Source organism: Pectinophora gossypiella, chromosome Z (assembly GCF_024362695.1).
Source record: "Pectinophora gossypiella chromosome Z, ilPecGoss1.1, whole genome shotgun sequence".
Taxonomy (NCBI): domain Eukaryota; kingdom Metazoa; phylum Arthropoda; class Insecta; order Lepidoptera; family Gelechiidae; genus Pectinophora; species Pectinophora gossypiella.
Window position 1 is genome coordinate 18317 of NC_065433.1, and position 70761 is coordinate 89077.

General features: G+C 51.4%; 5 protein-coding genes across 5 annotated transcripts; all 5 read right to left on the bottom strand.

The window, feature by feature from the left end:
• Nucleotides 1-6263: 6263 nt before the first annotated feature.
• LOC126380041 (uncharacterized) lies at nt 6264-12300 on the bottom strand. Its single transcript, XM_050029144.1, has 3 exons — nt 12188-12300; nt 9446-11840; nt 6264-9371 (listed from the first exon to the last, which is right to left on the bottom strand). Exons 1-3 carry the CDS (start codon nt 12298-12300, stop codon nt 6264-6266), a joined length of 5616 nt encoding a protein of 1871 aa, XP_049885101.1.
• Nucleotides 12301-16309: 4009 nt separating this feature from the next.
• LOC126380043 (uncharacterized) lies at nt 16310-18643 on the bottom strand. The gene has a single exon (XM_050029149.1). The coding sequence runs from the start codon at nt 18641-18643 to the stop codon at nt 16310-16312; it is 2334 nt and encodes a 777-aa protein (XP_049885106.1).
• A 7706-nt stretch (nt 18644-26349) lies between these two features.
• LOC126380040 (uncharacterized) lies at nt 26350-31477 on the bottom strand. The gene is made up of 3 exons (XM_050029143.1): nt 27317-31477; nt 27121-27218; nt 26350-27031 (listed from the first exon to the last, which is right to left on the bottom strand). Exon 1 carries the CDS (start codon nt 31184-31186, stop codon nt 28523-28525), a length of 2664 nt encoding a protein of 887 aa, XP_049885100.1. The 5' UTR covers nt 31187-31477; the 3' UTR covers nt 26350-27031; nt 27121-27218; nt 27317-28522.
• A 9150-nt stretch (nt 31478-40627) lies between these two features.
• Nucleotides 40628-42961, bottom strand: LOC126380047 (uncharacterized). Its single transcript, XM_050029165.1, has one exon. It carries the CDS (start codon nt 42959-42961, stop codon nt 40628-40630), a length of 2334 nt encoding a protein of 777 aa, XP_049885122.1.
• A 1242-nt stretch (nt 42962-44203) lies between these two features.
• Nucleotides 44204-50271, bottom strand: LOC126380050 (uncharacterized). Its single transcript, XM_050029171.1, has 3 exons — nt 50159-50271; nt 47377-49810; nt 44204-47302 (listed from the first exon to the last, which is right to left on the bottom strand). The coding sequence occupies exons 1-3, from the start codon at nt 50269-50271 to the stop codon at nt 44204-44206; spliced, it is 5646 nt and encodes a 1881-aa protein (XP_049885128.1).
• Nucleotides 50272-70761: the final 20490 nt, after the last annotated feature.

Below are 70761 nucleotides of genomic sequence, written 5' to 3' on the forward strand. Positions count from 1 at the left end.
TCTTGGGCACCTTTGGGCGCTGTTGCGTGGGAGCCGCCTTCTTCTTTCGGCCTTTGCCGACGGTGGTCCAGCCGTCGCCGGCAGACCCGGAAGGCAGGGGTTGGGCCTCGACTTGGCCGCCGTTCCCTCCCTTCTTCCCTTTCTTCCTCCCCCTGGGACCCCTCTTCCTCTTCTTCTGGGGCTGTGTGGAGGATGGGCCACTAGCAGCCGCGGCTGGGCCTTGAGAGGCCGCGAGCGGCGTGGCACGTGTGGTGCCGGCTGCGGTGGCAGTCGCCTTCTTGGCTACTGCTGCGGGGGTCCTCGCCGAGGCAGCGGGGGTCCTGGCCGCAGCAGCGTAAGACTGCGCGTTTTTTCGGTCCGCCGCTAGCGGGGGACGCTTCGTCTTGGGAGGCAGGAGCCTGTCCTCGAGACCTGCCAGTTTCGCATCCATCATGAAGCCCACCTGGCTTATGATTTGCGCGGCAAGGTCTCCATCGGTATCGGACATGGCTCTACTGCACTCGCGCAGCGGCGGGTTTGTCCTCTTCGCCAGTTTGGCGCTTGCAACTCTTGGGGCCGGCTCCGGGAGCGGGCTCTCAGAGACAGGCAGGGTCTCCGTTGGAGGTGCAAGCGCTGGTGCTGGCGGTGTCATACTCTGAGATGCGCCCAGCGAGTCCCTCACTTGGCGCATCTCCAGCCGGAGTGTCTCCATCTCCTTCTTCTGCTCGTCGATCGCTTTCTGCAGGCGAGAGTTCTCGGCCTGCAGTTTGCGCGTCTCCTCGCTCACCGACGTGGAGCGGAGAACGTCTAGGACCTCCATGATGAGCCTGGTGGAGTCCCTTAGGGCACGGACGAAGGTGCCCTTTAGTCTGCCCGATTTGCTGGCCACGTTCTCTATGACCGCGGCAGCATCCTTCGCCTTCTGGTAGAGACCGGCGACCGTCTCTGTACCAGGTGCTGGGGCGGGATTATCTCCTGCCACTTTCGTCATTGTCTCCGGCGGTGTGCCGGAGCTTCGAAGACCGAAGACCTTTCTGGCTGATTCAGCCACCGCCATTTCAGCCTCCAGCATGAGCTCTTCCCGCCTGGCGCGGTTGAGCTCAGCCTTGGCCTTGGCAAGACCTACGTACTCTCCGGTTGTAGGAGGGCGACCTCTACCTCTCTTGGCCCGCGCCCTCATGACGGGTGAACCGAGCTCCGTTACCGGAGCTCGGTCCCCCTCGTCAGAGGACGGGTCCGAGAGCACAACTGTTTTGCGCTTGCGCCACAGTGTGCCCTCTGGGAGGGAGGATAGGCTCTCCATGGAGCAAACGGTCCGTAGACTGCTCGTTTCATCCGAAGATGAAACGAGGCTAGGACCGGTCCGCCTTGTACGTCTCTGGGCTTTTGGCCCAGGAACAGCACCATCAGCACTTCGTGCTGGAGTCAAATCCGTGGTTGGTAGGCGCTCCAACACCACCCGCGCTTCGGAAAGCGCAGACGGTGTTGACGCGCGAGAGTCTTGTCCGGTGGGGGCGTTTAACGCCATGTCTGTCTCGGGTTGACGAGAGCTCTGCGAGCCCACGAAGCGTTCGCAGTCCCCCCCACATACGAATGGGGACCTTGGACCGGATTCACCGGTTTCCCGGCTGCCGGCGTGGGTAATTTTATCTTTCTTGAGCGCTTTTTCCATTTTTAGCTGAACCTCAGCAGGCGGTCTCTTTTATTAACCAGGGTGAGCTCCCTGGGGTGCCCTCACGGCCTGAGCGTCAGACCATACAGCCCCTCGCCGGGCACCACAAACTTAGGCTTACGGTGATTTTTTCAGAGGTTTTCTTCCTCGCGGCCCCCTCCGCTCAATGCGGAGGCGGCCCCCGTTCCAGACAGCATTGCGTCTGGGCTACGGGTCGGGCCGACGGTGGCCGAAGCCATTGCCCGGCATTGCTGCCGGACCCGCCGCCCCTGCCAACGGTGGGGCCGAAGCCCCTGTCATCTGGCCGAAGCCAGAGACGCCGTCGGATAGTCGCCCTCCTGTGTCCACTCTGCGCACCACCTCGTCCCTGCAGAGGGCCACGAGCGAGAGCGACTCCACCACGCTGTTTTGGTCCGCGCCGGCCGAAGCCGGTACCCCCCCATTACTGGGAGGGCATTCCCCTATCCGCCACCTGGGGACGCGCCCGATGGGAGATCAGCAACTCCACACGGGAACCTAACCTAACCTAACCTAACCTAACCTAACCTAACCTAACCTAACCTAACCTAACCTAACCTAACCTAACCTAACCTAACCTAACCTAACCTAACCTAACCTAACCTAACCTAACCTAACCTAACCTAACCTAACCTAACCTAACCTAACCTAACCTAACCTAACCTAACCTAACCTAACCTAACCTAACCTAACCTAACCTAACCTAACCTAACCTAACCTAACCTAACCTTTTTTTTTTTTTTTTTTTTTAACGTTGGGAAATGCGTTACGCATACCACGCCGCCCGGGGGGACGACGTGGTTATGTGGGACTCCCCGGGAAACCCGGTATACCCACTAAAACCCAACGGTGTTCCTCCTCGCCGCCATGTGGCGGGGACACGGGAACGCAATTGCACACAACCGCGTCCCCGCCGGCGGATGCCCTCTTGGGCCCAGCGCCTATGGGAGCGCATCAAGCGCCTCCCCCACCGCCGAGGGCTGCCCGGAACACTTGGGCAGCCCTACAGCACGGGACCCATGTTGTGGACGGCGGTCCCCCGACCACCGTCCACGGGTCCCCGTTAGGGCGGAGCTCTGTCCATTCAAGGAACGGTGTCCATCTGCTCCGCCCCGGCCCTCTTGGCCTTGCGCTTCTTCGCCTTTCGCTTAGGCGCAACCGTCTTCGGACCTTTGACTGCCGGCTTGGCAGCAGATATGCATCCGCTGCCACCGATGGAGTGAGCCGCCGGTTTGCCTGCCGTCGCACAGACGGGGCAGTGGGGCTCAGCCGAGCAGTCACGCGCCTGATGGTCGGGTTGACCGCAGCGGAAGCACAGTCGGCTGCGGTCAACCTCGCAGGAGCACTTCACGCCGAGATGCCCGGGCTCCAGACAACGGTAGCACCGTGCCGGTCTGGAGTCGAGGAGCCTTACTCTGGCCGACGTCCACCCGACCAGTAGTCGGCCAGAGTCGGACAGCCTCTTGGCGGCCGCGACCGGACAGCTGACCCAGAGGGAGCCGTCACCCCTCGGCCCGACGACGATCCGCCCATGCTTCACGTCGTCGACCGCGCACCCTCCTTCTTTGGCGACAGCGTCAGCCACCTCAATAGCGTCGGCTGAGTCGTCCAGCCCAGTGACGCGGATTTCCGCGCGCTTCACCGGACGGACGACTCTGACCGCTTCCGGGCTGAGGACCTCTCTCAGCTTCTTAGCGAGAGAGTCCGCCTTCGCCGCCGAGCCTTCCCCTCCGATCTCAAGCAGGCGCGCACCCGTCGCCGCCCTGCGGAACCGCATGTTGCTGATTCCGAGGTCAGCGAGGGAGACGCGCCGCTTGGCGTCGGAGAGGATCGAGGCGTATGTTACGCCTCTCTCCTCGACTCCGGGCACCAAGGTCAGCGACACCGCTGCCGTACTAGGCGTCCGGAGTTTCGCCCTTTTCTGGGCCGTGGGCCGAGGCTTTTGCGGCTCTTTGGCCGCTTTGGCCGCCTTGTTTTTAGCCTTCCGGCCAACCACGGTGGACCATTGCTCCGTCGTTGGTGCAGGGGCAGGATGTCGTCGAGCCTCTGCTGCCTCCTGTGCAGCCAGGCTTTTCTTCTTGCTTTTCCCCTTCTTTCCCGAAGAAGGGGGAGCAGAAGAGGCCTGGCTGTTTGTGGAAACCTCTTTGACAGGTTTCGGTTCTGAACCTGGTCCTGTCGTGGGGCGGCCACTACCTCTTGTGGAGGCAACCGGGTCTCCCGCTGGCTCTTTGTGAGCAGCTTTGACGTCCGCTGCAAGCGGGGGCCTCATACGGGGCTCAGGAAGGAGCCGTCCCTCGATGCCGGCCAGCCGAGCGTTCAGCATATTGCCGAACATCTCGGCATTGGCGCGGGCCGACTCCTCCATTAGCTGGCGGAGGCTAGGCTCCGAGGACTGGGCTGGACGCCGCCGCAGCTCCTGAAGGTCGCGACGCAAGTCAGCGACCTCCCTCGCTAGCTGTGCGTTGGCAGTCTCTAGCCGCCGCACTTCCTCCGATGTAGTTCGGGTTCTTATAGCGGACACCGCCTCCTCTATGCCTTTCGCCGCATCTTTTAGGGCCCGGACGTAGGTCCCCTTCAGCTGCGACGATTTGCTGGCCACCATCAATATGGTGTCCAGTGAGGCCTTCACAATATCGGCCAGAGCAGCACCCGTCTGTTCCGACTCCTCTGCCGATAGATCTTCTGCTTGGAGGCTGGGCTGTAAAGAGGCCCTAGCCTCCCTCACTCCTCGGGCCACGTCAGCGACCTCCGCTTCGGCCACGAGCCGGAGGCTCTCCGCGAGTTCTCGGTTGTATGCGGCCCTGGCTGCGGCCAGGCCCACATACTTCCCGGTAGAGGGCGGGCGTCCTCTCCCTCTTTTAGACCTGTGGGCCGCCCCTTCAAGGGGCAGCACCACCGAGTCACCGGAGTCATCCTCCCCCTCGAGGTCTGACCGGTTCCTCTTCAGGAACCGTTTTCCGACCGAAGGCTCGGACCCCACCGTCACCATGCTAGCGCAGGAGGAGTCATCGTCCGAGTCCATAGACTCCTCCTCCCGGCTAGCGGTCTTAGCGGTGACAGGCGTGTCACAGCGTGACAGGACCACGCTGAGTCGCCTCTCTCTTTCGACTTCGGGTAGCCGATCCCTGCCGCTAAGGATCGGCTCTCCGAAGTCAACTCCCTCCTTATAAGTCCCCTTTCGGAGACGGCTGGCGCAAGCGCCTAGGCCAGGGCGCTGCAGCGCTTCCGGGGTGGTGGAACCCGGTTGCGCCACAGAATGCCCCGCGGACTTAGTGCCCGCTTCACGGCCGCAAGTCTTCTGTGCCGGAGCACGCGTTTTTCTTTCTCCTTCTTCTCCCCTTCCTTCTTCTCTACCTCCTCCCTTCAGCTCCGAAACTTCGGCTAAATTGTTTTTAGAAAATTCCATTTTTGAGACCCACGAGTATGGGGGAAAGGGTGGTCCATCCGGGCAGTGCCCCCTGTACCCGGATAACCCTAATACCGCTGGGGTGCGGGAGGTGCCCCAGGGTTGGTCGCTAGCTGGCGGAGAATACCCCCTCCGCCACCTTCCGGCGCCCCGACGCCGCGCGAAGGCCCGAAGGCACCTCAACGCCGGGACTTTGGGGGTTTTTTATTGAGGTTGGCTCCTCTTGGGCCGGCCGACCAAGGCAAGCCCCTTGGTCCTGGTAGGCCGCGAGACATGTCCACGACACCTAACCAGGATAACAAGTTTGGCGACGGTGGCCGAAGCCTGTCCGACGGGCATGTATTCATGGCCGCCGAACCCGTCGCCGACGGCGCCACGCGCCCTCCTCCTCCGGGTGGATTTTTTAAAGAGGTTGTCTCCTCGCGGCCCCCCCCACTTGTGTGGGAGCGGCCCCCACGCCTCGGAATACCGAGGGTTGCGGGTGGCCCGACGGCCGCCGTGCAATACGAACGACCGCCGCGCGCAAGGCGAAACGCCTCCTCCCGGCGGTTTTTTACAGAGGTTGTCTCCTCGCGGCCCCCTCCACTCAATGTGGAAGCGGCCCCCGACCCTTTGGCGCCCCACCACAAAGCGCTAAGGGTTACGGGTTGCGCAGCGGTGGACTTTGCCACCGCCGCGCTGGATTCCTCTTAGCTTCACTGCATCATTGGGCTAAAGCGGCACCCGCCGATGCAGCTACTGAGCCCCCCCGCCACGACAAGGCGAGAATCCATTGGGGGGGAACCTAACCTAACCTAACCTAACCTAACCTAACCTAACCTTTTTTTTTTTTTTTTTTTTTTTTTTTTTTTTTTTTTTTTTTTTTTTTTACGAGGAGAAATCCATCATGGATACCCAGCCGCCCGGGGAAAGCGACTGGGTTATGTGAGACTCCTACTCACTAAAACTCCTCGGTGTTCCACTCCCTTCGCCGATTGACGGGTGTCCGGGGACGTTGGCACACTCTTCCGTGCACCCGTCGGCGCTGTCCGATTCGGACACTCCCTGAATACAGGATGGGAGGAGCAGTCCATCCTGATCTCCGATGTTATGTGATCTGCCAGGAACACACGGCAGATCACATCCTCCACGAGCCCTAGATGGAATCGGGCGACGGAATTTCCCCGCTTCCGTCGCCCGAGGGCTTGGCTAACTAGGCAAGAGTTGGCGAGCAAATACCCCCCTTCTCCGCCCAGTTCGCCTTCTTCGGATAGGATCCGAGAGGGGGTCGTCCTCTCGGGTCCGCTCGGCAGCCTCCTTCTGTGCCACCACGTCCTCACAGAAGGAGACCATCGCCTCCCACGCTCTCTTGCTGCCAACCATGGCGTTGACCACGGCTGGCAGCGAGAGGTCGTTCCCGACCACCGAGGCGAGCGCCGCTCGCTGTTGCGCCCATTCTGGACAGACCCCCAGTGTATGGTCGGCGGTGTCGTCATTGCAAGCGCAATGGTGACACACTGCCAACGGCTCCCTGCCGGCTATGTGGCACAGATATCTGCCGAAGCTACCATGCCCCGACAGGATCTGCACCAGCCTAAAGGTGAGCGAGCCGTGACGTCGGTTCACCCATTCCTTCAGGACTGGGCGAACAGCCGCCACGGTCCGCAAGCCAGCGCACGGCTCTTCCAGTCGCTGCCTCCACCTTCGCAGCAGACTGCGTTGAGCGCGCTTTCTCCATCTGGCCAGGTCTTCGAAGTCTAGGCCATCTTGTTGCTCCTTCGCTTCCGCACATCTCACGTAGACCTCCGCAAGAACCTCAGCATCGAGGTCCCACGGAGGCGTGCCCGCAAGGACACATGCCGCCTCGTGTGAGATAGTGCGGTATCCTCGGATGACTCTGACTGCCATGACCCGCTGCGCGCGATACAGCAAGGTCTTGTTCGGGGCAGTCAGAGCCCCGACCCACACCGGTGCGCCATAGAGCGCCATTGAGCGCACGACGCCGGTATATAACCGACGGCACGTGACGCTTGGACCTCCCAGATTGGGCAACAACCTCCCAAGCGCAGACGCCGCATTGATAAGTTTGGGAGCCAATCTCCGGAAATGTTCCCGGAAATTCCATTTCGGATCGAGATAAAGTCCCAGATATTTCATCTGAGGCTTTATCTCGACCCGGCAGCCACCAATGACAATGCAGGCGCCCGCAGGTGGCCCCTTCCGTGGACCGTGGAAACACAGTGCCTCGGTTTTATTGAGGGCCACCTTTAGGCCCAGCGACTCAATGCGTTCCACAACTCGCTGGACGCCGTCTGTAGCGAGCGCAGCCGCCTCTTCGTAATTCTCCCCCCGGGCCGTGACCAGAGTGTCATCTGCATAGCAGACGATGTTAAGGCCCGAGGGAAGATCGCCCCGCAAGGTCCAGTCGAACCCAATGTTCCACAAGAGTGGTCCCAGGACCGACCCCTGTGGAACACCACATTCCATGGCCCTCCGATGCAGAGTTCCATCCCGCCCAGCGTAAATGACCTCCCTATTAGATAGGTAAACCTCTATCAGCCTCCGCAAGTATTGAGGCAGGCGGTGATACCGGATTGCCTCAAGGATGCTGTCGAAAGGCAGGGAGTTGAAAGCGTTGGCGATGTCCAAGGACACCGCCAACAGCACACCGCCAGAGACAACCGCTTCCTCCGAGAGAGCCTTTACGCGCATGACCGCATCAATGGTCGATCGGCTCACTCGGAACCCGAATTGGTTGTCCGACAGATCCGGGCCTACGCTGGATAGGTGCTGAGTGATACGGGAGGCAATGATACGCTCGAAGAGCTTTCCCGTATCATCCAGCAGAACTATCGGACGGTAGGCAGAGGGTGACTCTGCGGGGCGCCCATCCTTCCTAAGAAGAACTAACCGTCCTTCCTTCCAGCAAGTCGGGAACTGACCCGACGCTAAACAGGCGTCGAGAAGCTCGGCTAGGTGAGCTCCCAACTGGTTCAACGCCAGTGTCAGCACCCGACCCGGGACTCCGTCTGGTCCGGGCGCGGTGTTCTTGGCCCGCAACCTGAGCGTAGCCGCACGAACCTCCACCGATCTTAGAGGAGGGACCTCATCAGCCTCGTCATCCTCGAAAGGATCCGCCATCGTCGGGGGCGCGTGATCGGTTCTGCCAGGGAACAGTGCCGTCACCACGTCGTCCAACAGTCGAGGCTGCAGGGTTTCCGTGATCGGGGGCGCCTGTGGGCGAAATTTGCATCTCGCCGCACGGTACGGGCGTCCCCACGGATCCCTGTTGAGATTCTCCAGCATCTCCTGCCTGGAGAGGGTTTTGGACCTGCTGATGGCCAGTTGAAGGGTCTTTTTGGACTGGCTGTAGATGTTATGCAGCAGGTCCTCCCTTTCTTCGCAGCGACTCTGCAGTCTCCGGTATCTGGTGAACTCTCGACGCGCCGCAACGCAAGCCTTGCGCAGCTCAGCTATGTCTTGAGTCCACCAGTATACCGCTCGCCTTGGGGGCTGCCTCTTCGCACGAGGCATAGCCGCGTCGCATATCCGCGTCAGAACCTCCCTGAATCTGAGGGCACCCTCGTGCACCCCTGCTGGGTCTACAGGCTGCATGGTCCAAGCCTGGACAATGGCAGCCTCCTCCAGCAGCTCCTCGTTGAGGCGCGCGAGTGACCACCTCGGGAAGACCGATGGTCTGGCTTCCCTTTCCCGACGGGAGATGGAATCACTGGATGAGGTGGAGACCCCGAACGTAATGTAGCGGTGGTCCGAGAGTGTCTCCACATCATCCAGAACCCGCCAATTCGACACGCGCGATGCTAGGGCAGGGCTAGCGAACGTTAAGTCCACTATGGACCCGCTCTGCCGTCGCACCCACGTGTCGGTTGAGCCACGGTTGAGCAGCGCAAGGCCGCACAACGCCGCCCACTCCTCGACAGCTTCACCACGATCATCGGTCTCCGGGGATCCCCATGTCGTGCTATGGGCATTGAAATCACCCAGCACGATCACGTTGGACTGAGTTGCCCTTCTGACCGCTATTCCTAAACGATCAAGGAATAGTTGGTACTCAGCCAACGGAGCGTTAGGGGAGAAATATACCCCGAAAACCAAATATTCGCCCCAGAAGGCGGAGACGAATCCGGGCTCCCTGTCCCGGACGGATAGGGGCATAGAGTCCGGACCAGTAGCCGCGACAATTGCCACCAAATTTCGCGGACCACCGACCCAGTTGGGCTGGGGGGACACGAAATAGGGCTCCGTGATGACCGCCACATTGCTTGACCACTGTAGCATGGTTTGCATGAACAAGTCCTGCGCACCAGCACAGTGGTTCAAGTTCGCCAATAGAAAGCGGTGACCTGCCATTGCTAACAGGTCACCATCGCCTCCCGTGGCGGCTCCCTCGGTGCTTGGCTGGAGGAGACTGGGGTCCTGACAGTCCCTTTCTTGCCGGTCTTCGGCCGTGCGCACTTCCGACCCCCAGTTGCATGGTTTGCAGGCTTGCCTGCAGCCTTGCAAATGGGGCAGTGGAGGTCGCCGGTGCATGACGATGCCATGTGTCCCTCTTGGCCGCACCGGAAGCAGTTCCGGCTGCGGTCTACCTGTGACTGACACTGGAGCCCAGTATGCCCAATTTCAAAGCACCTGAAACACTTCATTGGCCTAGGCCCCAGTGTCCGCACCCGGGTCGCACTCCATCCAACCAGAAGTCGCCCTCTCTCCACCAATGACTTGGCCGCTTCGACAGGGCACTCGACAAGCGCGCTGCCAACACCAAATACTCCCACCCGGATAGGACCGACTCTGACATGTTCAGCGGAGCATTTCCCTGCCTCCACGACTGCAGCCGTGATGCTTTCCGCTGTGGCAGAGTCGTCCAGCCCAGAGATGACTAGGTCAGTGCACCTTATAGGTCGAGCCACCTTTACTGCCTCTGGCAGGACTTCCTTAAGTTTTGCCGCGAGGAGCTCGGCCTTGTCCCCACTCTCCTTCCCGGAGATTTCAAGGACGCGAGCTCCCGTGGCAGCCAACCGGAATCGAAGACCATCTATGCCCAGCTGCTTGAGGTCCACTCCCAATCTCGCCCTCGTGAGCACCTGGGCATATGTCAAGCCCTCGTCACTCGCCTCTGGCCGTAAGGTCAGTGTGACCGCGGCTGATCTTGATGGGCGCAAGAGAGCCTTGGCTTTCCCACTGCCCCCCGCCTTTTTCGGCATCGCCTTTCCGTGCGGCCTTGTAGTGCCTACATGGCTCGCCGGAGGCTTGCTAGGCGCGGTCTGGGCTGCAGTAGTAGCTTCGGCTTTGCGCACCTTCTTCGCCTTCTTACCTCTCCGCACCACCTCGCTCCAGGTCTCCACAGGTGGTTGCGATCCCTGCAAAGGGGTCGCTTTGCCACGTGTGGGCGTTGGGGTGGGAGGGTTCGCTACTGTCGCAGTCTTTTTGGCTGTCTTGGTAGCTGGCGCCTTGACTACCTTGGGAGTCTGTGCCTTGACTTCGCTTGCCTGCGCAGCAGTTCTGCGAAGGTCCGCCTGTAGGGGTGGGCGAAATGCCGACGGTGGGAGTAATCGGTTTTCCAGCCTGGCCAACTTAATGTCGATCAGACGATCTATATCGCTGATTATGGCCGCCCGCTGGTCCGCCGTACCCGTATCCTCCGATCGTTGCTCGGGCGCATTGGTGCGGGTACACTCCGCAGAGAGATGCTTAAGGTCCTCACGGAGCCTTACCATCTCCTCACTGAGGTTTTCCACCCTCTGTCTTAGTTCTGCGTTTTCAGCACGCAGAACCCGCACCTCGTCGTCACAAGTTCTTTCCGCCATCGCCGCCACAGCCTGCTCTATTTGCGTGGCAGCTTTCTTAAGGGCATTTACAAATGTGCCCTTAAGATTTTTTGATTTGCGAGCGACGTCAAGAATGACCTTGACGCCACTCTCCACTCGTCTCTCCAGGCAGTCAGCGGGCACCGCCGCGAGCTCCCTGGTCGACTGTAGGACCTCCGTCTCATCTTGTAGGTCAAGCTCAGCCCGTTGTGCGTTGACCAAAGCCTCCTTTGCTTTTGCAAGGCCGACGTAGTGCCCAGTAGTGGGCGGCCTACCTCTGCCTCGCTTGGCTGTGCTTTTCGGTGTGCGCATAGCAATGACAGAGCTGGCACTTGACTCGCCACCGCTGTCCGCATCCGGGGCACTCCTCTTCTGGCGTCGCCTTCCGCTGGTAACGGAATCTCCATCTGAGTAGGAGATGGCTGTGTCCATCCCGGAGCAGTCAGACTCTGCTTCCGAGATGAGCACCATCGTCTCCTCATCCTCCCTTGTCTCCAAGCTTCCCTCAACTGTGCCCTTACGAGTTTTGGGAGCCTGTACCTTCAACCCCTGGTGCTTGCCGCTAAGCACCAGTGGTCCCGGGTCCTTCGACCCATCCTTCATTTGGCCCTTACGGGTCCTTTGGGCTACATTAGAGCAGCCACTAGGTCCAACAACAGAAGAGAGGGCTGCCCCCGGATTGGTGGTATCCGCAGACAGTGCCTTCTCTTCTCCAGATCGCTTGCGTTCTTTTCCACATTCCTCGCCATAGTCGTTTGCAAAATCAGTCCGTTTATATTTTAAGTCCAGCAACTCCACAACAGGTTTCTTTGACATCCTAGTTTTGATTCCCACGATTGTGAGGGATATAAACGGTCCACCCGGGCAGTGCCCTCTGTACCCGGGTAACCCTGATACATCTGGGGGGGCGGGCGGTACCCCAGTGTTGGCCGCTCGCTGCCGGAGATATCCTCTCCGCCACCTGCAACAGGCGCTTCACGCCGCGCGAGACCCGAAGGTGCCCCAACGTGAAACTTTGGAGATTTTTTAGTGAGGTTTACTCCTCTCGGGGCCGGCCGGTTAAGGCAAGCCCCCCTGGCCCTGAGACATGCCGCGAGACATGACCACCGCAAGTCAGGGTAACAGGTTCGCCCGACTGTGGCCGAAGCCTGTCCGCCAGCCGTACATTGACGACCGACGAACCAGCCGCGCGAAGGCGGAATTCGCCTCCTCCCTGCGGATTTTTTATAGAGGTTGTCTCCTCGCAGCCCCCTCCACTCAGTGTGAAGGCGGCCCCCGTTCCTGCGACCCCACCAAGTGCAGGCTTACGGGTTGCCCGACGGTGGCCGAAGCCGTTGCCCGCCCAGAGTTATCTGAGCGGACCCGCCGCGCGTTGGGTTCTTCTTAGCTTCACTGTGGAAGTGATATGGAGTAAGCGGCATTTCCAATCACTTCCACAGCTACTGAGCCCCCCCGCCACGACAAGGCGAGAACCCATTGGGGGGGAACCTAACCTAACCTTTTTTTTTTTTTTTTTTTTTTTTAACGTTGGGAAATGCGTTACGCATACCACGCCGCCCGGGGGGACGACGTGGTTATGTGGGACTCCCCGGGAAACCCGGTATACCCACTAAAACCCAACGGTGTTCCTCCTCGCCGCCATGTGGCGGGGATGCGGGAACGCAATTGCACACAACCGCGTCCCCGCCGGCGGATGCCCTCTTGGGCCCAGCGCCTATGGGGGCGCAACAAGCGCCTCCCCCTCCGCCGAGGGCTGCCCGGAACACTTGGGGAGCCCTACAGCACGGGACCTATGTTGTGGATGGCGGTCCCCCGACCACCATCCACAGGTCCCCGTCAGGGTGGAGCTGGATCCATTCATTGAACGGTATCCATCCGCTCCACCCCGGCCCTCTTGGCCTTGGCCTTCTTGGCCTTGCGCTTAACCTAACCTAACCTAACCTAACCTTTTTTTTTTTTTTTTTTTTTTTTTTTTTTTTTTTTAACGTTGGAAAATGCGTTACGCATACCACGCCGCCCGGGGGGACGACGTGGTTATGTGGGACTCCCCGGGTGTCGCCACCCGGTATACCCACTAAAAACCAACGGTGTTCCTCCTTGCCGCCATGTGGCGAGGACACGGGAACGCAGCTGCACACAACCGCGTCCCCGCCGGCGGATGCCCATACGGGCCCAACGCCCATGGGAGCGCGTCTAGCGCCTCCCCCTCCGCCGAGGGCTGCCCCGGAACACTGGGGAGCCCTACGGCACGGGACCTATGTTGTGGACGGCGGTCCCCCGACCACCGCCCACAGGTCCCCGTCAAGGCGGCGCACGGTCAATAGTGACCAGGTGCGCCAGGCGCCGCCTTCCTGGTCGTCTGCGGCGCATCGGGAGTGAGTCAGCGGAGTTCTCCCGCTCTCGCTCCGCCGCTTCCTTCTCAGACAACACTGCGTCTGAGAAGGTGACGACCGCATTCCAGGCCGTTTCACTGCCCACCATGGCCACGATCATGGCGGGCAGCGAGAGGTCCGCCCCTATCACCGCGGACAAGGCAGCGCGAGGGACCGCCCAAGCGGGGCACTCCTCGCGGGTGTGCCGTGCCGTGTCCACGGTGTTGCCCACGCAGTGATGGCAGTCTGCGGTGGGTTCCCTACCAACCACCCCAAACAGATACTCACCGAAGCACCCGTGCCCGGTGAGGAGCTGCGTGAGGTGGTAGGTGGGAGCGCCTGGGCACTCAACCCAATCCCGCAGAACGGGTCGGATTGCCGCAACCAACTCCCGGCTGGCATCCGGGGTCTCCAGCTCCTCCTTCCATTGCTGGAAGAGGATAGTGCGGGCCTCCTCCCTCCATTGCGCTACCTCCCGAGGAGGCGGGAGATCGCCGTTGGAGTTGGCGTCAGCGCGCCGCCTGTACACTGCCGCGAGAACTCGCGCCTCTAGCTCCCACGGCGGACTGCCCGCTATTAGACAGGCCGCCGTGTACGACACTGTACGGTATGCCCGGGCCACCCTGAGTGCCATGACCCGCTGCGGTCGCCGCAGTAGGGTCCGGTTTCGGGCGCTCAGGGACTCCGACCATATAGGCGCACCGTACAGCGCCATGGAGCGGATGACCCCCATGTACAGGCGACGGCATGATCCTCCTGGACCCCTCATGTTGGGGAGCACACCTCCGAGCGCTCCGGCTGCAGCCACCAATTTTGGGGCCAAGCGCCGGAAGTGCTCCTGGAAACTCCATCTGCCATCGAGGACGAGTCCCAGGTACTTCATCGTCGACCCGATGGAGATGGAGGTTCCGCCGACCACAATGTGGGCATTCGCTGGTGGTGCGTTCCGCGGCCCATGGAACGCCAGGGCCTCCGATTTGTGGAGGGCCACCTCGAGCCCGAGATGCCGAATTCGGCACACTACTTGCGCCACTCCGGCCGTGGCGAGAACGCCAGCCTCCCGGTGGGTGCTGCCGCGGGCCGACACGAGAGTGTCGTCAGCGTAACAAGTTACGCTGACCCCCCGCAGCGTGGCCCCGCGCAACACCCAGTCGTACCCGATGTTCCACAGGAACGGTCCCAAGACCGAACCCTGTGGAACACCGCACGACATCTCCCGACGTGCCCAGCCGGCTCGTGTCGGGAACACCACTGCCCGTCCGCTGAAGTAATCCCGGACCAACCTTTGCAGGTGGCCGGGAACCCCAAAATGGTCCAGGGCATTCATGACCGCGTCCCAGGGGAGCGTGTTGAAGGCGTTGGATATGTCCAACGAGACCGCCAACAACACGTCACCCTGGGAAACCGCCTCCTCCGCCTGCTCCCTGACTCGGGATATGGCGTCTATGGTTGACCGGCCGACCCGGAACCCATACTGGGTCTCGTGCAGTTGGATGTGCTCGGCGAGACGGTGAACGAGCACACGCTCAAAGAGCTTGCTCATCTCGCCGAGCAGCACGATGGGCCGATAAGCAGATGGCTGGTCAGCCGGACGCCCGTCCTTCCGCAGGAGCACGAGTTTGCCCTCCTTCCAGGGGCTGGGGAAGCGGCCCTGCACCAAACAACCGGTGAATAGGGCCCGAACTTGGCTCCCCAGCTCCGAGAGCGCTAGGGCTAGCACTCGTCCTGGCACACCGTCAAGCCCAGGTGCGGTCTTTTTGAGGCGGAGTTTTGCCGCGGCGTACCGCAACTCCGCCTCGGACACAGGCCTCACCTCCTGCTCATCCGCGACAGTCACGGGCCGGGCAGACCACGCCCGACTCGGAAACAGTGTTTGCACCACGCTCTCAACCAACTGGGGTTCGAGAGTCGTGGTGAGTGGCGGAGCCCAGGGCCGGAGCTTCCGCCTCACTGCCCGATATGGTCTGCCCCAGGGGTCCCGGTCTAGGATGGCAAGCCAATCCTCCCAGGACTCCTGTTTGGCCCGTGCTATGGCCGTCTGGAGGGCACTACAGGCGGTCCTGTACTGTGCGTACAAGGCAACCTCCAGAGGCATGTCGCGGATGCGACGCCTTCTGCAGCGCGTGTATCGGCGCCGAGCTGTTACGCACGTCTGGCGTAACTGGCGCAGCTCTGCGCGCCACCAATACACCTGCCTGCGTGGGGGGAGCGGTCTAGCTCTGGGCATCGACGCATCGCAGATGTTCGCAAGCGATGCGCCGAGCAGCCCCGCTCCCGCGTCGACGTCATCTGGAGGGTCGGTGTCCACCACCCAGCTCTCCACGATAGCGGCTTCCTCCGCCAGCTCGCGATCAAGCCGCCCAAGCACCCACCGAGGGCCATCCTCCGCAGAGGGGCGCATCGTTGGTGCCGTTGTGGCGGCAGACGTGGAGACATCGAACCGGATGTACCGGTGATCCGATAGTGTCTCAACGTCTGCCTCCACCCTCCACCTTCGGACTCTCCGAGCCAGGGAGGGGGTCGCAAACGTAATGTCTACGATGGACCCCCCCTGTTGCCGGACACAAGTGTCCTCGGCGCCTTGGTTGAGGACTTCTAGGCCCAGGGTCGCCGCCCAGTCCTCCAACTCCTCTCCTTTCGCGTCCGTCGCGGGTGATCCCCAAGCCGTGGATTTGGCATTGAAGTCCCCCGCGACGATCACGGGGAGGGAGGAGACTTGCGCGATCAGCGCGCTGACTCCTGCGAGAGCCTGCTCAAATTGAGCGAGGCTCCAGCTAGGTGGGAAGTAAATTCCCACGATAGCTATCCCGCCAGTGACTGCCCGAACGCATCCCCTGCCCTTCGCTACTTTATCGAGGGGAGGGGAGCCACCGGAAGTAGGGACGAAGATGGCCACCGAGCTGGTGTGGTCACTCGCCCAATCGTCCCGATTGGGAACCGCGTATGGTTCAGAGACCACCGCCACGTTTATCTTCCACTCCGCAATGGTCTGGGCCAGAAGGTCCTGTGCCCTGGCGGAGTGGTTGACGTTGGTCTGGAGGAAGCGGATGGGTTCCATTTACGAATTGGTGTCCATCCGCTCCTCCCTAGCCTTTTTGGCTTTGGGCTTCCGTTTGGCCTTCTTTGGGGCCTTAGTCATCGGCTTTTTGGCAGCGGAAATGCATCCGCCGCCGCCGATAAGATGAGCCGCCGGTTTGCCCGCCGCCGCACAAATGGAACAGTTGGGCTCGGCCGCACAGTCCTGCGCTTTGTGGCCCGGTTGGCCGCAGCGGAAGCACAGCTTGCTGCGGTCAACCTCGCAGACACACTTCACCCCCAAGTGGCCTGGCTCCAGACAGCGGTAGCACCGCGTTGGTCTGGAGCCGAGGAGCCTCACCCTAGCCGAGGTCCACCCGACCAGTACCCGGCCAGAGTCGGTCACCTTTTTGGCGGCCGCGACTGGGCAGCTAAGCCATAGGGATCCATCCCCTCTTGGGCCGACGACTATTCTCCCGTGCTTAACTTCCTCGGCCGAGCATCCGCCTTCCCTGGCCACCGCTTCGACCACTTCCATGGCGTCAGCCGAGTCGTCCAGCCCAGTGACGCGGATTTCCGCGCACTTCACTGGGCGGACGACCCTGACCGCCTCGGGGCTGAGGGCCTCCCTCAGCTTTTTGGCGAGTGAATCCGCCTTCGCCGCCGAGTCTTCCCCCCCGATTTCGAGCAGGCGCGCCCCCGTCGCTGCTCTGCGGAACCTCACATTGTCGATGCCGAGGTCCGCGAGAGAAACGCGCTGCCTGGCATCAGACAGAATGGACGCATACGTCACTCCTCTTTCTTCGACTCCGGGCACCAAGGTCAGCGTCACTGCCGCTGTTCTAGGTGTCCGGAGAACGACCTTCTTCTGGGCCGTGGGCCGGGGCTTTGGAGCCTCTTTGGCTGCTTTGGCCGCCTTGTTTTTGGCCTTCCGGCCAACAACAGCTGTCCACAGCTCCGCCGTTGGTGCAGGAGCAGCCGGAGCTCGTGCTTCCGCGGCCTCCTTAGCCGCCAGGCTCTTTTTCTTCTTCTTCCCCTTCTTTTTCGCAGGAGGGGGGTCAGAAGGACCTTGGCAGTTATTGCCAGCCCCCTTGCCTGCCTTCATGCTGGCCGTTTTTGGCCGTTGGCCTGAGCTAGGCCCAGCCATCGGGGTGCCGCTGCTGGTAGACGCGACTGGAGCCGCTGCTGGCTCCATGGGAGCAGGGTTGCCCTTAGCAGCTCTGGCGTCCGCTGCAAGCGGGGGCCGTCGGCGTGGTTCGGGGAGAAGTCGGTCCTCGATGCCGGCCAGCCGCGCGTTGAGCATACGGCCAAACATTTCGGCGTTGGCTCGTGCTGACTCCTCCAGCATCTGTCTCAGGTCCGGTTCCTGGGACTGGCTTGGCCGCTGCCGCAATTCCTGCAGGTCTCTGCGCAGAACAGCCACTTCTCTCGACAGCTGGTCATTGGCAGCTTCCAGCCGTAAGACCTCTTCAGACGTGGTCCGAGCTCTAATAAGCGACACCGCCTCCTGGATGCCTTTTACAGCGTCCTTTAGAGCCCGGACGTAGGTCCCCTTCAGCTGCGAGGACTTACTGGCCACCATCAGGATTGTGTCCAGGGACGCCTTGACGATGCCAGCTAAGGCTGCCCCCGACTGCTCTGCTTCCTCCGCTGATTGTGCCCCCGATTGGAGGCTGGGCTGTAGAGAGGCCCTAGCCTCCCTTACGCCTCGAACCGCGTCCGCTACTTCAACCTCAGCCATAAGCCGGAGGCTTTCGGCTATTTCGGCGTTATATGCGGCCTTGGCTGCGGCCAGGCCGACATATTTGCCGGTTGATATCGGGCGCCCTCTCCCCCTCTTGGACCTGTGCGCCGCCCCTTTGAGGGGCGACCCAACAGAGTCCCCAGAATCATCTTCTGGTTCGAGGTCCGACAGGTTCCTTTTCAGGAACGGCCGTCTTAGATCCGACCTCTCCGACGTTACCGTCACCATACTGGCACAGGAGGAGTCTGAGTCCATTGACTCCTCCTCCTGGCCAGCCGCTCTCGTGGTGACGGGTGAGTCGCAGCGCGTTAGCACCACGCTCAGTCGACGCCCTTTCTCGACTTCGAGTAGCCGATCCTTGCCGCTAAGGATCGGCTCTCCGGAGTCAACTCCCTCATCTGTCCCCTTGCAGGGACGGGTGGCGCACGCGCCTAGGCCAGGGCCTTGCAATGCTTCCGGGGTGGTGGTTCCCGGTCGCATCGCAGGGTGCCCCGCAGACTTGATGTCCGCTTCACGGCCGTTGAGTTTCTGCTGTGCCTGAGCACTCTTATTTTTTTCACCTGCTCTATCATCTTTCCTCCCTATCTCTCCCAGCTCCGACGCATCGACTGTATTAATTTTTGAAATATCCATTTTTAGTCCCACGAGTATGGGGGAAAGGGTGGTCCATCCGGGCAGTGCCCCCTGTACCCGGATAACCCTAATACCGCTGGGGTGCGGGAGGTGCCCCAGGAGTAGTATGTTATTGGGCATTCTAGACCATCGAAGTGAAGGGATTCGCGAAAATGTTCTTGGGCATTCTAGACCATCTTCGTTCAGTCGGATCGCTCGAGCGCCAACGCGCTATCGCGCGCGCTCTCGCGGATCCCTTCACTTCGATGGTCTAGAATGCCCAAGAACATTTTCGCGAATCCCTTCACTTCGATGGTCTAGAAATACCCAATAACATCGAGTGTGGTTCTTAATATTACGATCAATCGGTTAGCAACTACAACACTCACCAGTATAGCACGAGTCGATTTCATATCACATTTTTTTGAGTCTAGATTTTTGTCCTGGCTTTCTAGTCGTTTTTATCGTTAAAACACAAAACTTCACTTCGTTCGCTTGCGTTCACTCCGTTCCGTGTGGGGTTTTAACAATAAACTCGTCTAGAATGTTCAATTCACAAATTGAAAGTAGGTATATTCACACAACAATAAACTGTTTTAAAATAATTATCTAATCGACAACGTAAAACAGTATTACCACCGTTTGTGGTTGTCACAATTTCGAATTAGAATGCTCATAACCTACGGGACAGCATATCACATCAATATTTAAGTTTAAATAACATTGCGTCAAGAAATACATTTCATTGCTGTAAAAGCTATAACACGCAATAGACAAATTGTCATCGCTTTATACTTATAATGAAATTTGTGAAACAGAAACATGCTTTGAAACTACCTGAAATCTGTCCTATATCGAGCTCTGACACTCGACGTCATGGAAAACTATTGCCGAATACAATAAGGTGCATTATTTGTGGGCCATCTAATTGCGGCAAAACTAATTTAATGATTGGACTTTTATTGCATAAAAATGGTCTTCGTTATAGAAATTTATATGTATATTCCAAGTCTCTTTGTCAACCAAAGTATGAATATTTAGAAAATGTGTTAAAAATGGTACCGGGTGTATCATTTTATAAATTTCATGAAAAAGATGAAGTTCTAAGCCCGCAGGAGGCTCGTTCGAATTCTATAATTATATTCGACGACGTCGCCTGTGAAAATCAAAACAACATGCGGGATTATTTTGCTATGGGGAGACATAGAAATATAGATAGCTTTTATTTAAATCAGACCTATACTAAGATTCCTAAACAACTTGTTAGAGATAATTCAAATTTGATAGTATTATTTAAACAGGACGATATCAATCTAAAACATGTATACGATGAACATGTAGGCACAGACATGTCGTGGGCACAATTTAGAGAAATGTGTTCAAAGGTATGGAGTAACAACTATAATTATGTAGTTATAAATAAAGATTGTGGAAAAAATGAAGGGGGGTACAGGAAGATGTTTGATACATTTATAGTTTTTGACTAAACTGAAAATTCTGTTGTCTATCTCAAGTATGATAGCGTTCTCAACTTTGTCATCGTCAACCATATATATTTATAAATAGTATCACTTTAACCTCATTTACCTATTCGTCTCTACGCTGTACAAAGCAAAACACGTATTAAGCTATCTCTATAATGGAACAATCGTTAAAAAGACAGATAGTTAATGCTGCAGAGGCAGTGAAAAAGAAGGTTCGTAAGATGAGAGATATCCAGTCGGATAATGAAAAAGCACTGGAAACCGTTTTTAAGCCTATAGTTAATCCACTTAATCAAATTTTAAATAATTCCATGAATAACATAAAATCTAGTGGAGATGACTCTTTTGCTAATGTACAGTTGGATAAAACATTAATGCACAAAAATGCTTCTTCAAATGTAGAGGAACAATCTGATAACACCACCGAAGAAGATTCAGGGGATGAAAGTATTACAACTGATAATAATATAGATGAATCTTTCAAATCTATTGAATCTCATGGAAGTCCTCATAAAAATATATCGTCATGGTCTCTTTCTCCGGAAGTGTTTGAAGACGTTCCATTTGGTGCAAGATATGAACGTGGGAAACTTATGCTTGGCTCAGCCCGGTTGGTTATTGATGATAAGCAAATGTCAATAAATGGATGTATATATCAAATTACACCAGGTCTAAAAGAGTTACTATTCAAAAAAGTTCCTGATTTAAGCCTAATATCTGAAAACGATAAATCATATTATAAACAAATGTTAATAGACACAAACGCTCATCGACGAGATTATGATCCAAGAAAACCTATAAAAAGCAATAAAGGAAGGAAATATTTACAAATCATAAAACCAATGTTCAAATTAGCTCGTTCTATATCAGCAAACAGTACAGATGAGAGTGTTGCTAAAGGAGAAGGCTTACCAGTATTAAAAAAAATAAATAAAAATGTTGATTACATTTATTGGGATGATCCTAACGAATTAGTTGAGCGATTAAAATTATTAGTAGCTTCGCGAGAAGCTGGCAACACAGGATTGGATAATGAAATGATTTCCATAATAGAAGAATTGACAGAACGGGGAATTATCACCCAAAATAAAATATTAAGTGACAAAATATACCATTTTAGCAAGAATAAATAAATAGAGAAACACATGATTATTGTTTTAATTATAAACCAACCTTTCCTTAATTCAGACTATTAAAATGAATATTGATAAATTCGGCCACCACGTACATAAAAGGATGCGTTTATCCGACGTATTAAATTTTAGCGAAGAATCAGTACTTAAAGTAGAACACGGAGAAATCAATTTACATTTGAATAGAATGAGAGGTGTGAAGACTCCAACAGAATCCGATGATGTAGTGAATAAAGAATATGTTGATAAAATTACAACTAAATCTTACACAAAGACAGATGTAGACTTACTGATAAGTGCTTGTAGAAGCAGCATTCTAAAAGACGTTGATTCAAAGTTAAAAACTTTAAAAGCAGAGTTACCAGACGTTTTTGATCAGTATTTGAGGAAAAAATATAGCGAAAAGGTGAAACAACAAAATGATTAAAGAACAAGTTGTAAATGAAATTCACAGACCGGCACGAAGAAATTTTATTCGCCGTTCTGTAATATTAAAAGGAATTGATGATCTATGGCAAGCTGATTTAATTGATTTAAAACATTTAAAGAATTATAATAGGGGTCATAATTACATATTAGTTGTTATAGACTGTTTTTCAAAGTACACGTGGGTAATACCGCTTAAAACGAAGAATAAGGAAGAGGTGACTCGTGCTTTTGAGACAATAGTCAAGCATTCTTATCGAAAGCCTATCAACTTGCAAACTGACCAAGGAACAGAATTTTATAACACCATTTTTCAAAATTTAATGAAATCTTTATCTGTTAACCATTATTCAACATACTCTACTAAAAAAGCTTCTATTGTGGAAAGAGTTATAAGGACATTGAAAACCAAACTATACAAACTTTTCAGTCTTAATGGCAATTACAAGTGGGTAGGAATACCGTTAAATAAAATCGTGTGTACCTACAACAATACTAAACACCGTACTACACAGTTCAAACCAATCGACATCAATTATGAAAATGAACCAATCATAAAAAATAATATAATGAAAATCGGAAAAAATAAATTAGAAAAAAATGGTCATAAATTTAAAGTTGGTGACTACGTTCGTATAAGCAAATATAAAAGTAGTTTTAGCAAAGGATATACACCTAACTGGTCTACAGAGATATTTCGTATTAAAAAATGTGTAAATACGAAGCCAGTCACTTATCAAATTGAAGATCAAAAAAGTAACGAAATATTGGGAGGCTTTTATGAACACGAATTACAAAAAACTGCTTATCCTGATGTATATTTGATTGAAAAAGTTATTAAGAAAAGAGGAAATCAACTATATGTGAAATGGTTAGGTTTATCACAGGAAGAGAATAGTTGGGTTAACAAAAAAGAGATTGTTCAATAAATAGAACAGTTATCTCTATCTATTTTCATTATGTTTGTACCCATGCAAGGAGGAGGACTAATAAATAGTTTAATAAATAATTTACCGTTTGAGTTACACCTACCAGGTTACAACTATTGCGGACCCGGGACTAGGTTAAAAGAACGATTATTGCGAGGTGATATAGGTGTTAATGAACTTGACGAAGCCTGCAAACGCCACGACATAGCATACTCGAATTATAGTGATTTACATAATCGTCATCAAGCAGATTTACAACTTTTAAATATGGCTAAAGCACGACTCAAAGCAAAAAACGCTGGGAAGGGTGAAAAACTCGCATCATGGCTGGTCAGTAAAGTTATGAAAACAAAATTAAAAACGGGATCTGGTATCACAAGTTTTAAAGGTTTAGTTTCTCGAATAAAGTCACACATCAAGAAACTGAAACCTAAAGATAATAAGTCAGTGGTAAAATATGCATATTTAGCTGCAAAAAAAATCTTTAAAAATCATAAACATAAAATTCGTTTACCACGTGTTATACCTATACCGAAAACAGGAGGAATTTTACCATTAATTCCAATATTTGCTGGCTTATCAGCCTTAGGCGCTTTAGCAGGCGGTGCAGCTGGTGTTGCTAAAACTGTAAATGACTATAAAACCGCTCAACAGAACTTGCGTGAAACAGAACGTCATAATAAGGTGATGGAATCGGTTGCAATCGGTAAAGGTTTATACATGAAACCTTACAAGAAAGGAAACGGATTATTCATAAAATGTACCAAATCTTGATGAAAGAGCTACCTAATCGAGCATTAACAAATATTGATATTATGAAGTATGCCAAAAATATTCCTTATTTTCGTGCTGTTTATATGAAAGATAGGTTGCCTAAAATGCCAAAAAAAATTGAATGTGGAATTATTAATTTAGACAATTCAGAAAATGAAGGAACTCACTGGGTTGCTTATGTAAAAATAAATAAATATTGTGAATATTTCAATAGCTATGGGGATCTTAAGCCTCCACTAGAACTAATAAAGTATTTAAAGAAATGTAACATATATTATAATTACAATAGATATCAGAATTTCAATAGTGTAAATTGTGGTCATTTGTGTTTGGCATATTTAGTTGACTTTTGGAATAAATATATATAACATGGAACATTGTTTTATTTTATGTTAATAGTAAAATGTCCTTCACACTGTCAATTACTGGTAACTCATCAGCTTTATCGACTTATTATTCACCTGCAATACAGCTAGACGGTGAATATGAGTGCGCTTTGTTGTATTTATCTACATTTAATTCGATTCCTAATATCGATAAAAGAAACAACCGATTTATATATGGTGATAATGAATTAATTGAAATACCTGAAGGAGCATACGAGCTACAAGACATAAATGATTACTTGAAGGAGAAAATAAAAGCATCTGCCTTTAATCTGCAGTGTAATAATAATACTCTACAAACCTCAATTTTTTGTACAAAAGATATACATTTTGATAAAGAAAATTCGATTGGTAAGTTGCTAGGATTTGGAGCACACGTTCTAAAAGCAAATATAATGCACACCTCTAAACACCCAGTCGACATTCTGTCAACAACGGTGGTAAGAGTTGAATGTGATTTAGTAAGCGGATCATATATTAATGGAGAACCTAGTCACATTATACATGAATTTGCTCTTAATGTGCCTCCTGGATACAGAATAGTAGAAGTTCCTAAAAACATTATTTATTTCCCCGTCAACCAAAAAAGTATCAGCTGCATACATATAAAATTATTAGATACTTCCAACAATCCTATCAACTTACGTGGTGAAGAAGTACAGCTGTATTTACATCTCAAGAAAAAATGATCGACTATAATAAATACACTACACAACAAACTAAAAACATCAGTCATCGCCGAACTATCTGCAAAGATACAGCCAAGAAGAAGGCAAAGTTAACTAAAGAAAACAAGGACTTTTTAAAAGCAATTGGGTTGTTAAAATGAATATTTTAGACATTTCTTCAAAGCCTGCTTACGACAACACAATAGATGGTGTCGAATACCATTCCTACAAACCATATATAACAAGTTTCAACAGGAATGATGAAATTCGAATACCTATAAACCAGCAAGATTTATGTATTTTACCATCAGCAAGCACTTTGTATTTGGAAGGGGTTGTAAACGTCCTGAAGCCTGGCACACCAGAACCGATATCGGCATCAAGTATTGAATTTACAAACAATGCTTTACTGTACTTATTCCAAGATATTAGGTATGAACTCAATGGAGTAGAGATCGATAGAGTTAAAAACGCGGGAATTACAACTACAATTAAAGCTTTACTATCTATGAATCAAAGCGATTCACGTGTGTCTAAAGTATGGGGCTGGGATATTAATGGTACTAAAAATGTAAACAATGGACGTTTTTCAGTTTCCATTCCTCTTACTCATATTCTTGGCTTCGCGGAAGATTATAAAAAAGTAATTATTAACTGTAAACATGAACTAATTCTGTTGCGAAGTAATACGAATCTCAACGCAGTGAAACTTAATACGGGTGAATACGTTGAAAATGTTCACATTGATAAAATAGTATGGCGTGTCCCTCATGTAAAAGTTTCTGATATAGAAAGGATTAATTTATTGAAACTCTTGGAAAAAGATCGTGGAATTCAATTAGTATTTAGGAATTGGGATTTGTACGAATATCCTTTACTTCCACAGACTACAAAGCATACCTGGTCTATAAAAACGTCTTCTCAAATTGAAAAACCAAGATATGTAATTATAGGATTGCAAACGAAAAGAAAAAATAATGCAAATGCAGATATGTCTAGATTTGACCACTGTTACTTGCGTGACGCTAAAGTCTACCTCAATTCTACTTACTTTCCGTACGAAAATATAAATGTTGATTTTGCCGGTTATAAAATTGCTTTATTATATGAACAATATGTGAGATTCCAACAGTCTTATTACGGACGGCGAGCAGATCCTTTGCTAAGTGCTAAAGAGTTTAAAGAGATAGCTCCTCTCTTCGTCATTGACTGCTCACGCCAAGTCGACAATCTAAAAACAGGATCCGTGGACGTTCGGGTTGAGATAGAAAGTGACGAAATTATACCTGACGGAACATCTGCTTATTGCCTCATATTAAACGATAGTATCATTGAATACAAGCCTTTGAGTAATATAGTAAAAAAACTATCATGAACGACATTGTGATCGTCGATCTTTTGGGGTTTAAAGTTAAGAACGATTTTATTGTGAAGGAATTGGCTATAGCATATGCTGAATATACAGTAATGTTTTTAGTTAAACCCCCTAATCCTTTTAATTATTTAACAAAACAAGAAAAAAAACAAGTACGATGGCTAGAGGCAAATCATGGGATTTACTGGAGTGAAGGTTTCATTGACTACCGTGAATTTAAACGTATAATTGTACCATATTTGAATAACAGAAAAATAATTACTAAGGGCTTAGAAAAAGTGAAATGGATTAATGAATTGTGTCCTACGTGCACGGTAATAGATATTGGTTCTAAAGGATGTCCTAATTTTATGAAACTGTGTGATATCTATGATAAAAATAATTCTATGACATGTGTAAATCATTCAAAAAAGTGTGCTATAAAAAGTGTGGTATGTGTAAAAAAATGGTATTTCGAAAATAATATGTACTTATTTGATTTATTTAAATAAAAAGTAAAATATTGATTTATGATTTTGTTTCATTTAACGGTTTTCTAGTAAAACAACGAAATTTGAAAAACACATTTTATTTATTAAGTTCATAAAACTGTTTAAAGTACAATAGATAAAAAAATATATTTTGAAATAACAGTTACCATATTAACTATTTCTACTATATACATTAAATGTTTCCATAGCTTGTAGTACTCTGACATTAGTCAGAGACTTTATTTGCGATGGAATTTACTGTGTTGTGAATACACGAAAATGCGATTCCAACATATTTATGAAATAATCGCATGTTACATATAAATACAAGTACTGTAATTACACAATGTCTTTGAAATATTGTTAATTAATTTTTCAGTCTGTCCCAATATATCATCATAACTATCTTTTACCATATATTGGGCTTTCACTAAAACATCACTTTTTTCTTGATTTTCACTTGTATTTGAAGCACCTAAATCCACTATGCTGATTTTAATTAACTTGGTGGCTTTCTCCGCGTTCCGATTTTGCACAAATGAAGATGACTGCTTCCATTTTCCGCATTTAACTTTAGATTTAATTATCTTCCTCTTCTTCTTCTTATCACTTTTCAGCTTTTGACTCTTGTTATCATGAGGCGCCGTCGATTTTGTGGTAGTCGCTTGAACAGGATACCTTTCATCGAAGTCAGCAAGCGGATCTTGCGCGTAAGGGTAGAATAAATCATCTTCGTTAACGTTTGTTAAATTATTCGACATGTTCTGAAACAATAAAACGTATCACATTAATTTATGTATAAAATAAAATACAAACATTTGATTTTATTTATAAAATAAACCACAGTACTTACCAAAGTACTTAGCAGGCACCGCTTTTAGTGCTACACCTTCGAAATTATGATGATGATTTTTAACCGTCAACGGTGTCTACGTCTTTCTCCACGAGTAACTGAAAATACAATGACAGATTAGACTATACCCCTCAACACATATAAAATAAAGTAATAGGTAGTTTATGCACACAATAACACAATAAACGAATATTACCTGTTCATACTTATTTAAGCTACAAGTTTCAACTTGTTCACCCAGCTCCTTTGACATCAGGTAACATGAGTACAGCGCGGATGCCAGCACTCGATCTTCTTTATCATGCGCGCCGTATATACTTCTCACAAGAGTTTTTTCTTTGATCTTATCTCCATCTCGGCGAAGACGATGAATTTGTATTGATACTGTAAATTTTGGGACTTCATCCCCCACTATAGCGAGAAAACTCATTTTCGGCATGGACGCGGACATTTTCGAAGGTGTTGCACTAACGAGAAGCGAAATAGAAATGAAATAAATTATGATGCAACGTCGCGGTCGCCGCGTTGCCCCGCACATATGCGCCTTCTCATGTTACCGCACGTGCACACTCAAAATCGCTTAGGTTTTCATTGTCGCGTTGTATTTCACGTTAACAAGTTTAAACATGAAAAATGGAGACTAGCGATTATAATTAAAGGAAGTATTTATCTAAGTACTTATTTCATCACACTAATGTTATAAATGCGAAACCCCTAAAGAGCTGAACGGATGAAATTTGGTAGCTAGATATATCACATAGCTACCGCATTAACGCAAAGGCTACTTTTTATCCTATAAATTTTGAATCTACGGTGATTAATTTCAATGATTGTGCAAGACAATATAGTATACTTAGGTATCCAACATGTCGGTACTCGTTGAAACAGTAAGACCTTCGCCACACTTGGCGGAAATTCCGACGCCGAACTTCCGTTGCGGTAAATAACCTGCCTGTGTGTGCCTGCTATTTGTAATTTTTATACAAATATTTGTATCGGCGTTCCGTTGCGGAAGATCCACGACTTAATTTCCATCAAGTGTGACGAAGGTCTAAGTTACCTGTCTGGTGATTTGGTAGGTATGAATAAATGAAACTATTATGTATATCATATTCTTATTTATTTTCTCCACTGCTGCTAACTTTTTATATAACAATCGTCATCATCTTATATTATATTTTTATGTTTATAGGTACCTACTTACAACATAAAGTATACTAACCTAAGTATTTACAAACAAAGAGTTCTAAGGATGATTCTTTCAGGGGTAATTGTTACATAGGTATTTTTACTTTTCTCTCTTAAAAACGAGCTTGCAATCTTCGAATAGATTATGAATCTGCTACATAAACGACTACAATTCCTCCCACTGCGAAGAACAATTGACCTTGAAAGAATCACCTTAAGCAGTACAGCCAAAAATTGATTTATGACCCCAAGCAAGGGTAGTCACTTTATCAGATTCTAACAATCGCTTATCATCGTTGCTAGAAAGAGCTATTTTATTTACTTTTTGAGTGAAAATTTCATGTTTAATTGATTTAAATAGAACATTTTTTTTGTAAACAACATCACCATTGTATAACACATGTTTATAGTCTGATACGCTCAAACCATTAATTACATTTTTTTTGGTACCCTTCGCCTTTTTTATTGTTTTGTTTAAGGTTTTAATACAGTAAAGCTTTGACCTTAATCCTACAAACTCTCTAATTATTTGTCCACCCATTTCGTCCTTGAATAAACCAGGAATCTTTTTATTAACAATAGGTAAACCAAATTCATTTTTTGGGTTGTAATTGCTTGTGTCAAAATATTTTAAGAAGTTAGTCTTCAAATCTTGGTAAATGTCATCTGTATGCACATTATATACGAAGCTATCAGTATCGGTATAGCACAACTTAATGCGGTTTCCATAAAATGGTTTTATTTTTGAGTAATGGAAATCGTACATATGACTTTTTGAGAGTTCAAGTACAGCAAAACCAATATAAATTGGTTTGTCAAGCACAATCTGTGAATGTTTCATCTGTATAGCTACCAAATTCTCAGAGAATATTGAAGCACTATGGAAATTGGGACTTGCTATTAAGGTCTCTGCGCCAGTACATTTTTTAGTTAGATTATTTTTGTCTGACCACTTATTAACCAATCGTACATCTACTCGTTGTTCTGTGTTCTCCAAAGTTTTTCCAAATATGCTGTTGTTTAATAATTTAAAAAAATCTTGTTCAAAAGTAGACTGTGCTTTCTGGCGAAGTTGGGTGTTGAGATCTATGTATTTTTTTAAAAAGTTACTTTGATTAAATGTTATAGCTCTATGAATCTTTTTCAACACCAAGCCATGTTCTAAGCATTTTTTTAGATGTACGTAATGAATAACATAATTGTATTTATCATACAAATTAGGTATTAATTTTTTCGATTTTCCTCTGGGTGAAATAATTTTTTCAGGACAAAATGGAAAATCATTATGTTCATCATGTAAATGTGAAGGGTACGATAAGTCCACCTCAAGAATAAAACCATTTTCAGAGTCATCCATAATATTTAAAATATTCGACTCTAAAGTTTTTAATTCAGAATCGTTCACAAATCTGAAGTTTGAATGTGGTAATGTTTGGCACATACTGTATCCATATAAATTGTTACAGTCAAAGTAAACAATATATGAACTTGGGTGAGATGGATCAAATGTTTCCAGATATTTATGATTTGCTTTAACATGTCGTTTAGAACACATGCAAACGCCACCGCGTATACCTTGCTGTATCATACGGTAAATTTCTAAATCAGTTACAAGTTCTAAACGAACGCCTGTTTTAAGGAGCATTGCATCAAATGATAGACTCGGAGCCGTAAGATAGAATGCAGGATCGAGTTGGTAATATTGTTTACATGTAAGTCGGAAATTTTCATAGATATCTGTCAACAAAAGTACATCTGTTATCAAGTACAAATCAGTATATTCACCCATATTGGTTAATGAAAATTTTAACCACACTGATTGAGCGTGCTCATAATCCTCATCTGAGATCGGTTCATTGGTAAGAGAATTGTAAAAACAGTCTTTGGGAGGCAAACACTTTTCTTTATATCGTTCCCAGTTACACATATAATCGTAAGGGTATACGCCCTTTCGAGTAAGCAAATTAAAGTGTTTTTCATCGGGATAGTAAGATTTTAAGTATCTAAATTCATCGTTTTTTAAAGTCGGGGTTAGTTTTTCTAAGCTAGTTCCCAAAAACTTAAAGGAATCTACAAATCGTATCTGAAAGCTATCGGTATCGGATATAGACACAAATTTCGTGAAAGAAATATAATTTTCTTTGGTTTTAGGTATGACCTTGATGGGTCCAGGAACTTTAGCAAGCTCCTTAATAAAAAGATGACAGTCATAACCTGAAAGATTATGAAAGAAAACAGGTAAGAATTTGGGCACTTGAAAGTTCAAATTACATTGACTGTGAGCCGCACCGCGGTATTTACCAGTTATGTGACAATGGTCTCTAACTTTATCCATAACCAATAAACGCTCGCATATGTGACAAGTTTCGGCATTTTCAAAGTTTAACGCATCACTTTCTGTAAAAACCATAGGTACACTATTACTTAATACTGCGCTTATCCTTTTTGCATCGTTGCAAATTGAATCAACAAATTTGTCAACACAATCTTGTCCTCGGTACGATGTAATGTGATTATATCGTTCATCTACAGTACAAACAAGATGATAAGCAAAAGCTACGGGCACGTGCTGCTGATGAGTCATTGTGCTTGACTTGATAGGATCATTTTCACAAGTCTCGTAGGGTACGAGCATTGACTCAAAATCTGCATAAACAACAAAAGGAACATTTTGTTTTCTGTTATAATTTTTGAACTCTATAAATGACCCTTTTGGGGGTAATTTAGTAGCTACACCTCCACAACTATGAGAACTTAACTGATCGGTCGAGTTGAAAAATAACAAACAATGTTCGCAAAAATACAACTTACCATGATGTTTAGAAATTTGACTTCTAACTAGTCGCGGTAAATCCTTGATTAAACAGTAATGTGACATATTACCTTCCTGTAGGTACAGTAGATGAATTACTTTTTTATTTAATGGTTCAGATTTGTAAAGAGGGCCGATAACTGTATTATTATCTTTTAAACCGTAAACAAAAATACATATTTGAGGGTTGTTAATTTCAAATTTAGCTATGTCTGAAAAAGTAACTGGAAACGATATATCCTCTACATTTAAAACGTCTTTGAAATTAGGATATGACGATACTCTATCAGGATGAGATTTAACTGGGTATAAAGCAGCTGTAACTGACCACAAAAAGCAAAAACTGTCTTCGTTTTTTATGTTTACACACGCTTTTCTGGCTTTGATTGGTGCAGGCAAATCAATGTGACCTGACCCTCTTAATGGTTGATATTTATTAATATTCAATTCTAAATGGGAATTATGTAAGAAGGTCCAACCACTATCACGTTCTTGAAATTCACATTTTTTTCTCATCAAACTAATTTTCACTTTGTTCATTAAACTATCAAAGTCATAATTTTTATAGAGAGTATAATTTTTAGTTCCAAAAGACTTTATTTCCTGAGAATCATTTTTTACTAAAAGAAAAACAGCAAAATGTTCAAAATTGAGTTTTATACAGTCATTTTCCTTGAGAGACAAATCAATTAATGTTTTGATTTTATTTTTTATATCATCAAGAAACCGATCTAAAGAATTATGACCATCCAAATCTGGTGATAATATTCTGTATGAAGCTATTCGGTTGCGAAATGCGGACTCAATTAATTCAATCCCGTCGCTAAAAGGAGAAATATTTTTATTTTTATGGTTAGTGCTTCGTAAATGCCCCATCCAATGAACACGATCTACAGAGACTTTACAAACTGTACAAAACACCATTTTTGATAAGTATACTTTAAATATACAAAGAAAATGCCTCGCCTTTCATACGCTAACGACATAAAATTGCAATATACACAATGAATGTATGATTTACAATTATAATTTCATAGGTATTTGGTTGAAAATTCAGTGGAAAAAAACTACTAAGTATCTTAAAGTGAAGTTATATCAATGAACAGCAGCAGTGAGAGAAAAGGTTGTAATAAGTACCTGAGTAGTAGCTGTACTTATTACTATTCGCTTATGAAGACGGGCTCACAATCTTCAAATAAATTATGAATCCGCTGCATAAACGATTGCATTTTCTCCCACTGCGGAGTCCCCCGATCTAACTTTACTTTAAGAGTAACTTCAGCCTCTTTCCACCGCTGATCTGGTTTAGAGGCAACAGCTTTCTCGGTGTTATACACCCGGAACTCTATATAGTACTCGCCAGACTGGTTGACGAGCTCCCGGCGCACTCGACCGTTGGGGACGCGGCTGGTCAAATAAGTCTGCAGCACTGCAGACTTCGACGTCCCCGAAGTTGCTCCCGTCTCAAACCCGAAGAGTCCTCCAGGGCCAGTACTGGAAACCGAAAAATACGAATAAGTAATAATTTATATAGGTTTAAAGGAACAAAGGAATAGCTGCACAAACGTCTCCGTCACCTTATTTTGAACTATGTTCATCATAATGATATTGTTCGTAATGTGTATAATGAATTATGGAGTGTAATAAAGATATCTACACAATTATTGAACCAGCTGTCCGCCCCGGCGTCGCACGGGTGCTCGGGTGAACAAAATACATAGGTATACGAGTAGCCTATGTTCATCAGAAATAATGTAAGATTCTAATGGTGAAAGAATTTTTCAAATCGATCCAGTAAGTTTCGGAGTCCATTCCATCCAAATATACAATTTGACAATCAAATCTTTCCTATTTATAAAATTAATAATGTAGACAAAATATGTAGAAAATTAGGTTTTGTTACATACCTCGATGAATACGTTGCGGTCGCGCCTGCCTCGTCGTTGGCGCTCGAACGCGACTTCTTTTTAGAACTGTAACAATAATGTTTATATTGAAACGATGCAAGTGTTACCGCCGTGCGCTACGATTTCCAATTAGAACGCTCATTATACCCATTACATTATTTTTATATTACTTTTGTTACTATTAATCAAGATACATAACATAACATATAATTATGCATGTATGTCAAAAGGGTAGAGATAGGGGATATGTAAGTTGTATTTGCAAATAGCGTAAAATTATCTCGAATAAAATAAAAGTAAAGTGATAGATATTAAAGTACCTATTTAATGTTCCACTGATGGGCACGACTGTCTCACTATTAACTTCTCTCAAAAGCACACAAGATTAAAGATAATCATATTATTAATCTTACCTAGTAGGCGTTGGGGTCGACTCCGCCGGCTTCCTCTTGCTCGCAGGCTTCTTTTTCAACACTTTTAGCGCAGACGTAGGCGCCAGCGGCAGTTGGGAGTCCGAACCGGATGAATATTCGTAGTTAGACCTGAAAATTAAGAAATCGGTTAGGTACATGGTATTTAAAATGTTGTGTAAATTTATTATGTAAAAAACTCCAACATAATACATAAACTAAAAGTAAATGTAAATACTTACTAACATTTTAACAAACTTTCTTGAAGAAAAGCACTGAAGATGAAAATAACACGGATGAGGATACCACAATTGTGGACAATTGGGAATCGATCAAAGGAATGAGTAAAGTTTAATGATTTTTCCTATTTTATAGAAAAACAATACAAATCCGTGCAAAACTGAATTATGCAAAATAAAACCTTAAATGCAAGACAATAACGGATTATGCATTGCATATTTCAAATTTTTGCATTTTGGACGCGTAGTCATCGCTAAAATGCTTAGTTGCTATTCTCACGAACAAACGAGTTAGTCGCAACACTTTGTAAAATGATACACCGCATATTCATATTAATTAGGTATTTATTACACAGACGTAAACTTACACCTATTTCCGATGACGCAGTACGACGATGGCTCAGTGGTTAAGAGTTTGATGTTCAATGTAGGTATATGTTACAAGTTCGATTCTCTACATACATTTTTTTCTGACTAAATTATGTACATTGAATATAAACGATAATCTTACGAAGAGGAATATCATGAATATACCTGCATACTGGTTGTGATGATTATATAATCACGATCTAGTTGTACATTAGGTAGGTACCTAAGTTGTAATGAACAAGGAGTGCAACGTTTCAATACTGATATTTTAAATAATATTAACCTTATTTCAACCTGCTTTGAATCGAACAATAAGTCGAACGTTATAATCACCATCATCATTACAGTTGAACAAAAACATAACAATATTTGAGTAAACGCAAAGCATTGATTCTGCATGATGAATCAAAAGTGAAAACTTGTTCACCTTCTTCATAATGTATTGTAGGTAAACCTGTACCCTGCAATAAAAATAATTTATCAAGCGAAGTCAGTAACTGAAACTAGTTGTTTATTAAAAAGTTTCCCACGAGTCAGAGGATACCTGATTGATATAATATATGGTATAGTATAGCCCACATTCCTCAATGCATACGAGGCACAATCTGTGTAATGTGTAATGTAATTCAGTATAGATTTTTGCCTTGACCGGGCATGACAAGTGAGCTAGAGAGTGATTTTGATTCTTTTATAAATAGTTAAATTAATTGATCACACTATTAGGAAAAAGCTTCCGCTATGGGAATTATATCATGTAAGTCAAATTCATTATGTTATTACAATTTGCTGTCCTTGAATCTAATTACGACTCACGCCAATTTGGACAGAATTTCTGACACCCATGTGGTAATTTTTGGGTCACACATTGTATCGTCACTTTTATGTCTAATTCTAGAGATCGTTGAGCCAATCTGGCATTGAATGACAGAATCGAAGCTGTTCTTGAATTTAATGACGACTCGCGCCAATCTGGATAGAATTTCTAACACCCATGTGGTAATTTTTGGGTCACACATTGTATCGTCATTTTTATGTCTAATTCTAGAGATCGTTGAGCCAATATGGCATTGAATGACAGGACCGAAGCGGTTCTTGAATTTAATGACGACTCGCGCCAATCTGGATAGAATTTCTAACACCCATGTGGTAATTTTTGGGTCACACATTGTATCGTCACTTTTATGTCTAATTCTAGAGATCGTTGAGCCAATCTGGTATTGAATGACAGGTTCGAAGCTGATCTTGAATTCAATGACGACTCGCGCCAATCTGGATAGAATTTCTGACATCCTTGTGGTAATTTTTGGGTCACACATTGTATCGTCACTTTATATCATAATTCTAGAGATCGTTGAGCCAATCTGGTATTGAATGACAGGACCGAAGCTGTTCTTGAATTCAATGACGACTCGCGCCAATCTGGATAGAATTTCTGATATTTTCGTATGGTACTTTGTGGGTCTCAAATTATATTATCACTTTAAGTATATCATAATTCTAGAGATCGTTGAGCCAATCTGGTATTGAATGACAGGACCGAAGCTGTTCCTGAATTCAATGACGACTCGCGCCAATCTGGATAGAATTTCTGATATTTTCGTATGGCACTTTGTGAGTCTCAATTATATTATCACTTTATGTCATAATTCTAGAGTTCGTTGAGCCAATCTGGTATTAAATGACAGGACCGAAGCTGTTCTTGAATTCAATGACGACTCGCGCCAATCTGGATAGAATTTCTGATATTTTCGTATGGCACTTTGTGAGTCTCAATTATATTATCACTTTATGTCATAATTCTAGAGATCGTTGAGCCAATCTGGTATTAAATGACAGGACCGAAGCTGTTCTTGAATTCAATGACGACTCGCGCCAATCTGGATAGAATTTCTGATATTTTCGTATGGTACTTTGTGAGTCTCAAATTATATTATCACTTTATGTCATAATTCTGGAGATCGTTGAGCCAATCTGGTATTGGATGACAGGACAGCAAATTGTATAGAGACATGAAGCAATCTGCTAATGAATTTGACTTACAGGAAAAAACTTGATTCGAACACGGACAGACCAAAATAATTTTCTAAGTGATATTATACTTGTGATATTAAATACAGTGATATGAAATCCCATGATGACTCGAGCTATACTGGTGAGTGTTGTAGTTGCTAACCGATTGATCGTAATATTAAGAACCATCGATGTTATTGGGTATTTCTAGACCATCGAAGTGAAGGGATTCGCGAAAATGTTCTTGGGCATTCTAGACCATCGAAGTGAAGGGATCCGCGAGAGCGCGCGCGATAGCGCGTTGGCGCTCGAGCGATCCGACTGAACGAAGATGGTCTAGAATGCCCAAGAACATTTTCGCGAATCCCTTCACTTCGATGGTCTAGAATGCCCAATAACATACTACTCCCAGGGTTGGTCGCTAGCTGGCGGAGAATACCCCCTCCGCCACCTTCCGGCGCCCCGACGCCGCGCGAAGGCCCGAAGGCACCTCAACGCCGGGACTTTGGGGGTTTTTTATTGAGGTTGGCTCCTCTTGGGCCGGCCGACCAAGGCAAGCCCCTTGGTCCTGGTAGGCCGCGAGACATGTCCACGACACCTAACCAGGATAACAAGTTTGGCGACGGTGGCCGAAGCCTGTCCGACGGGCATGTATTCATGGCCGCCGAACCCGTCACCGACGGCGCCACGCGCCTCCTCCTCCAGGTGGATTTTTTAAAGAGGTTGTCTCCTCGCGGCCCCCCCCACTTGCGTGGGAGCGGCCCCCACGCCTCGGAATACCGAGGGTTGCGGGTGGCCCGACGGCCGCCGTGCAATACGAACGACCGCCGCGCGCAGGCGAAACGCCCCCTCCTGGCGGTTTTTTACAGAGGTTGTCTCCTCGCGGCCCCCTCCACTCAATGTGGAAGCGGCCCCCGACCCCTTTGGCGCCCCACCACAAAGCGCTAAGGGGTTACGGGTTGCGCAACGGTGGACTTTGCCACCGCCGCGCTGGATTCCTCTTAGCTTCACTGCATCATTGGGCTAAAGCGGCACCCGCCGATGCAGCTACTGAGCCCCCCCGCCACGACAAGGCGAGAATCCATTGGGGGGGAACCTAACCTTTTTTTTTTTTTTTTTTTTTTTTACGTTGGAAAATGCGTTACGCATACCACGCCGCCCGGGGGGACGACGTGGTTATGTGGGACTCCCCGGGTGTCGCCACCCGGTATACCCACTAAAAACCAACGGTGTTCCTCCTTGCCGCCATGTGGCGAGGACACGGGAACGCAGCTGCACACAACCGCGTCCCCGCCGGCGGATGCCCATACGGGCCCAACGCCCATGGGAGCGCGTCTAGCGCCTCCCCCTCCGCCGAGGGCTGCCCCGGAACACTGGGGAGCCCTACGGCACGGGACCTATGTTGTGGACGGCGGTCCCCCGACCACCGGCCACAGGTCCCCGTCAAGGCGGCGCACGGTCAATAGTGACCAGGTGCGCCAGGCGCCGCCTTCCTGGTCGTCTGCGGCGCATCGGGAGTGAGTCAGCGGAGTTCTCCCGCTCTCGCTCCGCCGCTTCCTTCTCAGACAACACTGCGTCTGAGAAGGTGACGACCGCATTCCAGGCCGTTTCACTGCCCACCATGGCCACGATCATGGCGGGCAGCGAGAGGTCCGCCCCTATCACCGCGGACAAGGCAGCGCGAGGGACCGCCCAAGCGGGGCACTCCTCGCGGGTGTGCCGTGCCGTGTCCACGGTGTTGCCCACGCAGTGATGGCAGTCTGCGGTGGGTTCCCTACCAACCACCCCAAACAGATACTCACCGAAGCACCCGTGCCCGGTGAGGAGCTGCGTGAGGTGGTAGGTGGGAGCGCCTGGGCACTCAACCCAATCCCGCAGAACGGGTCGGATTGCCGCAACCAACTCCCGGCTGGCATCCGGGGTCTCCAGCTCCTCCTTCCATTGCTGGAAGAGGATAGTGCGGGCCTCCTCCCTCCATTGCGCTACCTCCCGAGGAGGCGGGAGATCGCCGTTGGAGTTGGCGTCAGCGCGCCGCCTGTACACTGCCGCGAGAACTCGCGCCTCTAGCTCCCACGGCGGACTGCCCGCTATTAGACAGGCCGCCGTGTACGACACTGTACGGTATGCCCGGGCCACCCTGAGTGCCATGACCCGCTGCGGTCGCCGCAGTAGGGTCCGGTTTCGGGCGCTCAGGGACTCCGACCATATAGGCGCACCGTACAGCGCCATGGAGCGGATGACCCCCATGTACAGGCGGCGGCATGATCCTCCTGGACCCCTCATGTTGGGGAGCACACCTCCGAGCGCTCCGGCTGCAGCCACCAATTTTGGGGCCAAGCGCCGGAAGTGCTCCTGGAAACTCCATCTGCCATCGAGGACGAGTCCCAGGTACTTCATCGTCGACCCGATGGAGATGGAGGTTCCGCCGACCACAATGTGGGCATTCGCTGGTGGTGCGTTCCGCGGCCCATGGAACGCCAGGGCCTCCGATTTGTGGAGGGCCACCTCGAGCCCGAGATGCCGAATTCGGCACACTACTTGCGCCACTCCGGCCGTGGCGAGAACGCCAGCCTCCCGGTGGGTGCTGCCGCGGGCCGACACGAGAGTGTCGTCAGCGTAACAAGTTACGCTGACCCCCCGCAGCGTGGCCCCGCGCAACACCCAGTCGTACCCGATGTTCCACAGGAACGGTCCCAAGACCGAACCCTGTGGAACACCGCACGACATCTCCCGACGTGCCCAGCCGGCTCGTGTCGGGAACACCACTGCCCGTCCGCTGAAGTAATCCCGGACCAACCTTTGCAGGTGGCCGGGAACCCCAAAATGGTCCAGGGCATTCATGACCGCGTCCCAGGGGAGCGTGTTGAAGGCGTTGGATATGTCCAACGAGACCGCCAACAACACGTCACCCTGGGAAACCGCCTCCTCCGCCTGCTCCCTGACTCGGGATATGGCGTCTATGGTTGACCGGCCGACCCGGAACCCATACTGGGTCTCGTGCAGTTGGATGTGCTCGGCGAGACGGTGAACGAGCACACGCTCAAAGAGCTTGCTCATCTCGCCGAGCAGCACGATGGGCCGATAAGCAGATGGCTGGTCAGCCGGACGTCCGTCCTTCCGCAGGAGCACGAGTTTGCCCTCCTTCCAGGGGCTGGGGAAGCGGCCCTGCACCAAACAACCGGTGAATAGGGCCCGAACTTGGCTCCCCAGCTCCGAGAGCGCTAGGGCTAGCACTCGTCCTGGCACACCGTCAAGCCCAGGTGCGGTCTTTTTGAGGCGGAGTTTTGCCGCGGCGTACCGCAACTCCGCCTCGGACACAGGCCTCACCTCCTGCTCATCCGCGACAGTCACGGGCCGGGCAGACCACGCCCGACTCGGAAACAGTGTTTGCACCACGCTCTCAACCAACTGGGGTTCGAGAGTCGTGGTGAGTGGCGGAGCCCAGGGCCGGAGCTTCCGCCTCACTGCCCGATATGGTCTGCCCCAGGGGTCCCGGTCTAGGATGGCAAGCCAATCCTCCCAGGACTCCTGTTTGGCCCGTGCTATGGCCGTCTGGAGGGCACTACAGGCGGTCCTGTACTGTGCGTACAAGGCAACCTCCAGAGGCATGTCGCGGATGCGACGCCTTCTGCAGCGCGTGTATCGGCGCCGAGCTGTTACGCACGTCTGGCGTAACTGGCGCAGCTCTGCGCGCCACCAATACACCTGCCTGCGTGGGGGGAGCGGTCTAGCTCTGGGCATCGACGCATCGCAGATGTTCGCAAGCGATGCGCCGAGCAGCCCCGCTCCCGCGTCGACGTCATCTGGAGGGTCGGTGTCCACCACCCAGCTCTCCACGATAGCGGCTTCCTCCGCCAGCTCGCGATCAAGCCGCCCAAGCACCCACCGAGGGCCATCCTCCGCAGAGGGGCGCATCGTTGGTGCCGTTGTGGCGGCAGACGTGGAGACATCGAACCGGATGTACCGGTGATCCGATAGTGTCTCAACGTCTGCCTCCACCCTCCACCTTCGGACTCTCCGAGCCAGGGAGGGGGTCGCAAACGTAATGTCTACGATGGACCCCCCCTGTTGCCGGACACAAGTGTCCTCGGCGCCTTGGTTGAGGACTTCTAGGCCCAGGGTCGCCGCCCAGTCCTCCAACTCCTCTCCTTTCGCGTCCGTCGCGGGTGATCCCCAAGCCGTGGATTTGGCATTGAAGTCCCCCGCGACGATCACGGGGAGGGAGGAGACTTGCGCGATCAGCGCGCTGACTCCTGCGAGAGCCTGCTCAAATTGAGCGAGGCTCCAGCTAGGTGGGAAGTAAATTCCCACGATAGCTATCCCGCCAGTGACTGCCCGAACGCATCCCCTGCCCTTCGCTACTTTATCGAGGGGAGGGGAGCCACCGGAAGTAGGGACGAAGATGGCCACCGAGCTGGTGTGGTCACTCGCCCAATCGTCCCGATTGGGAACCGCGTATGGTTCAGAGACCACCGCCACGTTTATCTTCCACTCCGCAATGGTCTGGGCCAGAAGGTCCTGTGCCCTGGCGGAGTGGTTGACGTTGGTCTGGAGGAAGCGGATGGGTTCCATTTACGAATTGGTGTCCATCCGCTCCTCCCTAGCCTTTTTGGCTTTGGGCTTCCGTTTGGCCTTCTTTGGGGCCTTAGTCATCGGCTTTTTGGCAGCGGAAATGCATCCGCCGCCGCCGATAAGATGAGCCGCCGGTTTGCCCGCCGCCGCACAAATGGAACAGTTGGGCTCGGCCGCACAGTCCTGCGCTTTGTGGCCCGGTTGGCCGCAGCGGAAGCACAGCTTGCTGCGGTCAACCTCGCAGACACACTTCACCCCCAAGTGGCCTGGCTCCAGACAGCGGTAGCACCGCGTTGGTCTGGAGCCGAGGAGCCTCACCCTAGCCGAGGTCCACCCGACCAGTACCCGGCCAGAGTCGGTCACCTTTTTGGCGGCCGCGACTGGGCAGCTAAGCCATAGGGATCCATCCCCTCTTGGGCCGACGACTATTCTCCCGTGCTTAACTTCCTCGGCCGAGCATCCGCCTTCCCTGGCCACCGCTTCGACCACTTCCATGGCGTCAGCCGAGTCGTCCAGCCCAGTGACGCGGATTTCCGCGCACTTCACTGGGCGGACGACCCTGACCGCCTCGGGGCTGAGGGCCTCCCTCAGCTTTTTGGCGAGTGAATCCGCCTTCGCCGCCGAGTCTTCCCCCCCGATTTCGAGCAGGCGCGCCCCCGTCGCTGCTCTGCGGAACCTCACATTGTCGATGCCGAGGTCCGCGAGAGAAACGCGCTGCCTGGCATCAGACAGAATGGACGCATACGTCACTCCTCTTTCTTCGACTCCGGGCACCAAGGTCAGCGTCACTGCCGCTGTTCTAGGTGTCCGGAGAACGACCTTCTTCTGGGCCGTGGGCCGGGGCTTTGGAGCCTCTTTGGCTGCTTTGGCCGCCTTGTTTTTGGCCTTCCGGCCAACAACAGCTGTCCACAGCTCCGCCGTTGGTGCAGGAGCAGCCGGAGCTCGTGCTTCCGCGGCCTCCTTAGCCGCCAGGCTCTTTTTCTTCTTCTTCCCCTTCTTTTTCGCAGGAGGGGGGTCAGAAGGACCTTGGCAGTTATTGCCAGCCCCCTTGCCTGCCTTCATGCTGGCCGTTTTTGGCCGTTGGCCTGAGCTAGGCCCAGCCATCGGGGTGCCGCTGCTGGTAGACGCGACTGGAGCCGCTGCTGGCTCCATGGGAGCAGGGTTGCCCTTAGCAGCTCTGGCGTCCGCTGCAAGCGGGGGCCGTCGGCGTGGTTCGGGGAGAAGTCGGTCCTCGATGCCGGCCAGCCGCGCGTTGAGCATACGGCCAAACATTTCGGCGTTGGCTCGTGCTGACTCCTCCAGCATCTGTCTCAGGTCCGGTTCCTGGGACTGGCTTGGCCGCTGCCGCAATTCCTGCAGGTCTCTGCGCAGAACAGCCACTTCTCTCGACAGCTGGTCATTGGCAGCTTCCAGCCGTAAGACCTCTTCAGACGTGGTCCGAGCTCTAATAAGCGACACCGCCTCCTGGATGCCTTTTACAGCGTCCTTTAGGGCCCGGACGTAGGTCCCCTTCAGCTGCGAGGACTTACTGGCCACCATCAGGATTGTGTCCAGGGACGCCTTGACGATGCCAGCTAAGGCTGCCCCCGACTGCTCTGCTTCCTCCGCTGATTGTGCCCCCGATTGGAGGCTGGGCTGTAGAGAGGCCCTAGCCTCCCTTACGCCTCGAACCGCGTCCGCTACTTCAACCTCAGCCATAAGCCGGAGGCTTTCGGCTATTTCGGCGTTATATGCGGCCTTGGCTGCGGCCAGGCCGACATATTTGCCGGTTGATATCGGGCGCCCTCTCCCCCTCTTGGACCTGTGCGCCGCCCCTTTGAGGGGCGACCCAACAGAGTCCCCAGAATCATCTTCTGGTTCGAGGTCCGACAGGTTCCTTTTCAGGAACGGCCGTCTTAGATCCGACCTCTCCGACGTTACCGTCACCATACTGGCACAGGAGGAGTCTGAGTCCATTGACTCCTCCTCCTGGCCAGCCGCTCTCGTGGTGACGGGTGAGTCGCAGCGCGTTAGCACCACGCTCAGTCGACGCCCTTTCTCGACTTCGAGTAGCCGATCCTTGCCGCTAAGGATCGGCTCTCCGGAGTCAACTCCCTCATCTGTCCCCTTGCAGGGACGGGTGGCGCACGCGCCTAGGCCAGGGCCTTGCAATGCTTCCGGGGTGGTGGTTCCCGGTCGCATCGCAGGGTGCCCCGCAGACTTGATGTCCGCTTCACGGCCGTTGAGTTTCTGCTGTGCCTGAGCACTCTTATTTTTTTCACCTGCTCTATCATCTTTCCTCCCTATCTCTCCCAGCTCCGACGCATCGACTGTATTAATTTTTGAAATATCCATTTTTAGTCCCACGAGTATGGGGGAAAGGGTGGTCCATCCGGGCAGTGCCCCCTGTACCCGGATAACCCTAATACCGCTGGGGTGCGGGAGGTGCCCCAGGGTTGGTCGCTAGCTGGCGGAGAATACCCCCTCCGCCACCTTCCGGCGCCCCGACGCCGCGCGAAGGCCCGAAGGCACCTCAACGCCGGGACTTTGGGGGTTTTTTATTGAGGTTGGCTCCTCTTGGGCCGGCCGACCAAGGCAAGCCCCTTGGTCCTGGTAGGCCGCGAGACATGTCCACGACACCTAACCAGGATAACAAGTTTGGCGACGGTGGCCGAAGCCTGTCCGACGGGCATGTATTCATGGCCGCCGAACCCGTCGCCGACGGCGCCACGCGCCCTCCTCCTCCGGGTGGATTTTTTAAAGAGGTTGTCTCCTCGCGGCCCCCCCCACTTGCGTGGGAGCGGCCCCCACGCCTCGGAATACCGAGGGTTGCGGGTGGCCCGACGGCCGCCGTGCAATACGAACGACCGCCGCGCGCAAGGCGAAACGCCTCCTCCCGGCGGTTTTTTACAGAGGTTGTCTCCTCGCGGCCCCCTCCACTCAATGTGGAAGCGGCCCCCGACCCCTTTGGCGCCCCACCACAAAGCGCTAAGGGGTTACGGGTTGCGCAGCGATGGACTTTACCACCGCCGCGCTGGATTCTTCTTAGCTTCACTGCATCATTGGGCTAAAGCGGCACCCGCCGATGCAGCTACTGAGCCCCCCCGCCACGACAAGGCGAGAATCCATTGGGGGGGGGGGGAACCTAACCTAACCTAACCTAACCTAACCTAACCTAACCTAACCTAACCTAACCTAACCTAACCTAACCTAACCTAACCTAACCTTTTTTTTTTTTTTTTTTTTTTTTTTTTTTTTTTTTTTTTTTTTTTTTTATTACGAGGAGAAATCCATCATGGATACCCAGCCGCCCGGGGAAAGCGACTGGGTTATGTGAGACTCCTACTCACTAAAACTCCTCGGTGTTCCACTTCCTTCGCCGATTGGCGGGTGTCCGGGGACGTTGGCACACTCTTCCGTGCACCCGTCGGCGCTGTCCGATTCGGACACTCCCTGAATACAGGATGGGAGGAGCAGTCCATCCTGATCTCCGATGTTATGTGATCTGCCGGGAACACACGGCAGATCACATCCTCCACGAGCCCTAGATGGAATCGGGCGACGGAATTTCCCCGCTTCCGTCGCCCGAGGGCTTGGCTAACTAGGCAAGAGTTGGCGAGCAAATACCCCCCTTCTCCGCCCAGTACGCCTTCGTCGGATAGGATCCGAGAGGGGGTCGTCCTCTCGGGTCCGTTCGGCAGCCTCCTTCTGTGCCACCACGTCCTCACAGAAGGAGACCATCGCCTCCCACGCTCTCTTGCTGCCAACCATGGCGTTGACCACGGCTGGCAGCGAGAGGTCGTTCCCAACCACTGAGGCGAGCACCGCTCGCTGTTGCGCCCATGCTGGACAGACCCCCAGTGTATGGTCGGCGGTGTCGTCACTGCAAGCGCAGTGGTGACACACTGCCAACGGCTCCCTGCCGGCTATGTGGCACAGATACCTGCCGAAGCTGCCATGCCCCGACAGGATCTGCACCAGCCTAAAGGTGAGCGAGCCGTGGCGTCGGTTCACCCACTCCTTCAGGACTGGGCGAACAGCCGCCACGGTCCGCAAGCCAGCGCACGGCTCTTCCAATCGCTGCCTCCACCTTCGCAGCAGATTGCGTTGAGCGCGCTTCCTCCAACGGGCCAGGTCTTCGGGATCTGGACCATCTCCCTGCGCTTTAGCCACCGCGCATCTCTCGTAGACCTCCGCAAGAACTTCGGCGTCTAGGTCCCACGGAGGTGTGCCCGCGAGGACACAGGCCGCCTCGTGTGAAATTGTGCGGTATCCTCGGGCGACTCTGACCGCCATGACCCGCTGCGCACGAAACAGCATGGTCTTGTTCGGGCCAGTCAGAGCCCCGACCCACACCGGTGCACCATAGAGCGCCATGGACCGAACTACGCCCGTGTACAGGCGACGGCAGGTGACGCTCGGGCCTCCCAAGTTCGGCAGTAACCTTCCGAGAGCAGATGCGGCACTGATTAGTTTAGGAGCTAATCTCCGAAAATGCTCTCGGAAGTTCCACTTCGGATCAAGGTAAAGCCCCAGATATTTCATCTGAGACTTTACCTCGACCCGGCAACCGCCAATCACGATGCTGGCACCTGCGGGTGGCCCCCTCCGAGGACCGTGAAAGCACAGAGCCTCAGTTTTGTTGAGGGCCACCTTTAGGCCCAACGACTCGATCCGTTCCACCACTTGTTGGACGCCAGCTGAAGCTAGCGCAGCCGCCTCCTCATAATTTTCCCCTCGTGCCGTGACCAAGGTGTCGTCTGCATAGCAGACAACGCTAAGGCCTGGGGGAAGATCACCCCGCAGGGTCCAATCAAACCCGATGTTCCACAGAAGTGGACCTAGGACCGACCCCTGTGGAACACCGCATCCGACAGCCCGTCGATGTAGAGAGCCATCCTGTCCTGTATACAATACCACTCTGTTGTGCAGGTAGACTGCAATCAGCCTCCGTAGGTATTGGGGAAGCCGGTGGAATCGGATCGCCTCCAGAATACTCCCAAATGGCAGCGAATTAAAAGCGTTGGCGATGTCCAGAGACACCGCCAACAACACGCCGCCAGAGTCGACCGCTTCTTCCGAGAGAGCCTTGACGCGTGTGATCGCGTCGATCGTCGATCGGCTCACTCGGAATCCGAACTGGTTGTCCGACAGGTTAGGGCCAATGTTGGTTAGGTGCTGGGTGATACGGGAGGCAATGATACGCTCGAAGAGCTTTCCCGTATCATCCAATAGCACTATGGGGCGGTATGCAGAAGGTGTCTCCGCAGGGCGCCCATCCTTCTTGAGAAGGACTAACCGACCCTCCTTCCAACACGTCGGGAACTGGCTCGTCGCCAAACAGGCGTCGAGAAGCTCGGCTAGGTGAGCCCCCAACTTGTCTAACGACAATGCCAGAACCCGACCCGGGACTCCATCAGGTCCGGGCGCGGTGTTTTTGGCCCGTAACCTCATCGCAGCAGCGCGAACCTCCAGCGACCTCAGTGGAGGGATCTCTTCGGCCTCTTCCTCTAGGGAATCCGCCATGGTTGGTGGGGTGTGATCGGAGCTGTCCGGGAACAGACCCGTCACTACATCCTCCAACAGTTGAGGCTGCAGGGTTTCCGTGATCGGGGGCGCCTGTGGGCGAAATTTGCATCTCGCCGCACGGTACGGACGTCCCCACGGATCCCTGTTAAGATCCTCCAGCATCTCCTGCCTGGAGAGGGTTTTGGACCTGCTGATGGCCAGTTGAAGGGACTTTTTGGACTGGCTGTAGATGTTATGCAGCAGGTCCTCCCTTTCTTCGCTGCGACTCTGCAGTCTTCGGTATCTGGTGAACTCTCGACGCGCCGCAACGCAAGCTTCGCGCAGATCAGCTATATCTTGAGTCCACCAGTATACCGCTCGCCTTGGGGGCCGCCTCTTGGCTCGAGGCATAGCCGCGTCGCACATCCGTGTCAGGGCCTCTCTGAATTTGAGGGCTCCCTCGTGTACCTCTGCCGGATCTACGGGCTGCATGGTCCATGCCTGGACAATCGCAGCCTCCTCCAGCAGCTCCTCGTTGAGGCGCACGAGTGACCACCTCGGGAAAACCGATGGTCTGTCTTCCCGCCGGGAGATGTTATCCCCGGATGAGGTGGAGACCTCGAACGTAACGTAGCGGTGGTCCGAGAGTGTCTCCACATCATCCAGAACCCGCCAGTTCGACACGCGCGATGCTAGGGCAGGGCTAGCGAACGTTAAGTCCACTATGGACCCGCTCTGCCGTCGCACCCACGTGTCGGTTGAGCCACAATTGAGCAGCACAAGACCGCACAATGCCGCCCACTCCTCTACCGCCTCACCGCGGTCATCTGTCTCCGGGGATCCCCATGCTGTACTATGGGCATTGAAGTCGCCAAGTACAATCACTTTGGACTGAGTCGTTCTCCTGACAGCAGTTCCCAGGCGATCCAGGAACAACTGGTACTCAGCCAAAGGAGCATTGGGAGAGAAGTAAACCCCGAAGATCAGATTGTCGCCCCAATAGGCGGAGACAAATCCGACTTCTCTATCCCGGACAGATAGGGGCAAGGAGCCCGGACCGGTCGCCACAGTGATCGTCACGGAGTTCCGCGGGTCACCAGCCCAGTTGGGCTGGGGAGACACGTAGTATGGCTCCGTGATGACCAATACGTCGATGGACCTCTGCAACATGGTTTGCATGACCAAGTCCTGCGCACCAGTGCAGTGGTTGACGTTGGCAAGTAAATAGCGGTGTCCTGCCATTACTAACCGGTCGCCATCGCCTCCTGTGGCGGCTCCCTCGAGATTTGGCTAGGGGCTGGGGTCCTGGCAGTCCCTTTCTTGCCACGCTTCGGCCGAGCGCACTTCCGACCCCCAGTTGCATGGTTTGCAGGTTTCCCTGCAGCCCTGCAAATGGGGCAGTGGAGGTCGCCGGTACATGTCGACGACATGTGTCCCTCCTGTCCGCATCGGAAGCAGTTCCGGCTGCGGTCTACTGGAGATTGGCACTGGAGCCCAGTATGCCCAATTTCGAAGCATCTATAACACTTCATTGGCCTAGGCCCCAGTGCTCGCACTCGGGCTGCGCTCCATCCGACTAGGAGTCGTCCACTGTCCACCAGCATCTTGGCCGCTTCAACAGGGCACTCTACGAGCGCGCTGCCCACGCCAAATACCCCGACTCTTATAGGCCCGACTCTGACGTGCTCAGCAGAGCATTTCCCGGCCTCTACCACTGCAGCCGTGATACTCTCCGCTGAGGCAGAGTCATCCAACCCCGAGATGAGCACATCAGCGCATCTCATAGGGCGAGCCACCCTTACCGTCTCCGGGAGGACCTCTCGCAGCTTCGCTGCGAGGAGCTCGGCCTTGTCCCCACTCTCCTTTCCGGGGATTTCAAGGACCCGAGCTCCTGTGGCAGCCTTTCTGAAGTGGAGACCCTCGATGCCAAGCTGTTTGAGATCCACCTCTAGTCTCGCCTTTGTGAGGACTTTGGCATATGTCATGCCCTCCTCACTTGCTTCTGGCCGTAAGGTCAGGGTAACCGCCGCGAATCTTGGAGGGCGCAAGAGAGCCTTAGCCTTCCCATTGCCTCTCACCTCACTCGGCCTTGCCTTTCCGCGCGGCCTTGTAGTGCCTACATGGCTCGCCGGAGGCTGGCTGGGAGTAGTCTGGGCTGTGGGTGCGGCTTCGGATTTGCGCGCCTTCTTGCCCTTCTTGCCCTTCCGCACCACCTCGCTCCACGTCTCCACTGGTGGCTGCGTTCCCTGTGAAGGGGTCGCTTTGCCGCGTGTGGGCGTTGGGGTGGGAGGGTCAGCCGTGTTCGCTGCCTTTTTGGCTGCCTTTGCAGTCGGAGCTTTGGCTGCCTTGGCAGTTGAGGCTTTGACTGCATTGGCAGTTGGGGCTTTGGCTCCACTTGCCTGCGGAGCAAGCTTGTTCAGGTCCGCTTGCAGGGGCGGACGGAACGCCGACGGTGGGAGCAGGCGGCTTTCCAGCCTGGCCAGCTTGATATCGATCATGTGATCGATATCACTCAATATGGCTGACCGCTGATCCGCCATACTCCCTTCCTCCGGTTGCGGAACGCACGTAACGGAGCGTGAACGCTCCGCGGAGAGACGTCCAAGGTCCTCACGGAGCTTGAACATCTCTTCGCCGAGACTTTCCACCCTTCTGCGTAGCTCTGCGTTTTCGGAGCGCAGAACCTTCACCTCCTCGTCACAGGTCCTCTCTGACAATGCTGCCACGGCTTGCTCGATCTGCGTGGCAGCTTTCTTAAGGGCACTGACGAACGTGCCCTTAAGGTTCTTAGATCTTCGAGCGACCTCCAAGATGACTTTGACGCCGCTCTCCACCCTTTTCTCGAGAGAGTCCGCGGGCACAGTTGCGAGCTCTCTGGTCGATTGAAGGACCTCTGTCTCATCCTGCAATTCCAGTTCAGCTCGTTGGGCGCTGACCAGAGCCTCCTTGGCCTTTGCGAGACCGACGTAGTGCCCAGTGGTGGGCGGTCTGCCTCTGCCTCGCTTGGCAGTGCTCTTAGGGGTGATAACAGAGCTAGCACACGACTCGCCACTGCTATCCGCCTCCGGGGCACTTCTCTTTTTACGCCGCCTATCGCCAGCGACGAATCCTCCATCAGAGAAGGAGACGGCAGTGTCCATCCCGGAGCAGTCAGATTCTGACTCCGACATGAGCACCACCGTCCTTTCCCCTGGCCTTTTCAGGTCTTTCTCCCCTTTCTCCAGGCTTCCTCCAGCCATACCTCTGCATGTACTGGGTGCCTGAACCTTCAACCCCTGATCCTTGCCGCTAGGACACAGTGGTTCTGGGTCTTTCACTAACCCACGCTTCCCTATCCCCTTCCGGGGCGTTGCAGCCGCAACAGAGCAGCTACCACTTTCAACAACAGAAGAGAGGGCCGCCTCCGGATTGGTGGTATCCGCAGGCTGAGCCTTCTCTTCTCCAGATCGCGCGCAATCATATCCACTTTCGTCGCCAATGTCGTCTGTAAATTCGGTCCGCTTCTTTAAATGTTTTAAGTCTACTAACTCCACAACTGCTTTTTTAGACATTTTAATTTTTGTTCCCACGATTAGGAGGGATATAAACGGTCCACCCGGGCAGTGCCCTCTGTACCCGGGTAACCCTGATACATCTGGGGGGGCGGGCGGTACCCCAGTGTTGGCCGCTCGCTGCCGGAGATATCCTCTCCGCCACCTGCAACAGGCGCTTCACGCCGCGCGAGACCCGAAGGTGCCCCAACGTGAAACTTTGGAGATTTTTTTAGTGAGGTTTACTCCTCTCGGGGCCGGCCGGTTAAGGCAAGCCCCCCTGGCCCTGAGACATGCCGCGAGACATGACCACCGCAAGTCAGGGTAACAGGTTCGCCCGACTGTGGCCGAAGCCTGTCCGCCAGCCGTACATTGACGACCGACGAACCAGCCGCGCGAAGGCGGAATTCGCCTCCTCCCTGCGGATTTTTTATAGAGGTTGTCTCCTCGCAGCCCCCTCCACTCAGTGTGAAGGCGGCCCCCGTTCCTGCGACCCCACCAAGTGCAGGCTTACGGGTTGCCCGACGGTGGCCGAAGCCGTTGCCCGCCCAGAGTTATCTGAGCGGACCCGCCGCGCGTTGGGTTCTTCTTAGCTTCACTGTGGAAGTGATATGGAGTAAGCGGCATTTCCAATCACTTCCACAGCTACTGAGCCCCCCCGCCACGACAAGGCGAGAACCCATTGGGGGGGAACCTAACCTAACCTAACCTAACCTAACCTAACCTAACCTAACCTAACCTAACCTAACCTAACCTAACCTAACCTAACCACTCTACAGTCGTTGGTAATTATAGCTACCGATTCCAAATTCACCTCAGGAGTCGATGGTAGCTATACTTACCAATAGTCGGGGTTCCGTTAGGGTGACCAATTTTATGGATTAACTAGTTTTACAAGCTAGTATAGATTATAAAATTATACTAGTATTGTGTACTATAAAAATCCTTACTAGGTGGTATTTGCATCTCTTCCCTATGAGTTGGTAACATTAAAAAAACAACTGTCGAAGTCAGACGAGTGTTGGTCGAGTCTACTGTCAACTACTGTGTTTGCGATTGAGTGTTTTAGACAAGAAATATGCCGTAAGTATATAAAATATATTATTTTTATTGATTAGCATACATCTTGAATATATCCTCTACCGTTTTCTACAAAAACCTGAACATTTAAGCCATGATTTTGTTCCAAAAACATTAAGAGAAAAATATCGTATCAAAAAAAACGTCTCTTGACACTAAAATGGAGGCAAATTACGGAATATTACACGACGCATTATATTTTATAATGTTTTAAATATACCACGTTACTTATTAGTTACTCGTGGAAACACATTATTTACCGAAATAAACAATTATTTCAGCAGATGCCCAGGATATTGATTACAGGGTACACCAAATTTGGTCAACTTTCATCATGGTAACTAAACCTACCATCGACTTATCTGGGTTTAAGGGTTCGTACAAACGGAGCGCTAGCGTTATTTTAACTTCAGTTCTAAACAATGACTTTTTTTTCAGAGATGCTATAGTTCAGCTATAGAGAGGACACAGAGAGTAATTACAAAAAAAACGAATTACTAAACTGCCAGTAGATGTCCGACAGGAGCTTACGGACAGAAAGCGGCAGGCGCAATTAGATTTAGCAATAAGGCCGCCTTTTGTCTCTAGTGTCTCGATTTATTTGTTTGGTACGTCATTTTGTGCAATCAAGTATATTGTATTGCAAGACTGTAATTTTAAATTCTAATAAAAAATATATATTTTTAAGGTCCGAATGTTAAGTGCTTGGTAAAAAATGTAAATAAAACAAGCATTCAATTATAAATTGGTTTTAGTTCATATTAATAAACCTTAATTTTTCTACTGGTTTTCTTTAATTCCTGAAATCACACACACAAAATGTCTATGTTAATCTTACCCGTTATTGGTAACCATAGTTACCATCGACTTAAAAAGGCAGAAACGCTCAGTGCGAACAGAAACTTAGCGAGGGCGGCCATCTTGGTAAGAATACGGTGTTACAAATAAGTCGTCACCAGGTGTTATATTTATATTTCTTGTGTTTAAACTAAGTAACATTAAAATATAATTTGAATACTAGTAAAAAGTGTAAGAAATGCGCTTTCAAATAAAAATTATTACAGTCCCTAGAACATGATACTTTACATGCTATTAACAGGCATGGCTGGGATAACTGAAAAAATGAGCGGATTCTGTCAATTCTAATTGGATTTGAGATAGATTTTATAATGTGATCTTTTTTATTTTTATCTAATTAGAATCATTGCACATCTGGCTTGCTGTTTCTGAATTTTCTTTATTATAGCCACAGTAGTTTTTGAGTTACAAGCCTATTTATAACACGCCACGATATCGCCCATCGAACGCCGCGCAAGTTCGAAATGCCTGGACTGTTGAGGCTAGATTTGCTAGTGCGCCTGGACTGTCAAGTGGCTAACCTAACCTAACCTAACCTAACCAACTTATTTTCGCCCCTAACATACGTAAAATTTCAGACTTTTTGGCGTTAATAGCTTTTAATTATCTAGCTACAGCATTCGGCATCATAAAATCTTAGTTTCAGCTACATTTCAGGAACTGAAAAATATTTTTCAAAAAATTTCATACAAAATTTTTTCTTTTTATATTTTCGATACGTTTATTTTTACTTTCGGTTATAGTGTTTTATTACGATCCCAATTGATTGGTTTCAGCAAAATTTCAGGACATTTTATTCAAAAAACTTTAAATTCTCATACAAATTGTACCAAAAATTCAGTTTTTTCAAAATTTTCAACAGTTTTTGTATGGTCGCATCCCCCAATTTTGACACCATCTGAAGGGTTTTTGCGCCCCCTTTCAGGAGACACCCTGCTTGTCGCGATACGAGCGCTGGAAAGCGGGAATTTTGACAATACCTACCCTGTAAAAGTTTACCTGGGTGGTATACGATTTTCATACAACAACTTATTTTCGCCCCTAACATACGTAAAATTTCAGACTTTTTGGCGTTAATAGCTTTTAATTATCTAGCTACAGCATTCGGCATCATAAAATCTTAGTTTCAGCTACATTTCAGGAACTGAAAAATATTTTTCAAAAAATTTCATACAAAATTTTTTCTTTTTATATTTTCGATACGTTTATTTTTACTTTCGGTTATAGTGTTTTATTACGATCCCAATTGATTGGTTTCAGCAAAATTTCAGGACATTTTATTCAAAAAACTTTAAATTCTCATACAAATTGTACCAAAAATTCAGTTTTTTCAAAATTTTCAACAGTTTTTGTATGGTCGCATCCCCCAATTTTGACACCATCTGAAGGGTTTTTGCGCCCCCTTTCAGGAGACACCCTGCTTGTCGCGATACGAGCGCTGGAAAGCAAAAATTTTGCCCTCCCACCCACCCATTCTCTTTTACCTAAGAAGAGTGAGTCAATATTCATGAACAAAATTTTTTACGGAAATAGGTTATTTCATTACTGACTAAACAAATTGTGTACTTACAGACCGTAGACACCGTCCCGGCAGTCATTGACACCGGTTACTATACCGTTGACCCCGTTGCACTCTCGTTGAACCGCACCTGAAAAGGAAGAAAAATAAATTAATTACCTATTGGTATAGAAACTGTATACTTACCAACCGTAGACACCGTCCGGGACGTCGCTGACACTGTCGTAGACTAAGTTGACCTCGTTGAACCGCACCTGAAAATAAAAGAAGGGCTTAAATAATATTTTTAAGAAATTGACTACTTTTTAGACATTGTCGAAATCATCGACACTACTTTATACTATATTTTATTTTAAATATACACACCATTTATTATTGTTTTATAAAACTTATACAAACTTTACTATTAATCTACACTTATATAGACGAATTCCCCTGAAAACTAGTTAAACCAAAATGTTTGGCATTAGAACCCCGTTAAAAGAAACCGCAATTGATACGCAAAAACGATCGTCTCCAGCAGAACGGGGAGTTGTTACTGAGAAGGCAGGTCCCTCAACACAAACTCAGAACAAGACAGCTGTTCGGCGGAGCATTGGCGAGATTGAGGCCAGGCTGAAGTCGCCTCTAGCCCCAAAACGAGCAACAAGCCAGGAGAAAAGAGCCGAAAACCCTAAGGTGTTGGTCTACAAGAGTAGAGTGACCGAGGCAAAGGCTCATCTCATGAAGGCAAAGCTGCAAATTAACAACAGCCGAAATCTCAAAAGTGAGATTAAGAACGACGTGCTAGAAGCGGTAGAAAAACTCTACAATCTGGTCAAGGAAGCAGAAGAGGGAAGGACCTATGGAAAGGAAGAGAAGGGAAAAGTGAGTAAGCTACCTGAGCAGCCAAATAAAACAGATATAGAAGAAGAACGGAGGATGGTAACGAGACAGGAAGAAGAACTGATAAAAGAGATGAAAGAACACAGAAAACTGCTGCAGGAAAACAAAGAAGAGATGGAGAGACTCAACCAGATCTTATTGAAGCAACAAGAAAGGACGTACGCGAGTGTAGCGGCTGGTTCACCCAGAAAACGGGGTCTGGACGAGCCGGCCATGCACTCGGTAGTGATCACATCGAATGACGAAAATGAGACTGGTGAACAGGTGTTCGAAAAGTTAAGAAGAGTCGTAAACGCGACAGAAGAAGGAGTCAGAATAGATAAGATCAGGAAAGCAAAAGACAGAAAAGTAATTGTAGGATGTAGGAATCGGGAGGAGATCAGAAAGGTTAAGGATAGAATAGAAAGGACAGGAGGAGAACTGAACGTAGAGGAGATCGCAAATAAAGATCCACTTATCATCATTCGCGGCGTCCTGCAAAGCAACTCCAATGAAGATATCCTAAGAGCCATCAAAATGCAAAACAAGCATATTATTAAGGACGTGCTGGCTGAAAATGACCGGATGGAAATTAGATTCCGAAAGAAAACGAGGAATCCCCTTACAGCTGACGTAGTCCTGAGGGTTTCTCCACAAATCTGGAGAAAACTGACCGACGCGGGGGCTGTACACATCGACCTCCAGAGACTCAGAGTGGCGGACCAGTCCCCCCTAATACAATGCTCGCGCTGTTTAGGGTACGGCCATGGGAAGAGCTTCTGCCTGGAGCAAACTCCAGATGTGTGCAGCCACTGCGGCGGTCCACACCTTAGGACTGAATGTCCAGCATGGGTTGCAGGAGATATTCCCAGCTGCATAAACTGCCAGAAGGCAAAGATGGATCGAATCGATCACAATGCGTTTAGTGCCGACTGTCCTGTGAGAAGGAAACGGGAGGCACTGGCGAGATCCACCGTAGCATATTGCTAAGGTGGCCACAAGCAGAGGCAGGACAATTGAAAACGGTGGAAATCTGGTCACATATAGAGCGGTTCAAGCTAACCTCCAGAGGAGCCAACTGGCAACTTCAGAGTTGATGATGGAAGCGGCAAAAAGGAAACTGGCATTTGCCCTGCTCCAAGAACCGTATATCGGTAACACAGGTAGGCTGAAAAACTTCCCTGGGGTCCGAACTGTCCAAGGAAATGGCAATCGTGACGTGGTAAACAAGTCGGCCATCGTCCTTTTTGACGACAGGATCGATATCACCCTCTGTCCAAACTTGACCACACAAAACATCGTCACAGCCAAACTTAGGACAGGGACCTGGGAAGTTGGGGTGATTTCAGCCTACTTGGAGGGAGACAAGCCAATAGAGCCATATCTGGAGTTGCTCAGTAAGATATTAAGAGAGATAGGGACAAAATATCTGCTTCTTGGAGGGGACGTTAACGCATGGAGTGCGTGGTGGGGTAGCGAGAGTAGTGATCACAGAGGCGACATACTTGCGGGAATGCTAGAGGAAGCCGAGCTGCAGATACTCAACCGAGGTTGTGAGCCCACCTTCGACACGATTAGGGGAGGCAAACGCTATACCAGCTGCGTCGATGTGACCACTTGCTCCACGGACATGCTCGGACGAATAGAGAACTGGAGACTAGACGGAGGTTTGACGAGTTCCGACCACAAGGCGATTCTGTTTGACATAAATATGGAAAAAGGAAAAGGAATAGATATAAAGAGAACAACTAGGAAGTACAGTACAAAAAAGACAAATTGGAGTCAGTTTCTTGAGAAACTAACCCATATTTGGAAGGAATGTAAAATAAATAAAGAAGAAATAGATAATATAGACACTAAAGAGAAATTGGACAGGATGACAGAGAAGGTAACGAAAACAATAACAGACACTTGTGACGAAACAATACCTAAAGTCGGAAAGAGAAAACAAACAGAATTGCCTTGGTGGACGGAGGAACTTACCAAACTGAAGAAGGAGGTGACCACGAGGAGGCGTAGAATAGGATGCGCCGCCCCTGTTCGCCGAGCATGGGTCGTGAAGCAATACCTGGAAGCGAAGGAAAGATATCAGCGGGAAGAGGAGATGGCTCGGACGACTAGCTGGAAGAGCTTTTGTGGAAGGCAGGACCGTGAGAGCATGTGGGATGGGATCTACAGGGTGATAGGCCGCATAACCGCTAGAGACGAGGACTTACCGCTCACTAACAACGGAGCAGTCTTGGGAGCCGAGGAGTCTGCAAGTCTGTTGGCAGAAACCTTCTACCCGGAAGATGACGCCAACAATGACAATGCAGACCACAAGCGAGTTCGCCAAATGGCTGAAGTGGCAAACAAAAAGGCGCATGATGACCCATGCGACCCCCCGTTCACTGTAGAGGAACTGGAGTGGGCGACTTCGAGCTTTAACCCCAAGAAGGCCCCAGGACTTGATGGTCTCACAGCGGACATTTGTAAGGCGGCTGTTGCCCTGGACCCACATGTTTTCTTGTCACTCTGCAACAAATGCTTGTCCCTTTCTCACTTTCCCACCATCTGGAAAGAGGCGGTAGTGGCAGTACTGCGCAAGCAAGGAAAGGATGACTACACGCACCCCAAATCTTACAGACCTATAGGACTGCTGCCTGTCCTGGGTAAGATCTTGGAAAAGATGTTGATTCGTCGTATCCGATGGCACACTCTGCCGAACATGAGCCGGCGTCAGTTTGGCTTCACACCGCAGCGCAGCACCGAGGACTCCCTCTATGTCATGATACAGCACCTGAAAAAAGAACTTAAAGCTAAAAAGATAACAACTATGATATCACTTGACATAGAGGGGGCCTTCGATGGCGCATGGTGGCCTGCCATGCGCTGCAGACTGGCCGAAACCCAATGCCCGAAAAACCTCAGATGCCTAGTAGACAGTTATCTGTCAGATAGGAAGGTGAGGGTAAGGTACGCCGGAGCAGAGTGTGTCAGGATTACGACGAAAGGATGCGTGCAGGGATCAGTGGGGGGCCCAACGTTCTGGAATTTACTTCTGGATCCCCTACTGAAGGAACTGGAGGAGCGGGGCGATTACTGCCAGGCCTTTGCAGATGATGTGGTCCTGATTTTCTCGGGTGACACAACAGCTGAAATCCAAAGACGTGCCAATGCCGCCCTCGCCCACGTCCGGGAGTGGGGAGTCAAAAATAAGCTCAAATTTGGACCTCAGAAAACTAAGGCGATGGTCATTACCAACAAGCTTAAATATGATTCCCCACTCCTGAGCATGGGCGGGGTAGACATTGGCATGTCCGGTGAGATAAAAATACTGGGCCTCACAGTTGACGACAAACTGACGTTTAACTCACACGTGGCAAACGTCTGCCGCAAGTCGTTAAATCTGTATAAACAGCTGTCGAGAGCCGCAAAAATCCACTGGGGTTTAAAGCCCGAGATAATTAGGACCATATACACGGCGGTGGTCGAGCCGACCATTCTGTACGCAGCTAGCGCTTGGGCACCGGCTACTAACAAGTTGGGCATAAGGAAGCGATTTGACGAGGTACAGCGTGGCTTCGTGCAAAAAATATTAAAAGCCTACAGGACGGTCTCTCTAAATTCTGCCCTAGTACTTGCAGGGCTCCTGCCCTTGGATATTAGAGTCCGAGAGGCAGCCTCACTGTATGAGGCTAAAAAAGGCTACTCCCTGCAGGTACTGGGAGACAGAGACATTGAGAGGCCGGTGGCTTTCACAGAAGTGACGCACCCCGCTGAGCAGGAGGGACTGAGGTTCACATGTCTGGTGGACGGTGAAGCAATGAGACAGTACGACAATGACGGATTGAAGATCTATACCGACGGTAGCAAAATTGAGGGGAAAGTCGGAGCGGCGTTGACCATTTGGAACGAAGGTAGGGAGATTAGTACCCGGAAATTTAAACTGGATCATTGCTGCACCGTGTACCAGGCTGAGCTTCTGGCGCTGTCTGCGGCGACAGAACAGGCCCTAAAAAGCGCGGCGTCTATTTGCAATATCTACTGCGATTCGAGGTCTGCACTAGAAACTGTAGTTGGTGGACATTCCCTCCACCCCCTTGCGATAAAAACCCGCGAAAACATTAAAAAAGCTAGACTTCGGGGTAAAACAACTGAGTTGTTTTGGGTCAAAGCCCACGTGGGTCTGGAGGGAAACGAAAGGGCGGATGAGCTTGCAAAGGACGCCGCGCTAAACCGCAAAACAAGGCCCGACTATGATAGCTGCCCGGTCTCATTCGCCAAGCGACAAATCCGCTTGGAGTCGCTCGGCGAATGGAACCAGCGCTACAGGATGGGTGAAACTGCATCTACCACAAAAGTGTTTTTCCCGGATGCCATTCAGGCCTACGGCATTATAAAAAAGATGCAGTTTGATCCTGTGGTGGTGCAGGTCATGACGGGACACGGCGGGTTCTCCGAGTACTTGAATCGCTTCAAGTGCAAGGAGAACCCGGCGTGCATCTGTGACCCAGACGCAGAGGAAACCATACTGCATATAATCACAGACTGCCCAGTATATGGAAAAGAAAGAATGGACATAGAAATAGAATTAGGAATAGAAGTAAAGCAAGAGAACATCAGTGAAATAATGTGTGACAAAAAGAGACGGGATAGATTCATAGAGTATTGCAAGGAAATAGCTATAAAAGTAATTAAAAGGAACAAGTAACAAACAAGGACTGAATTTTACAAATTAATAAAAAAGAGAACGTAACAGGATAACATATAGAATAGCAAAAATACAGGAAAGAAAACAGGCTCTGATCTCCATGTCAGGGGAAATTCGTTTTTATTAAAAAAAAAAAAAAAAAAAAAAAAAAAAAAACCTAACCTAACCTAACCTAACCTAACCTAACCTAACCTAACCTAACCTAACCTAACCTAACCTAACCTAACCTAACCTAACCTAACCTAACCTAACCTAACCTAACCTAACCTAACCTAACCTAACCTAACCTAACCTAACCTAACCTAACCTAACCTAACCTAACCTAACCTAACCTAACCTAACCTAACCTAACCTAACCTAACCTAACCTAACCTAACCTAACCTAACCTAACCTAACCTAACCTAACCTAACCTAACCTAACCTAACCTAACCTAACCTAACCTAACCTAACCTTTTTTTTTTTTTTTGGTAACGAAGGGGAAATCCTCATGGATACCTCGCCACCCGGGGGAGTGACGAGGTTATGTCGGACTCTTACCGACTAAAACCCCTCCGATGGCCCTCTGCTGCGCATGTCGGGAAGCTCCGGGATCTCTAGCGAACGCACCGGTGCTTCCCTCGCGCCTGCTATAAAAAATGCGCGTCCCGGGGTAGGTCCCCACCCCTACGCCATCTCGCATTTACAGCAACGCGAGGCCATGTCGCGTTGCCGTCCCTCCCGGAGACCGTGTGTTGGGCGGTTCGGGCCCCCGCCCTTACCACCCACGATCTCCAGTGTCCCCTTTCAGTCGCCTCTTACGACAGGCAGGGGGTACCGTAGCCCTATTCTTGCACCCGGTGCTACAGGGCGGAACCTAACCTAACCTAACCTAACCTAACCTAACCTAACCTAACCTAACCTAACCTAACCTAACCTAACCTAACCTAACCTAACCTAACCTAACCTAACCTTTTTTTTTTTTTTTTTTTTTTTTTTTTTACGTTGGAAAATGCGTTACGCATACCACGCCGCCCGGGGGGACGACGTGGTTATGTGGGACTCCCCGGGTGTCGCCACCCGGTATACCCGCTAAAAACCAACGGTGTTCCTCCTTGCCGCCATGTGGCGAGGACACGGGAACGCAGCTGCACACAACCGCGTCCCCGCCGGCGGATGCCCATACGGGCCCAACGCCCATGGGAGCGCGTCTAGCGCCTCCCCCTCCGCCGAGGGCTGCCCCGGAACACTGGGGAGCCCTACGGCACGGGACCTATGTTGTGGACGGCGGTCCCCCGACCACCGTCCACAGGTCCCCGTCAAGGCGGCGCGAGGTCTATCGCGACCCGGTGCGCCAGTCGCCGCCTTCCCGGTCGCCTGCGGCGAATCGGGAGCGAGTCGACAGAGTCTTCTCGCTCCCTTTCCGCCGCTTCCTTCTGGGACATAATTATGTCCGCGAAGGTGGCGACCGCTCTCCAGGCCTCCTCGCTGCCTATCATGGCTGTTACCATGGCCGGCAGCGAGAGGTCCGCCCCTATCACCGCGGACAAGGCAGCGCGAGGGACCGCCCAGGCGGGGCACTCCTCGCGGGTGTGCCGTGCCGTGTCCACGGTGTTGCCCACGCAGTGATGGCAGTCTGCAGTGGGCTCCCTGCCAACCACCCCAAACAGGTACCCACCAAAGCACCCGTGCCCGGTGAGGACCTGCGTGAGGTGGTAGCTGGGTGCGCCTGGGCACTCAACCCACTCCCGTAGTACGGGGCGGATTGCCGCTACCAACTCCCGGCTGGCATCCGGGGTCTCCAGCTCCTCCCTCCACTGCTGGAAGAGGGCAGCTCGGGCCTCCTCCCTCCACTGTGCTATCTCCCGAGGAGGCGGGAGATCGCCGTTGGAGCTGGCGTCAGCGCGCCGCCTGTACACTGCCGCGAGAACTCGCGCCTCTAGCTCCCACGGCGGACTGCCCGCTATTAGACAGGCCGCCGTGTACGACACTGTACGGTATGCCCGGGCCACCCTGAGTGCCATGACCCGCTGCGGTCGCCGCAGTAGGGTCCGGTTTCGGGCGCTCAGGGACTCCGACCATATAGGCGCACCGTACAGCGCCATGGAGCGGATGACCCCCATGTACAGGCGGCGGCATGATCCTCCTGGACCCCTCATGTTGGGGAGCACGCCTCCGAGCGCTCCGGCTGCAGCCACCAATTTTGGGGCCAAGCGCCGGAAGTGCTCCTGGAAACTCCATCTGCCATCGAGGACGAGTCCCAGGTACTTCATCGTCGACCCGATGGCGATGGAGGTTCCGCCGACCACAATGTGGGCATTCGGCGGTGGTGCGTTCCGCGGCCCATGGAACGCCAGCGCCTCCGATTTGTGGAGGGCCACCTCGAGCCCGAGATGTCGAATCCGACTCACCACCTGCGCCACTCCGGCCGTGGCGAGAACGCCGGCCTCCCGGTGGGTGCTGCCGCGGGCCGACACGAGAGTGTCGTCAGCGTAACAAGTTACGCTGACCCCCCGCAAAGTGGCCCCGCGTAACACCCAGTCGTACCCGATGTTCCACAGGAACGGTCCCAGGACCGATCCCTGTGGAACACCGCACGACATCTCCCGACGTGCCCAGCCAGCTCGTGTCGGGAACACCACTGCCCGTCCGCTGAAGTAGTCCCGGACCAACCTTTGCAGGTGGCCGGGAACTCCGAAATGGTCCAGGGCATTCATGACCGCGTCCCAGGGGAGCGTGTTGAAGGCGTTGGATATGTCCAACGAGACCGCCAACAACACGTCACCCTGGGAAACCGCCTCCTCCGCCTGCTCCCTGACTCGGGATATGGCGTCCATGGTTGACCGGCCGACCCGGAACCCATACTGGGTCTCGTGCAGTTGGATGTGCTCGGCGAGACGGTGAACGAGCACACGCTCAAAGAGCTTGCTCATCTCGCCGAGCAGCACAATGGGCCGGTAAGCTGAAGGCTGGTCAGCCGGACGCCCATCCTTCCGCAGGAGGACGAGTTTGCCATCCTTCCAGGAGCTGGGGAAGCGACCCTGCACCAAACAACCGGTGAATAGGGCCCGAACTTGGCTCCCCAGCTCCGAGAGCGCTAGGGCTAGCACTCGCCCTGGCACACCGTCAAGCCCGGGTGCGGTCTTTTTGAGGCGGAGTTTCGCCGCGGCGTACCGCAACTCCGCCTCGGACACAGGCCTCACCTCCTGCTCATCCGCGACAGTCACGGGCCGGGCAGACCACGCCCGACTCGGGAACAGCGTTTGCACCACGCTCTCAACCAACTGGGGTTCGAGAGTCGTGGTGAGTGGCGGAGCCCAGGGCCGGAGCTTCCGCCTCACTGCCCGATATGGTCTGCCCCAGGGGTCCCGGTCTAGGATGGCAAGCCAATCCTCCCAGGACTCCTGTTTGGCCCGCGCTATGGCCGTCTGGAGGGCACTACAGGCGGTCCTGTACTGTGCGTACAAGGCATCCTCCAGAGGCCTGTCGCGGATGCGACGCCTCCTGCAGCGCGTGTATCGGCGCCGAGCTGTTACGCACGCCTGGCGTAACTGGCGCAGCTCTGCGCGCCACCAATACACTTGCCTGCGTGGGGGGAGCGGTCTAGCTCTGGGCATCGACGCATCGCAGATGTTCGCAAGCGATGCGCCGAGCAGCCCCGCTCCCGCGTCGATGTCATCAGGAGGGTCGGTGTCCACCACCCAGCTCTCCACGATGGCGGCTTCCTCCGCCAGCTCACGATCGAGCCGCCCAAGCACCCACCGAGGGCCATCCTCCGCAGAGGGGCGGATCGTTGGTGCCGTTGTGGCGGCAGACGTGGAGACATCGAACCGGATGTACCGGTGATCCGACAGTGTCTCCACGTCTACCTCCACCCTCCACCTTCGGACTCTCCGAGCCAGGGAGGGGGTCGCAAACGTGATGTCTACGATGGACCCCCCCTGCTGTCGGACACAAGTGTCCTCTGCGCCTTGGTTGAGGACTTCTAGGCCCAGGGTCGCCGCCCAGTCCTCCAATTCCTCTCCTTTCGCGTCCGTCGCGGGTGATCCCCAAGCCGTGGATTTGGCATTGAAGTCCCCCGCGACGATCACGGGGAGGGAGGAGACTTGCGCGATCAGCGCGCTGACTCCTGCGAGAGCCTGCTCAAATTGGGCGAGGCTCCAGCTAGGTGGGAAGTAAATTCCCACGATAGCTATCCCGCCAGAGACTGCCCGAATGCAACCCCTGCCCTTCGCTACTTTATCGAGGGGAGGGGAGCCACCGGAGGTAGGGGCGAAGATGGCCACCGAGCTGGTGTGGTCACTCGCCCAATCGTCCCGATTGGGAACCGCATATGGTTCAGAGACCACCGCCACGTTTATCTTCCACTCCGCGATGGTCTGGGCCAGAAGGTCCTGTGCCCTGGCGGAGTGGTTGACATTGGTCTGGAGGAAGCGGATGGGTTCCATTTACGAATTGGTGTCCATCCGCTCTCCCCTGGCCTTCTTGGCCTTGGGCTTCTTTTTGCCCTTCTTCGGGGCCTTAGCCATCGGCTTTTTGGCGGCGGAAATGCATCCGCCACCGCCGACAGAATGAGCCGCCGGTTTGTCTGCCGCCGCACAGACGGGGCAGTGGGGCTCGGCCACACAATCCTGCGCCTTGTGGCCCGGCTGGCCACACCGGAAGCACAGCTTGCTTCGGTCGACCTCGCAAGAGCACTTGACTCCCAGATGCCCAGGCTCCAGACAACGGTAGCACCGTGTCGGTCTGGAGCCCAGGAGCCTCACTCTCGCAGAGGTCCACCCGACCAGTACCCGGCCGGAGTCGGTCACCTTCTTGGCGGCCGCGACCGGGCAACTGAGCCACAGTGAGCCGTCTCCTCTCGGGCCGACGACTATCCGGCCATGTTTAATGTCATCGGCCGAGCATCCGCCTTCCCTGGCCACCGCATCAACCACCTCGATGGCGTCAGCCGAGTCGTCCAGCCCAGTGACGCGGATCTCCGCGCATTTCACTGGGCGGACGACTCTTACCGCGTCAGGGCTGAGAGCTTCTCGCAGCTTCCTGGCGAGCGCATCCGCCTTCGCCGCCGAGTCCTCCCCTCCGACCTCAAGCAAGCGCGCACCCGTGGCTGCTCTACGGAACCTCACGTTGTTTATCCCCAGGTCCGTGAGGGAGACGCGCTGCTTGGCATCGGAGAGGATAGAGGCGTACGTAACGCCCCTCTCCTCCACTCCGGGCACCAGGGTCAGCGTCACCGCCGCTGTTCTGGGTGTCCGGAGGACAGCCTTCTTCGGGGCCGTGGGCCGAGGCTTTTGTGCCTCTTTCTGCGCTTTGGCCGCCTTGCTTTTTGCCTTACGGCCAACAACGGTGGACCACTGCTCCGCCACTGGGGCAGAGGCAGTCTGAGTTCGCACCTCTGCAGCCTCCTTAGCCGCCAGGCTCTTCTTCTTTTTGCCTTTCTTGGCCTTTTTCCCCGCGAGGGGGGGATCCGCAGGAGCCTGGCCGCTATTGCCAGTTTTCTTGGTTGCCTCCTTACTAGCCTTCTTGGGCCGCTGGCCCAGGCTAGACCCAGTCGCAGGAGCGCCATCACTGCTGGTGGACGCTACCGGGGCCCCCGCTGGCTCTTTGTGAGCGGGGTCTGCCCTGGCAGCTTTGGCGTCCGCTGCAAGTGGGGGCCGCACGCGAGTCTCTGGAAGGAGTCGGCCCTCGATGCCGGCCATCCGTGCATTCAACATATTGCCGAACATTTCGGCATTCGCACGGGCCGACTCCTCCAGCAGCTGCCGGAGACTTTGCTCCTGAGACTGGGCCGGTCGCTGCCGCAACTCCTGCAGATCGCGGCGCAGGACAGCCACTTCCTTCGCCAGTTGCGCGTTGGCGGTCTCCAAGCGCAGGATCTCCTCCGAAGCGTTCCGGGATCTAATGAGGGACACCGCTTCCTCGATCCCCTTCGCTGCCTCCTTTAAGGCCCGGACGTAAGTCCCTTTTAGTTGGGACGATTTGCTGGCGACCATCAGAATGGTCTCCAGCGAGGCCTTGACGATGCCAGTGAGGGCGGCGCTCGTCTTCTCTGCCTCCTCCGGAGACTGAGACTCCATTTGGGGGCTGGGCTGTAGAGAGGCCCTAGCCTCCCTCACGCCTCTTGCCACTCCAGCGACTTCCGCCTCGGCACTAAGCCGAATGCTTTCGGCAAGTTCTTGGTTGTATGCCGCCCTGGCTGCGGCCAGACCGACATACATCCCAGTTGACACCGGGCGTCCTCTACCCCTCTTCGACTTGTGAGCCGCCCCTTTGAGGGGCGACCCAACAGAGTCGCCTGAGTCGTAATCCAGCTCGGGGTCCGACCGGTTCCTTTTAAGGAACGGTCTCCTTAGGTCGGACCTCTCTGACGTGACCGTCACCATGCTTGCACAGGAGGAGTCTGAGTCCATTGACTCCTCCCCCTGGCTAGCCGCTCTCGTGGTGACGGGTGAGTCGCATCGTGACAGTACCACGCTCAGCCGGCGTTCTTTCTCGATTCCGAGTGCCAGATCCCTGCCGCTTGGGATCTGCCTCTCGGAGTCGTCTCCTCCCTCTTCTGTCCCTTCACAGGGACGGGTGGCGCAAGCGCCTAGACCAGGGCATCGTGCCGCTTCCGGGGTGGTGGTTCCCGGTCGCGCCACAGAATGCCCCGCGGACTTGATGTCCGCTTCACGGCCAGTAGTCAACTGTGCCTGAGCACGCAAAATCCTTACTCCCTTTCCTTCGTCTCTCCCTTTCGCTTCGTCTTGCTCCTCCATAACGTCTTTTTTGTTTTTATAAAATTCCATTTTTAGACCCACGAGTATGGGGGAAAGGGTGGTCCATCCGGGCAGTGCCCCCTGTACCCGGATAACCCTAATACCGCTGGGGTGCGGGAGGTGCCCCAGGGTTGGTCGCTAGCTGGCGGAGAATACCCCCTCCGCCACCTTCCGGCGCCCCGACGCCGCGCGAAGGCCCGAAGGCACCTCAACGCCGGGACTTTGGGGGTTTTTTATTGAGGTTGGCTCCTCTTGGGCCGGCCGACCAAGGCAAGCCCCTTGGTCCTGGTAGGCCGCGAGACATGTCCACGACACCTGACCAGGGTAACAAGTTTGGCGACGGTGGCCGAAGCCTGTCCGACGGGCATGTATTCATGGCCGCCGAACCCGTCACCGACGGCGCCACGCGCCTCCTCCTCCGGGTTGGATTTTTTAAAGAGGTTGTCTCCTCGCGGCCCCCCCCACTTGTGTGGGAGCGGCCCCCACGCCTCGGAATACCGAGGGTTGCGGGTGGCCCGACGGCCGCCGTGCAATACGAACGACCGCCGCGCGCAAGGCGAAACGCCTCCTCCCGGCGGTTTTTTACAGAGGTTGTCTCCTCGCGGCCCCCTCCACTCATGTGGAAGCGGCCCCCGACCCTTTGGCGCCCCACCACAAAGCGCTAAGGGTTACGGGTTGCGCAGCGGTGGACTTTGCCACCGCCGCGCTGGATTCTTCTTAGCTTCACTGCATCATTGGGCTAAAGCGGCACCCGCCGATGCAGCTACTGAGCCCCCCCGCCACGACAAGGCGAGAATCCATTGGGGGGGAACCTAACCTAACCTAACCTAACCTAACCTAACCTAACCTAACCTAACCTAACCTAACCTAACCTAACCTAACCTAACCTAACCTAACCTAACCTAACCAGTCTCATTCCGACCTTTGACGAGAGCACCACGCTTTTTCTAGTGCTCCACAATTAAAAATCGCTTAAAAATAGTAAAAGTTGTGCGATTTCAGTGAATGAAGTGTCAGTGTGTGCGTAAAAGCGAGTTCTGTTGAGTGATCAGTGCCAAAATAACCGGATTACAGTTTTCAACCCCCTTATAAAGGGAGGAAAGGATTTTAAGGTTAGATCTCATCCTTACTACCCGGTTTTGTGGCAATAACTCCGGAACCACTTGCGTCCCCCTGACACGCGACACGACAAAAGTTGCGTCTTGTCGAGCCCGATTTTTTGACACCTCATCCCGACATCTCCCGTTTATCCTGAGGGAGCTGCAGCAGCAAAACTGAAACCGCGTGGCCACGTGTCACGTGATCCAGTGGCGACAGCGAGCTGGCACAAACCCCGGAAGAAGCGGCGCGGAGCATCAAAAATTCGTGCAAAGGTTTCAGAATTTTTCAGCTGAATTCAGCGGACTTATTAATATTTCAATTTTAAACTTTTGACAGCTGTAGCTCCTAAATTACTGCATAAATTAAATTTTTTATTTGACTGTTGCTTGCGCGCTAATTTACTTAGCGTGTGTATTTATTTTCATAATTTTCGACCAAGTACCTTCGGAGCCGCAGCCTGAAAACTGAATTTTCAGTTTTTTCAGAATAAGTTGTTTATTTTTCATTAATTATAAATGTGTGCTAGATATTAAGTTTCCTTGTGTTAATACGAATATTTTGACACCTCACACTTGTCCCCCGGGTGCATATCCTCGAAGATACAGCGTTTTCAGGAAATTTTGCTGTACCTCCTGAAACGCTTGAAATAGCCCAAATTTTTGAGTTCTAATAGCTTCAAATCATAGTTTCGATAACCCTTAACCCAAATTTCAGCCCTCTAGGCCTTAAACTCGCGAAACTTCGCGAAATTTTTAATTTTGGCGGCCATCTTGAAATTTTAAATTGGCTGTATCTCCGGGGATATTCAACTCAGAGGTGCGGGATTTTCTCTGGACTGTGTGGCGGGATCTCCTCTGCACGATTGGTGACTTTCAGGCAAATCGGACGCCTGAAAAATTTTTCAGCTGAAACCACTTTCAGGAGGCAGAGAACATCAAGCCAAACCCAGCATCCAAAACCCCGTGCTTCTAGGAGCAATAGAAGCTGAGCAATTCGCCCCCAAAGTCTGACTTTGACAGCTGTGCCAGCTGTCAAACCGACTTTGACGCTTCATAGCTCGGAAAGTACGGGGCCTAGGAGACTGGGGTTTTCTTCCCTAGGCTTAGGAGCATCACTCCTACTCGCCCACCGATTTTCAGGACGATCGGCGTCCTGAAAATTTTTGGCCCTGAAAGTGGTTTCAGCGAAAAGTTCAGGTCGCGCTGATACAGAGCAGCCCAAACTCCAGCTCTGTAACTCTGATAGTTGCGGAGCTAGACGCTGCCAAACATCGAGTTTGACAGCTGTCAGAAAAGTTTGGGCCGCTCTGGCTCGGCTCCATTCCGCCCGATTTTGCTGGGATTTCTTCTGCCATCTGTCCCCTGGCCTGAACTATTGACCTGGGCTGTTTTCAGGCGAATCGGTCGCCTGAAAAATTTCAGGCCTGAAAACTACTCCGGCGTGTAGAGGAGGTCCGGCCGATTCTGGTAAACCCAAACTTGGGCCTAGTAGCTCCAATAGTTTCAGAGCTAGACCCTGCTAAACAACGGGTTTGACAGATGTCAAAGATTTTTGGACTGCTGTAGCTCGACCCCATTCTGCCCGATTTTGCTGGGGTTTCTTTAGCAAACATTCCCCTGGCCTGGACTGTCGACTCAGACGGTTTTCAGGCAGATCGGTCGCCTGAAATTTTTCAGGCCTGAAAACCGCTCCATCGTGTAGGGGGGGTCGCGCTGAGGCAGATAAGCTAAAGCACTAGTGGTCTCCGAGCAATAACGGCGGAGTTACGGTGCTTCAAGTGTCGGATTTGACATAAGCGCCGCCATCTTGGAAAAATTCAAACCTGCATAACTCTGGACATATAGATCCAATCTGGACGCGGTTTTTTCTGGATGGTAGGGCTTGGGAAGACCTGTCTCTTGACGTATGAATTGGGCCTCTACATAGAGCGTAAGTAGATTTTTGGCTCTACCTCACTAAATAGCCCAAACACAACCTGGTTTTTTCGAAGTTTTGGCCAATATTAGATTGCTAGAAGTGGCCCCAGAGATCGAGAGTAGCCGGACTCTACGTAGAGACCTAACAAATAAAACTTTTACTTTTGTATTGTTCTTGTTTTAATTTTGTTTTATTTTGGTGTTATTTTGCATTACTTACTTTGCCTATGTCTATGTGTATATACTTATAATCCACGGTATTTGACAATCACTGGAATTCGTTGGCGACTCCACATACAGGTACACGTACACACATACACAAATATATACACACACAAACGAACACTCTCTCTTGCACACACACATACACGTACACACTCTCTCCCACATACACCTATACACACATACACACACACACACGAACAATAAACACTTACCTGCAGTTGATTTGACCGGCGTAGACGCTTACTCACCCATCTGACAGCATATCTAGAACTGTAGGATTGACCCGTTGCTGTGCAGCGAAGTATCTGAAACAAAGGATAGAAAATTAAAACATAGACTTATTATTAAATAAAACTTACTCTAATAATCAAATATTTACATTTATATTTTATTTTAACTTATACAATTTTATTTACATAACTGTCTCTAGTTTTAGAGACAATATATTATACTTTTGACATAGACGCGTGCCCCTGACAAAAATGAGTTTCGGCTTTAGAACACCCGCAAAAAAGGATATGACAAAGCCCGCATCCCCGAAGGCTCCTGAGAAGCCCAACGTAAGACTGAGCATTGACGCCTGGGAAGCTGGGGAAATTGTAAATCTGACACAGGTCACACCCCCCTCGCAGCCAAAGCCAACGGACGTGATCCCCTCCAAATATACCACATGCAGGAAGGCTTCCTCGCAGAGTGCACTGGCAGGGAAATCAAACGCCTCACCGGTGCTACCATCTACACCGGTGACTAGGGCGGCAAAAGCCAGGACATGGGTGACCAAGGGGAAAACGTACCTAAGCGAGTCACGAAACATGAAGACGGAGCTTAAGACTGGTATCATCGCCGCCCTGGACAATCTTTATAGATGCTATAAAGAGGCGGAGGCTGATAAGACGGTAACGTGGGGAAGGGTAGAGTCGGAGAAGGAAAAATCTGGGGATGAAAATGATAAGGGGAAACCTGACCAAGCGGGGACCAAGGGAATGGACAGGGAGGCAGGGAATAAGATACTGGAAAAAATTGCAGACCAGACGCGACTCCTCCAAGAAAATAGCAGAAAGATGGAAGAGCTGAAAATGATAATAGAGGATACAAGGAGGAATGAGATAGAGAGAGGCTCCTACGCGAGCGTAGCAGCGAGACCACCGAGAAGAGCGACTTCAGAGCGGACTGCGCTGCACTCGGTAGTTATTACCTCCGAAGATAAAGAAGAGACGGGAGACGAAGTGATGGACAGGGTGAGAAAGGCTGTAAATGCTAAAGAAGGAGACATAGAAATAGAGAGAGTAAGGAAAGCGAAGGATCGGAAAGTCATATTGGGATGTCGGACTAAAGAGGAGAGAAGGAGAGTCAAAGACCGAATCGAAAAAGCAGGACAGCGCCTCAGCGTCGAGGAGGTGAAAAATAAAGACCCGCTACTGGTGCTCCGAGGCGTCCTCCGCAGCCACTCAGACGAGGAACTGCTGGGGGCGCTAAGGAGACAGAACCGGGATATTTTTCAGGGCCTCGACGAGGAGGAAGGCCGAGTCACTGTCAAGTTCCGCAGGTACGCGCGAAACCCGAACACTAACAACGTGATCGTCACCACCTCCCCCACGATTTGGAACCGAGCGCTACAAAAAGGTAGAGTACGAATAGATCTGCAGACAGTAAATGTTCTGGACCAATCTCCGCTTGTGCAGTGCACGCGCTGCCTTGGGTATGGGCACAGCCGACGGTTCTGTAAAGAACCATCAGACCTATGCAGTCACTGTACGGGACCACACCTCAGGGCAGACTGTCCTCAGCGCATGGCTGGAGCAGAGCCGGAATGCAGAAATTGCTGCAAAGCAGAATTTGAAAACACGGCCCACAACGCCTTCAGCAATGAATGTCCAGTCAGAGCGAAATGGGACAGACTGGCACGGGCATCAGTAGCGTATTGCTAAGGTGGTTCCAAAGAATACTCCGTACAAGATACTCCAAGCAAATCTCCAGAGGAAGAAGTTGGCGACCCAGGAGCTTATGATTGAGGCCAGAAAGCGCAAAGCAGCCGCAGCGCTAATTCAGGAACCCTACGTGGGCGGAGCAACGAGGATGAACGGGTTTAGAGGCGTTAGAGTTTTCCAGAGCACTAGGCCAG

Coding starts and splice junctions, on each gene's coding strand:
- LOC126380041 (XM_050029144.1), bottom strand. CDS start 12,300: ATGCCGCTTACTCCATATCACTTCCACAGTGAAGCTAAGAAGAACCCA. Junction 11,841..12,187: donor CGGCCACCGTCGGGCAACCC/GTAAGCCTGCAC, acceptor CGCCTGTTGCAG/GTGGCGGAGAGGATATCTCC. Junction 9,372..9,445: donor CGAGGGAGCCGCCACGGGAG/GCGATGGTGACC, acceptor GCTGGTGCGCAG/GACTTGTTCATGCAAACCAT.
- LOC126380043 (XM_050029149.1), bottom strand. CDS start 18,643: ATGGATATTTCAAAAATTAATACAGTCGATGCGTCGGAGCTGGGAGAG.
- LOC126380040 (XM_050029143.1), bottom strand. CDS start 31,186: ATGTCACATTACTGTTTAATCAAGGATTTACCGCGACTAGTTAGAAGT.
- LOC126380047 (XM_050029165.1), bottom strand. CDS start 42,961: ATGGATATTTCAAAAATTAATACAGTCGATGCGTCGGAGCTGGGAGAG.
- LOC126380050 (XM_050029171.1), bottom strand. CDS start 50,271: ATGCCGCTTACTCCATATCACTTCCACAGTGAAGCTAAGAAGAACCCA. Junction 49,811..50,158: donor CGGCCACCGTCGGGCAACCC/GTAAGCCTGCAC, acceptor CGCCTGTTGCAG/GTGGCGGAGAGGATATCTCC. Junction 47,303..47,376: donor CGAGGGAGCCGCCACAGGAG/GCGATGGCGACC, acceptor ACTGGTGCGCAG/GACTTGGTCATGCAAACCAT.